This window comes from Chiloscyllium punctatum, chromosome 2, assembly GCF_047496795.1.
Source record: "Chiloscyllium punctatum isolate Juve2018m chromosome 2, sChiPun1.3, whole genome shotgun sequence".
Classification (NCBI taxonomy): domain Eukaryota; kingdom Metazoa; phylum Chordata; class Chondrichthyes; order Orectolobiformes; family Hemiscylliidae; genus Chiloscyllium; species Chiloscyllium punctatum.
This window is the reverse complement of record NC_092740.1, coordinates 41,694,728-41,766,816: the sequence shown is the minus strand read 5'-3', so window position 1 is coordinate 41,766,816 and position 72,089 is coordinate 41,694,728. Positions and strand designations below refer to the sequence as shown.

Genomic DNA, 72,089 nt, shown 5'->3' with positions numbered 1-72,089 from the left:
CCTCCCTGACCTATCACCTCCAACCCCATCCCATTCACCTATTGTACTCTTTGCTACCTTCTCCCCAGCCACACCTCCGCTTCCCCACCCCCCCCCCCCCCCCCGCCCTTGTATGTCTCCACCCCGCAGGCTCCCTGCCTCCATTCCTGATGAAGGGCTTTTGCCCGAAACGTTGATTTTCCTGCTCCTCGGATGCTGCCTGACCTGCTGTACTTTTCCAGCACCACTCTGATCTAAACTCTGGTTTCCAGCATCTGCAGTCCTCACTTTTGCTTAGTTTGTAATAATCAATGGCACAGTCCACCTTCATTTAACTAGAACTAAGGTAAATATGGAGATCTGCAGAAGAAACGAGCAAGTGTCATCCACCAGGTAACTGCTCAGACTCTCAAACTGGGGATTGGCACAATCTAATTTCTCATCGGTGACTGGGAAAATCACAGCTTGCATGTAAGTAAGGGTTGAGGAGCAAATAATGTGATGCAAATGTGTTGGAATAGGCTTCTTGCTGTTCACTAGCCGGATTTTCCTCTAGCCGTTGAAACTTTAATGGGAAAATTGGAATTTTTTTTCTCATCATTGAGAATCTTAGTTTTCCATTTTTGTCATCTTGCAGTAAATATAGACAATAGACAATAGACAATAGGTGCAGGAGTAGGCCATTCTGCCCTTCAAGGCAGCACCACCATTCATTGTGATCATGGCATTTCATCCTCATCAGTATCCTGTTCCTGCCTTATCCCCATAACCCTTGATTCCACTATCCTTAAGAGCTCCATCCAACTCTTTCTTGAAAGTATCCAGAGACTTGTCCTCCACAGCCTTCTGGGGCAGAGCATTCCATACACCCACCATTCTCTGAGTGACGAAGTTTCTCCTTAACTCTGTTCTAAGTGGCCTACCCCTTATTTTTAAACTGTGTCCTCTGCTTCAGGACTCACCCATCAGCGGAAACATGCTTCCTGCCTCCAGAGTGTCCAATCCTTTAATAATCTTATACGGTTCAATCAGATTCCCTCTCAGCCTTCTAAACTCAAACATATACAAGCCTAGTCTCTCCAATCTTTCAGCGTAAGATCGTCCCGCCATATCTCAGCATAGCCCACAACACTCAAGGGCAAGTAATACTTTGGAGAATGTTTTGATAGCTCATTCAATCAATCTGAAAGTGTACTTAATCAAATGCCTAGTGTAATACGGGGACCCTCAAGTGATCTTCGTGTTTAATAGATTAGCATGTGACATGTTTTCCTGGTGCAGAGAAAAGTTGCTATTCTGGATGAAATTTGAGGCATTGCACAAACCAGTCACAAACCACAGAAAAATTAAATACAAGAAATGTTCATATCAATAAATAATCTAAAGATTTTGGTGAAACTTTCCCCTTGTAAAGTGGAATGCTGAGGAGTAAGCACATTTGCCTGAGTCGGGAATTTTAGCTTTTGTAACCTGTGATGCTGATTCAGATAGATAATCAATTGAGCCCCAGATGTTGTTCCAACAGTTAATTCATCCATGGGTAACTCTAATCATTTTAAAGATTACGTAAAACTGTAAGATTTCTTCATGCAACTTATACAATGCTTTGCTTTAACACCAGAGGGAGCTATGACAACATAAGTTACTGTATCTATGATTTAGCAAACTACATCCACAGAACATCTTCATAGTATATAATTCCAAAACAGAAACCCTTCGAGGGTTTGGTTTGTAGTAACAAATACACGTCATGTTCTGCCCTACACTAATTCAGAGATTTCCTAGACTGAAATTATAATGTGATATTATTGCAGGAACACTTGTTATCAAATTCCTCTGTTTACTATCTTAAATAAATATCTCAATTTAAAAAAAAAGAAATCTAATATAAATGCAATAAAGTCATCGTACTGAAGGCCATAATTAACTGGTAAAAATATTTCTGTGGATGTTCTTTGAATATTGCATGTATTTTGACTTAGTATTGAGTAATAATCATTTTAAAAGTTTTCAGGAAGATGAGAGGACATGAAGTGAGAAAAATGCTTTACTTGTCAATCCTGCAGTCTCTTCAAAAAAAAGAAAATGAAAAGTAGCATTTGGAAATAATTTAGTTTGGATGTAATCTAGGCTTAACTGGACTCACCACATAAACACAGTGACTGCAAGAGCAGGTCAGAGGCTAGAAATAATGTAGTAAGTAACTCACCTCCTGACCCCCCAAAGCCTGTCCACCATCTACAAGGCACAAGTCAGGAGTGCTATGGAGTATTCCCCACTTGCCGGAATGAGTGCACTGTGTACTATCTACAAAAGGCACTCGAGAAATTCACCAAAGATCCTCAGACAACACCTTCCAAACCCATGAACACTTCCATCTGGAAGGACAAGAACAGCAGAATGTAGGAACACCACCACCTTCAAGTTCCCCTCCAAGCCACTCACCATCCTGACTTGGAAATATACCACAATTCCTTCACTGACGCTGGGTCAAATTCCTGGAATTCCCTCCCTTATAGCATTATGGGTCAACCCACAGTAGGTGGACTGTAGTGGTTCAAGAAGGCAGCTCACCACCACCTTCTCAAGGGCAACTAGGGATGGGCGATACCCACATCCCACAAAATGAATAAATTTTAATAAGGCAAACATAGGTACAATTTGCATTTTTTCACAAAGAGCTAATCAGCTGGTTTGCTATTGGACAGTTCTTTGCAGATGCAGCCACAGGTTAAAGAAATATCCTGCACTGTAACAGAATCAGAGCATAACCCAGCCTCTGTGGCATTTAAAACTGCATCAGCATTCTTTGCAGATTTGAGGGAGTGCTGAATTTGATAGCAGTCAAGAAATGGTGCAAGGATCACAATGAACAATGAGCCAGCGCCCGTCACTTCCAACTTAGACAACATACAAATTTTGTCTACCCAGTGTCACAAAATATGAGAAGGTGATGTGAGTTCAAACTAGTCTAAACCAGAGAAAATCTGCTTGTACTTCATAAGAGGAGGTTCATGTTGGCTAAATAAGTGCCAAAAGTCATTCCAGAAGTCTGTTTGACGTAGGACATACATAGAAATGTCACAGTGTTGCAGAGGGAAGCTTGAAATTTCACCAACACAGCACTAATGGTCTTAATGCAGGAGGTGGACAAAAGAGGGTATGTGCTCCATTCACAGGATGTTGGGTAGCTGTCCGGGAATCAATGGGAGCAGATAGCCATGCCAGCAGTGTAACCTGGAAGATCTGGTAACAGTGCCAAAGAAAGTCAAGGACCTCACATAAGTAGTCAACATCAGTGAAAGCATCTTGAAATACTATATCCCATCAACTGCAACTGTGGATTTATACTCAATACATTGCACCATTATCACTTACTTCACAAGAATCTCTATCGATCATGATCCCTGTATCCAACACAAGGCTTTTCCTTATTCTCTAACACAGCAGCTTAGCCTTACATCCATATCTCACAGTTTGTACCAAGGTCTGGCTACTCAACCATGGTACACACATGACCTAGACATATTGTACCCAGTCAGAGTCACATTTCACTCTATCTTGTAGGACAGGCTGGGAAGCAAACAATTTAATTCACTTGGATAACATCAGCCCTGAATTATTGGTGGCAGTAGGTTGCTAGCCCTTGCATACTCTACTGACCCCTCACTCATTTTTATTAAGCAACTATGCAAAATAATTAGTGAAGTCAGAGGTGATCAATTGAAAGGAAGTTTTTATTTTAAAAAATCAATAAAAAAAGAGCAGGACTTACACACTTAATGGTAAGGTCCTAGAGAGTGTTGCTGAACAAAGAGACCTTGGAGTGCAGATTCATAGCTCCTTGAAAGTAGAGTTGCAGGATAGTGAAGAAGGCATTTGGTATACTTTCCTTTACTGGTCAGAGCATTGAGTACAGGAGTTGGGAGGTCATGTTCCGGCTGTACAGGACTTTGGTTCGGCCACTGTTGGAATATTGCATGCAGTTTTGGTCTCCTTCCTATTGGAAAGATGTTGTGAAACTTGAACAGGTTCAGAAAAGATTTACAAGGATGTTGCCAGGGTTGGAGGATTTGAGCTAGAGGGAGAGGTTGAATAGACTGGGACTGTTTTCCCTGGAGCGTCGGAGGCTGAGGGTTGACCTCATAGAGAATTATAAAATTAAAGATTATGGATAGAATAATTAGACAAAGTCTGTTCCCTGGTGTGGGGGAGTCCAGAACTAGACGGCATAGGTTTAGAGTGAGAGATGAAAGATATAAAAGAAACCTAAGGGGCAACGTTTTCAGGCAGTGGGTGGTACGTGTATAGAATGAGCTGCCAGAGGAAGTGGTGGAGGCTGGTACAACTGCAACATTTAAAAGGCATTTGGATGGGTATATGAATAGGAAGGATTTGGAGGGATAATGACCGGGTGCTGGCAGGTGGGACTAGATTGGGTTGAGATATCTGATCAGCATGGACGGGTTGGACCGAAGAGTCTGTTTCGTTGCTGTACAATTCTATGACTCTCTGATTCTAAGAAAGCAGAAGTGCAGAGTACTGAATGGGCAAATGATAACTGAAGTGTGACAGGATGGGTGGAAGATATAAGCAAAAGAGTGCAGCAAAAAATAGAACTGGGACAAGGATTCTGGGTAATCCAAAATTGTGGCTGTAAGAGCTGCTCCTTTGTTGAGGTATTTTAGGTGTTGAAGGTGATTTCCTCGAATTCCAGGAACAATCATTACTGTTTAATAAGCTGTTACATTGTTTTGGAACTGTGGGAAAAAAAGAGCAAAACAACAGGACTTTAAAAGAAGAGAACAAAGGCAGAGACCACAAGGTCAGTGAGAGAGAGAAACCTACACTGCTGTCTGACACAGCAGGGAATCTGCACAGTTATTGCCTTTGCTGTTTGCCGTCAAGCATTTCTGGATATTGGAGTGCATCTAAGAAAAAATAACAAACAGTGAAATTCATAGCTGACCTTGGAGGAACCTACATGGGAGATGTCATAGCACAGGCATAGATAAGTAAATGTTTTTTATCCGTAACCTTGCTGTCTTTTTTAATAGTGAGTAGAGTGTGTTCTTTTTGGTTATATGTTTTATGATGATCTGTTTCTTGATTAAAATTTAAAAATATAAAACATAGGCACTAAGTTAGCCTGGAGCAGTGTTTTTAAGAGCAGTAAGATTGTGCTATTTTCTGTAAATTGCTAAGGTGCAAAGATGGCCTTTAGTAGAGTGATATACTCTTCCTGTCAGATGTGGGAGATTAGGGAGAGTTTCCATGTGACTGATGATTATGTCTGTCGGAAGTGTGTTTGGTTGTGAATCCTATCAGATCGCGTGGATCAGTTAGAACGGCAGTTGGAGGCAATGAGGAATTTACAAGACCTAGGGGGTATGATGGATGGCAATCATAGGAAGGGAGAAAAGCCGCAGGTACAGTCAGGTAGATGAGTTAACTCCAGGAAAGGTCAGAGGGGTAGGCAGGTAGTGCAGGAGTCTCCTGTAGCTACCCCAGTTCAAACAAGTATGCTTCTACCCCAGAAGAGCTGGAAATAAGAAAGGGATGAATACCATATTGGGATTGTATTATAGGCTTCCCATTAGTCAGAGGGAAATTGAGAAACAAATTTAGAAGGACATCTTAGTTATCTGTAAGAATAATAGGGTGGTTATGGTATGGGATTTTAACTTTCCAAACATAGACTGAGATTGCCAAAGTGTTAAGGGTTTAGATGGAGAGGAATTTGTTATGTGAATACAATAAAATTTTCTGATTCAGTATGTGGATGAACCTACTAGAGAAGGTGCAAAACCTGACCTACTCTTGTAAAATAAGGCAGGGCAGGTGACTGAGGTGTCAGTGGGGGACTGCTTTAGGGCCAGCGACCATAATTATATTAGTTTTTAAATAGTGACAGAAAAGGAAAGATCAGATCTAAAAGTTGAAGTTCTAAATTGGAGAAAGGCCAATTTTGACGGTATTAGGAAAAACTTTCAAAAGTTGATTGGGGGCAGATGTTCACAGGTAAAGGGAAAGCTAGAAAATGGAAAGCTTTCAAAAATTAGGTAAGGAGAGCCCAGAGACAATTTGTTCCTGTTAGGGTGAAAGGCAAGACTGGTAGGTATAGGGAATGCTGAATGACTAGAGAAATTGAGGCTTTAGTTCAGAAAAAGAAGGAAGCATGTATCAGGTACAGACAGCAAAGATCGAATGAATCCTTAAAAGAGGAGAAAGACAGTAGGAGTATACTTAAGAGGAAAATCAGGAGGGCAAGATGAGGACAGGAGATAGCTTTAGCAAATAGGGTAAAGGAGAATCCAAAGGGATTTTACAAATAAATTAAAGACCTAAGGGGAACTAGGAAGAGAATAGGACCCCTCAAAGATCAGCAAGGCAGCCTATGTATGGAAACACAGGAGATGGGGGAGAAAATAAATGAGCATTTTGCATCAGTGTGTCCTGTGGAGAAGGACATGGAAGATACAGAATGTGGGAAATAGATGGTGAAATCTTGAAAAATGTCCATATTACAGAGAAAGAGGTACTGGTTGTCTTAAAATGCATAAAGGTGGATAAATGCCCAGGACCTGATCAAGTGTAACTGAGAACTCTATGGGAAGCTAGGGAAGTGATTGATGGGTACTTTGCTGATATGAATCATCAATGTGAGGTGCCAGAAGACTGGAGGTTGGCTAACATGGTGCTAATATTTAAGAAAGGTGGTAAAGAAAAGCCAGCAAACTATAGACTGGTGAGCCTGACATCAGTGGTGGGTAAGTTGTTGGAGGAATCCTGAGGGACAGGATTTACATGTATTTAGATAGGCAAGAACTGATTAGGGATAGTCAACATGGCTTTGTGGGTGGGAAATCATGTCTCACCAACTTGATTGTGTTTTTGAAGAAGTAATAAAGATAATTGATGAGTTAAAAATCACACAACACCAGGTTATCGTCCAACGGTTTATTTGTAAGCAGCACTCCGAAAGCTGTTGCTTCCAAATAAACCTGTTGGACTATAACCTGGTGTTTGTGAGTTTTAACTTTGTACACCCCAGTCCAACCCCAGCACCTCCAAATCAGGATTGATGCAGGCAGAAAGGTAGATGTGATCTATATAGACTTCAGTCAGGCATTCAACAAGGTTCCTCATGGTCGATTGGTTAGCAAGATTAGATCATATGAAATACAGGAAGAACTAGCCATTTGGATACAGAACTAGCTGAAAGGTAGAAGACAGAGGGTGGTGGTGGAGGGTTGTTTTTCAGACTGGTGGCGTGTGACCAGTGGTGTGGTGGGTCCACTGCTTTTCATCATTTATGTAAATGATTTGGATGTGAACATAGGAGATATAGTTAGCAGGTTTGCAGATGACACCAAAATTGGAGGTGTGGTGGACAGCAAAGAAGGTTACCCCATATCATAATGGGATCTTTATCAATGGACCGATAGGCCGAGGAATGGCAGATTGAGTTTAATTTAGATACATGTGAGATGCTGCATTTTGGGAAGGCAAGTCAGGGCAGGACTTATACACTTAATGGTAAGGTCCTGGGGAGTGTTGCTGAACAAAAAGACCTTGGAGTGCAGGTTCATAATTCCTTGAAAGTGGAATTGCAGGTAGATAGGGTAGTGAAGAAGGCATTTGGTATGATTTCCTTTATTGGTCACAGCATTGAATATAGGAGTTGGCAGGTCATGTTGCGTCTGTGCAGGACATTGGTGAGGACGCTGTTGGAATATTCTGTGTAATCCCGGTCTCCCTGCTTTCCAAAGGATGTTGTCAAACGTGAAAGGGTTCAGATAAGATTTACAAGGATGTTGCCAGAGTTGGAGGATTTGAGCTATAAGAAGAGGCTGTATATCGGCTGGGGCTGTTCTCTCTGGAGCAGAGGCTGAGGGGTGACTTTTTAGAGGTTTATAAAATCATGAGGGGCATGGATAAACAGACAAGAACTTTCCCCTGGTTTGGGTGAGTCCAAAACCAGAGGGATAGGTTTAGGGTGAGAGTGCAAAGATTTAAAACGGACCTAAGGGGCAACTTTTTCACACAATGGGTGGTGGGTTTATGGAATGAGCTGCCAGAGGAAGTGGTGGAAGCTGGTACATTGACAACATTTAAAAGGAATCTGGATGGGTAAGTGAATAGGAAGGGTTTAGAGGGAAAGGGGCCAAGTACTGGCAAATGGGACTAGATTAATTTAGAGTATCTGTTTGGCATGGATGAGTTGGACTGAAGGGTCTGTTTTCATGCTGTACATCTCTATGACTCTAACTAATAAATGTAAGAAGTCAAAATATTTTTCAAGGTTCTTTGAATGCATGTAGCATTACTAACAAACGAGAGGGATTAACAGTGCAAATAGAAATAAATGAATGTGATTTCATAAATATTACAGGAGATATAGTTATAAGTTGACCAGGACTGGAAACTCAATGTTCAAGTCTATTCAGCATTCTGGTAAAACAGGTAAAAAGGAAAAGGTGGTAGGCATTGGCAGTGCAATGTTGTTAAAGCAATAGATTGTCGAGTGGAATCAGTTTGTGTGAAAATAAAGAATAACATGGGAAATAAGTGTAGCTTCAGTACAGGACAAAATATAAATCAAGAAATAATGGAGGCATATAAGAAGAGCACTCCAATTTTCAATGGTGATTTTAATCTGCATATCGACTGGACAAATCAGATGAGTAAGGAAAACATAGATGACAATTTGTAGAGTAAATCATCGTTTGTTTCTACAATCTACCCAGGAGCAGGCTAGTTTAAATCTTGTCATGTGTCATGAGGTAGAATTAGTCAGAGATCTTGTAGTTAAGGATAATCCGGGGTTAACACAATATAGTGGAATTTCAAATTCAATTTGAGTGAAACTAACTTGGATCCCAAAGTATTGGCGCCAATCCAAATGAGTGCAATTACCGAGTAATGAAGAAAAAGTTGTCTAAGGTGGGCTGGGTAAAGTAGACTTGGGGGAAGGACAGCAGATGAGCAATAGCAGACATTTCAGCAAATATTGCATAATACTCTGGCATTTTACTACATTAAAGGCAGTTTATAGATTACTGCTGTATTTTTTGTTGTTTTTCACAGGAAACTGTATTTCTGACAAGGCTGACATTTATTGCCCATTTCTAATCATCTTTTTGAAAACAGCTGAGTGACTGTCAATCTACAGCGCAGTTAAAAGTCAACTGCATTGCTGTGGGTCTGGAAACAAATATATACCCACAATGGGAAAATATGACAAACTTCTTTCCCTAAAGGGCATAAATGAACCAGATGTGATTTTTCCAATGATATATTTGTGGTCACCCTCACTGATACTAGCTTTTTATTCCATATTTATTTAGTCATCTGAATTTAAATTCCCCAGCTGCAGTGATAGGAATATGAACTCATAACTCAGCTTCACTATTAGTCCAAGTAACATATCCCATTGAGACAATGCCTACAGGATTGTCTTGCAGCATAGATAGAAGGGGAACTAGGGAGAGGAAATGGGAAACATTGTTTAATGAACAAATTGTTTTATAATAAGTGATACCTTTGAACACATCTATTTCCCAGAGAGAGAAAGTAAGGAAGGAAAAAATATTTCCAACAAGGGGATTGCCACAGCTGCTACAGGACATAGTGGGGAGAACAACAAGCACTAATAACTTAATACAGTCAATGCCGATTTGGTATATTAGTGGCCAGTGATTGAAGAAAATGTTTTATACTTGATTACAGGCAATACATAGTATGGGTTATAAGTGGACAAAGAGGATTTTAAAAATTATGTTGAAGGCCTTGTATGATACTTACTTACAATATACAGGTGACCCACCTTTGGTGAATAGCTCACCTGAACACATCAACTGTACAGAGATGGGAAATTAACACTTGTGACTTTCACAGGTGACATCCTTGAATCCAGCAAACTGATGATCCGGCATTAATCAGGGCACAGTACTTAGTTCAGTATCTTGGGAGGACCTGCTGTTTGTGTTTCTGCATTTAACCAACCAGACTGGCTTGCAGCTATTATTGGTTGATGCAATTAAGTAGGTGTGTTTCAAATCATACCTCAGCTATAAATCCTGCAGGAGGAGAAATCCTTCCATATCCAATCCAGTATCATTTTGATTGGTTCTAACTGCCTTTCCGACAGCAGGTAATATCTCCTTTACTTCCCAGCTTTGTCAGTGCTTCCAACTGTAATTTGGTTATAAAGTACTTATAAAGACACTTCCTTTGTAGAAATTTTCTGGTAGAAATAACTCATTCAGTGGCAGTACATTCATTATTTACAGATACTCTGCTTATTGGATTTTAGACTAATTTCAATATTTGTACCTAAGGTGGATACACTAAGATTATTGTATTATTGCAGGACATTGATTTACCCAGCTATATTTTTCTGATAATTGAATTCTGTATATTGCCCTTATTAAAATTGATGTTTTTTTTGTGGATGTAGGAAGCAGGTAGCATGACATAGTACTAACATGCTGGTTTCTGCTTGCATCTTGTTCCTCAGACCTCTGTCAAGATGCCATCCCAGCTGGAGGGTGCCATGGATTCACTGATCCACGTCTTTCACAATTATTCTGGAAAAGAGGGAGATAAGTACAAACTCAACAAGGGTGAACTGAAGGAGCTTCTGCAAAGTGAACTGGGAAATTTCCTGGCGGTAAGAGCATAAAGTGACTCTGAAATGGGCAAAAGGATTGGTTTCAACCCCAACAGCCTTCTTTTCTTTTCTCTTTACTACTTTCTCAGATAGCAATTATGACTTCTCCATAGTGAGCCATTTGTGACTCTAGAGTGAAAATTGCATGAATTCTGCAGTTTCTTGCATTTGGCAACAAACACTGGGTAAGGGAATTAAACAACAAATATTCAATGTCTGTTTGCTGTCTGAAACCCATTACAGCTTCCACTATTCAGCAGAGATGAGTAAAATACAGTATTACGAGTATCACACACACAGGAGATTCTTCACTCCTTCATGTCTGTGTTGAATCTATTACACAATCATCCTTACTCTTCTTCCCTTTCCCTGCAAATGCTTCCTTTTCCAACTCCCCTTAGAAAGTACCATTGAATCAGCCTTCGCCACCATTTCAGCTAGTGCATTCTACATCACAAAAACTTAGCAAGCAAAACACAAGTCTCTCCTTTCCTCTGGCACTTTACCAAACAATAGCATTGTTTTCATGAGCCAAAGTTTTTCAGCAACTTGCTCCTGAATAAAATTGCTTATTACAATCGACTTTGCCAGTTTATTTTAATTAATTGTGCAACCTGAAATAAAATCTCAAACTGTGAGAAAGCGTCCAGTGAAATCAGTTGGAAACCATCTTGTAAAATGTTTAAAATGTCCTGTGCCAGGATGACTGAGCCTAGTGCTGTTCCTAGTCCGCGCTTATCTTCAAAGCCCACGTCTGGGAGTTTCTGTATAGAATTTGTAACCATGACAGAGTGGCTGAGCTATGTGAATAACATAGATGCACTTAAGGTAAATAAATGCTGCTATATATTCTCCAGTTGTAAAATGCTCGCCCAGAAAACAGTCAACAGTGATTGGGGCACCCCTCAAACCACCATTGTATTTGCCCCTTATAGTCAGGAGCTGCTGGACTATCATTTGATAGCCTGTCCCCTGCCGTGATTTGGATCTCCTGGACCATTATTCAATCACCCCCATACCTTTTCTAGTGACTCTGAACTCTCCCACGATCAAGCTCCACTCCCCGTGATCGGGAGCTTCATGATCTCTTTCATTTCCAAAAGATTTGAAGTTACGAAGCATGCTTCCTGCCTGTGAAGCCTCCAGCCTGTTAATGTGGACATAATTGTCTTAGGAAAGAAGAAACAAGGCCACTGACTGATTATTTAAATAGGAAACAAATGTATAGGGTTTCAGGGAATGGCAGGAGATTGGCACTGAGTTAAAATGTTCACAGAGCCATTGCACACAGGAGGGTCAAATGGCCTCCATTTCATTCTGTGATTCTGATTCTGTAAAGTTACCCTGTGTTTAAATTCTGCAGGATGTTCTGGAAACTGTCCTTTAGGAGGGGTTCCTCAGCTCACAACAGCAAAACAGTATTGCTGATGTTTATGGATATTTATTTGTCTTAGAAAGGAGAGAAGGTGAACACCTGAATCAGGCAGAATTCTGTAGAATAAAACCAAAAAATGTACTTTCACCATAACTTTAAGCGTACTTCTTATTACACAAAAGTAACACACCCTATTTGAATAGCATTGCCACAGCGTTATGTTGCAGATGAACTCAATCAGTCGATCTTGTCTGGCTTGTGTCTCCAAATAAGCATCATGATTTAGTGCCATTCTTCCACCCTTTCTCCATAAACATGTACATTATTTCTATTCAATTAATGCCAAATTTGGCTTCATTAGATCCACTTAGGGAATGTCATTTCCCAAGGGATTTCTGTAGAAGCACTAGAGAAATGCTGTAGATAACAAACAAAGTCTTCCCTGGAATTAAATATCATTTATAGACTTTGTTTTTTCCACGTGCTGGAAATGGTATTACTAGTCACAATAATAAACAGACAGAATAAAAGATTCAGAGTATAAATCACCTTGGCCCATAGTCCTAATGATACATGTTTATTGTCTGGATATTTTCACAAAGGATTTTCAATAGAGTGACTGCAATTAAGGTGTCATAAGTGCAAATTGATAACACTTAATTTTTAAAGATGCCTCAATTTTTCAAAAAAAAAGCCAGACATTTCTAAAAAATTTTTATTCATTCCTTGGATGTGTGCATCACTGGCAAACCCATTCCTAAGTGCCCTGTAATGGTGGTGGGAAACTGCTTTCTTGTACCATTGCAAGTCAATGTGGTGAAAGTATATCCACAGTGCTGTTTGGGAGACAATTGCAGGATTTTGATCATACAATATTGAAATAATGATCACTTAGTTCCAAGTTAGCTTGGTGTGAGATTTGGTGGGAACCTTACAGATGGTATCACCTGTTACCTTTGTTCTTCAAGTTAGTAGGGGCAACAATTTGAAAGACACTGTTGGAGGAGGTTTGGCAAATTCAGGCAGTATATCTTGTAAATGGTACACGCTGTTGCCACTATGTAAGGGTGGTGGAGGGAGTGAATGCTTAAGTTGTTGGATGGAATGCCAAATAAGTGGACTGCATTGGCCTAATTGCTGTTAAGGCTTGAGTCTAGTTGGAGATGCACTCCTTCAGACAAGTGGACAATATTCCATCACAATTCAGAGTGGTGGTTTGTAGATGGCGGACAGGCTTTGGGGAGTTAGGAGGTGTATTCCTCACTGCAGAATTCCCAACTCATGACCAACTGTTGTATCAGTATTTGTGTTTGGTCAAGTTCAAGGTCAGTGTTGACTCCCTGAATAGAGATTTGCTAATTGATGAAATAGGTGAAGATGGTTGGACTTAGGACACTGTCCTAATCTTTTTTTAATATATCCAGAAAGGCTGTTACATACATTTGAATATTTTGCTTCCCTCACCAAATTACCCGTGGTATTTATTCCATCTGTTAACCACCACCAATAAATCATCTATGTTTTCCAATTGATTGATTGATGTGTAAAGTTGGTTAAGAACAATGCAGACCATCAAAGATGAGTGTGTGCCAGAGAAAGGAGAAAACACTGTCCTAAAGAATTTCTACAGCAATGTCTTATAGCTGAGATGATTGGCCTCCACCATTGATAGCTCTATTCATCTAAACCAGGCACGGTTTGAACTCATGGTGAGATTTCCCCCTCAATCCAATTGGCTTTAATTTTACTTCGGTTCCTTGAGGTCGCACTTGTTTAGATGCTGCCTTGATCTCACTCAGCTCCTGAAATCAGTTCTTATGACCTGTTTAGAACAAAGTTGCAATAACATCTAGAGTTGAGTCATCCTAACAGCACCCAAACTGTACGTCAATGGGTTGGTTAGTGCTGAATAAGTGCTATTTGATAGCATGAGTTTCCAGTAGTACTTGAAGATGGCATCTGAAGCTATCACCACACTCCTGTGTCAAGTACATACTTCTCGACAACACCACAAGTTATGACTTTGAAATACCAATCAGTATTTGTATCCCTTGATTACACTTTGCTACTTTTCTCAGGTAATTTGACAGTTGATTACTGTGAAACATTATATAACCAGCGCTGCATAGATTTAGGGTAAAGTGCAGGAGGTTTAAGTAGAATGTGAGGAAACAATTTTTACCGACGGTAATGGGAACCTGGAACTCACAGCTTGTCAGGGTGGTAGAAGCAGAAACACTCATATCATTTAAGAAGTATTTAGATATACACTTGTGATACCAAGACGTAGAAGGTTATGGGCCAAGTGCTGGAAAATAGGATTAGAAAGTTAGGTATTTGTTTTTGACTGGTGCAGACTCAATGGACCAGAGGATATTTTTCTGCACTGTAGAACTCTCTCCCTTTTTTCTTTTCTGCCTGCTTTTTGGTCACCAATGCTATTTTGATTTTAGATGGATCTCAACTAGTGTCGCTCTATGTTTCACAAATATCACATGCTGTGATTTCGGGCAGCTGTACATTCTGCTATTGCCATGGGTCCCTGCCTCAAGGGGAGCCTTTTGTAGAAAGTGCAAATCTTGGACAGCCTCTGTCTTTACAATTTTAATGGGTTGATAATTAATGTGAACTGCTGTTGGTTGCACTCCTCCTGCCTCCACTCATTATTTCTTTGAACCCTTGGCTCTTGAACTCATTCTATAATGTACTTTGGCAGAAGACATTTATTTTCTTGATAGTGCTGATGTGTAGTTCACTCTGAAATCTCCACACATGTACTGCTAAGGGGTTTTCTTGCTGGAAGGGACTGCACTTCTCCTTTGGTTACTGCCTGCTTCTTCGGGGAACATGGACAGAGGTAGATTTTTTTAGATTACTTACAGTGTGAAACTGGCCCTTTGGCCCAACAAGTCCACACTGACCCTCTGAAGAGCAACCCAGACCCATTCCCCTACATTTACCCCTTCACCTATCACTAGGGGCAATTTAGGATGGCCTGCACATTTTTGGACTGCGGGAGGAAACCAGAGCACTCAGAGGAAACTCATGCAGACACGGGGAGAATGTGCAAACTCCACACAGACAGTTGCCTGAGGTAGGAATTGAACCTGGGTCTCTGGCACTATGAGGCAGCTGTGCTAACTACTGTGTCACCGTGCCACCCATAAATATATACATAGATTCCTTGGGATTCAACAACAGAGGGACTAGTAAAGTGAATAAGGGATGTCTAGTATAAGAAGATCAAGCTTCTGTTTCTTTTTTGCAAACTTGTAATATTATTCATTCCACCAGGAGCTTTATAACAAAACATCAATAAATTGATGAATTATTCTGACTTTTTTCAACTCATGGCATCATCAACATAAATACATATTTTCTGTAATTATGTTGCTACTTCTTATTTATCGTCCATGTCAATAAAAAACATAATCCATATTCCAGTCTTAAATTGTTACTTCCTCAAGCACTTTTGGCATCACCTTCTGCAATGTAAATTATCTAAGTTAACATTTAAGGCAATGAAACCCATCCTAAGCATGAGAATATTTTATGATGAGATAACCATATGTCAACAATTATTTCATCAACAAATCATGATCACAACCACATCCCTCAAAATTAGTTTACTTTAATTCTTAACAATTGGAAATGTACACGTATAAAATAAACTCAAAATTAGTTTTTTGTTGATAAGATTACATGAATTAGTGAATTGTACTGAACCTTTGCTAAATCTTTCATCCAAAGGCCCCAGCCTATTCCAAAAACTTGACATTTCTGATAGTCTTGGTCAGTGACTTTGCAAGCTATAGCCAGATCCTGTAGCCTAATTATGTGTTATTTACAGGAATTGCACTAATCAGATGGTCAGGGGAAACAAGTTTGTTGCAATAAAATAATGCAACATACCAGATATCTATCTTTGACTGGAGTTGACATTCCGTCCCTTGTTCCATCCATCTCCAAGGGTCTGTTGCATGGTAGTACCAGGTGCTGCTACATTCCAGAATTTCTAACTGGCTGAAGTACAGGGAATTTCCCCTGTACAATTCAAATAGACCTAATCCTTGTATCAAGCAATAAAAAGTGAATTGTACTCTAACTGCTGTAATACTATTCCCTTCATGGCATATAGATATGGATTATGATTGTATCTACCAACTCCCTACAAGCAGCAGCACAAGGAAATCAGTTAGCTATTTATATCTGAACAAATACACGTGTTAGTGTAGATAGGAATCATTTTTAGAGTAATTAGAATAAATTTTTAGAACAGACTAGTTATTAATGATATTTAGAAGGAAAAGTTGAGATTTGACCCAGAGTTAACGTAGTTGCTACTGGTTAATGTGGTATTTTAGGGAAACATGCTCATGTACAGAATCATACAGCACGGAAACCAACCCTTCAGTCCAACACGTCCATGCTGACCAGACATCCCAATCTGATCTCATCCTATTTGTGCCAGCATTTGGCCCATATCCCTCTAAACCCTTTCTATTCGTATACCTTTCCAAATGCCTTTTAAATGTTGTAATTGCACCCACTTCTGCCCTTTGTATGTTCACAAAAGCAATATGTTGGTGATGCCAAATACCTAAAATAGAATCAAAACTCAGTTAGAGCACAAACAGAGGCCCATCAGGTCTACACTGCTCTCTGAAGGAGCAATTTACTGTGTGCCACTCTCCCTGAAAACAAAAACAGCTTCTGGTCTCGCAGTGTCTGAGGAACGAGAAACAGAGTCAACATTTCAGGGCAATCACCCTTTATCAGAACTGAAACAAGGTCAGACATGCAACAGGTTTAAAACAAAGGCACAGCGATTTCAAGGGGGGGGGTAGCAGTTGGTGCTGGGGGAGGAAAACAACAAAACAGAAATTTCTCTTTTGATGAGATGCTTTCCAGCCTTCTGCTCTCAACATTGATATCAATACTTGACACCATACACTGTGCTACCATTGTGTTTTGATTTTCTGACTGAAGGCTCTGGTAATATTTCTGCATTAGCAATAAACTCTTCTTCAAGATTCATGTTGTCATCCCTTTATTATCCTTTAAGCACCTGCCTATTCGTTTCTTTTAACCTTCAATCTCTCCTGTTTTCCACCCCATCATGAATCCTTGCTTTAGTTGTTTTCGTAATCATTTCCAGTTCCAATAAGGTAATGAACCTGAAGTATGAATATTCTTTCACACTCCACAGATGCTGTCTGACCTGCTGAGTATTTCTAATGCTTTCTATTCTGACTTCTGTGTGTTTAGCTTAAGTACTTTGAGCTGTAACACACTGCCTGCAGAAACTGGAAAGATTCCATGTTAATGTAACAAGCAGTTAAGCAGTTCATTGAGATTAATTGATTACTTAATTGACTGGGGAGGTGTAAAGGAATAACAGTCCAACTCCATTTCCTTTAGCCCCCTCCCCTCTCCCTCATGTTTGATGGTTTGCATTGCCCTTAATGGGCTTTGCACATAAATAGTTCAATTGGAATCATGACTGCTGCTGGTTAATAGATGGGGAGAAAATCCATTTTTTTTGTGATGGGGGAAAAGTAGATTCCATTGTGTAAGAGCATTTCTGGATATAAGAAAAGAAAGTAAAGGAGTAATAAGTGGGGCTAGCATGTTGAAGGAGCTGTAAGTCTGAACAGTTCATTCAACTTGATCCCCAGAGAAAGGTGTCTTAGGAGTTCCCTGGCACAGTGATAGAGTCTCTACACTTGGGCTTGAAAGTTCTGGTTTAAGTCCCTAAAGTAGTGATGGCCACAGAACTGTGTCATACCATGTCCAAATTTAAAAAAATAAGATAGGTCTTGTTTTCTGTCTTGCTGACTGCTTTGGGTTCAGAATGATGTTCGGTCAAGATTGTAATCCAAGTCACAAATACGCAAAGGCTCCTTTCAGCTGCCCTGTGTTCTTTTTTGAAGCATGTAAAGGAACAAACTTTACTCGTACATTTGTTAGTTATGGACTGCTAAACTATTTTTCAAGTGCTAAGTTATACATTATAGAAACTATCATGGTCATCGACTACTACAAACCTTTTTTTCTTCATGATTATTTAAGAATGACTCAACAAAAATGGGGAATTTGATGAGAACTTTGGAATATTTTAAAGACCAAAACATCACACTACTATAAGTGCTGAAAATCTAAACCATAACCAGAAAAACCGAAAACAACTGACAGACAACATTTCAAAGTAGTAACAAGTTGTAAAGTTTTTAGGCTTAACTCTAGCAGAATGGGATGATGCTAAGGATGAACAATTGAATGATAAAACACACCAAGAGAAAGGTAAATGCTGAAACTCACAAACTAAAGACCACATTAAAAGACAAAATGATAACAGTTAGAACAGAAAATGGTTAACTGTCAGGGTGAAAATAGCATGATAGTGGGTAAAACTATATAAATTCAAGACAAAGTCAAGATCCAGAAAATGTGAATTGTGAATTTGAAGAGGAGGAACATAGAGGAACAAAAATGATGCAAGCTTTAGTGGCTCAGAAGGTATTCAGAAAAGTCAGCACAAGGATTGCAGATGATCACTCCAAAGGTGTATTGAAGAACAATCTTCACCTCTGATTCCACTTTACTAAAACTTATTGAAGAGGGGAAACACAGAAGGTGCTCTAGTGAAGGTATCAACCTGCTGACATCAATATTAAGACCAGATAATATTGCATTGTGTATGGTATAGAGATGACATTTTATTGAGCTTCATTGGAAGCATGACAATGGAAACTAAATTCAGGGTAATGGAATAATGAGGTGAAGTGGTAAACAACAGGAAGTTTAAACTTAGAACATAGAAACAGGTGCAAGTGTAGGCCATTAGGCCCTTCAAGCCTGTTCTACCATTCAGTAAAATTTTGGCTGCTCTACTTATGGTCTTAAATTCATTTTCCTATCTGCTCCATCTACCTGTCCATAACCTTTGACACCCCTGTTAATCAAAATGTTGTCTGATTCAGGCTTGGATTATTCAATTACCCAACCTCTTTCTTATGGATAGAACAGAGCTATTATGCTGTAAGATCATGAGAAATAGGAGCACAAGTAAGCTTTTTGGTACATTGAGTCCTCTCCACTGTTCACTGAGATCATGGCTGATTTGATAATGGACAACTCCACTTCCCTGTGGTTTCCCTTGAACCCTTGATTCCCTTATTGATTAAAAGTGTCTATCCTAGCCTAGAATAGTCTTGGTACCCAGCCTGTACAGCTTCCTGCAGTGTAGAATTCCACAGATTGACTGAAATAACTTAACAGAGGCCAGTATTCCATCACCAAGTCATGTTTGTTTACACCTGGGGTGTCTTTAATACCGATCCAGCTTCCTTAGAGCCAACTCTAAGAATGGGCCGAACCTTTCACACTCCTGTTTATTTATTTTTTTTCTGTGTTTTTTTAACCCCCGACGGTAGTCCTTATTCTTTTCCACAGCACCCATTGGTGTGTGTGTGTGCAATATGCACACTCCTGTTTATATCTGTCATCCAGCTCTCCCTTATTGGACCCAATAAACAGCCCCAATCAGGGAACTCATATTCTATGCAGCCCACCTGGTTGACCTTGTTACAATCACTACATCTCTCCCTCTCTAAGTCCAAGGACATAGGTCAGTTCTTTTTTCTGTAGCTTCTCCTGGGTGTTTTAGCACCAGGTTCCTCCAACGCTGCTTCTGAAACAAGTGGCCTGTAGTACACAGTAGCTGACACCTTGCACCTGGAGCAAGGCGGGTCAAAGTTATTCTCTTCTATGGGCGGCAAAGGGTGTTGAGGCAGTAATATCCGCTGTCGCCATCTGAGATGCTGAGGTTTCTTCAACGCTTGACTGACAGCACAAACCCATGGGCTCTGGAACAGTCAGAAAGGCAGTCGGGAGCCAGGCACATTTTGCTCCCATGCCATTTGTAAGTTTGCATCTTTCATATGGTCCACATGTTTTTCAGGACCATTGCACCTCCCAGAACATTACACATCACTGGAACTGACCTTGCATCAACCATGCCTCTGACCATGCAGAGCCATTCCTGAAGTTCCCATACCAAACTCGTCCCCTGAAGCGAAATCCCCTGTCTGCCTTGCTCAGTAGAATCTTGTGTCCGGCGTTGGTGTTCCTGATGCTATTTCACGCTGCCCCACCAACCCCCACCCCCACCCCCACCCAGCCCACACCCTCTGCCCAGGTCAGGAACATCAGATTGAACCTGATGTGGAGTCTTCTCCCCATTAGCAACTGTGCTGGAGCTATCCTTGTAATTGCATGAGGGATGGTTCTATTATCAAATAGGTACTGGGACAGTTTGGTATCAAGTGGAGATAAAGCGTGTTTCTTTAAGCCTACCTTCAATGTTTGGACTGCTTTTTCTGGCGGACATTGGATGATGGATGGTATGGAGCTGTCCTTATAAGCCGAATACTATTGGACTTTAGGAACTACTCAAATTCCCTGCTGGCAAACTATGGCCCATTATCTGTGACCAACAGTTCTGGGACTCCATATATTGCCAAAGATGCATGCGGTTTTTCTGTTGTTGTCCCCACTTTGATGAATGAACTCTATGCATGTCCATTTTGAGAAGGCATCCACAATGACTAAAAACATTAAGCCCGTGAAAGGGTCTGCATAGTCAACATGTAACCATTGAGCCACCATGCTTCCCTGAAATGTTTGTTTAAAAATGCACTTCTGCATGGGAGGTAGGGGAGGCACGGTGGCTCAGTAGTTAGCACTGCTGCCTCACAGTATCGGTTGACTGTCTGAGGAGTCTGCATGTTCTCCCTGTATCTGCATGGATTTCTTCTGGGTGCTGTTTTCCTCCCACAGTGAACAGATGTGCAGGTAAGGTATATAGGCTGTACTAAATTGTCCATAATGTCCAAGGATGTGTAGGCTTTGGAGGGTTAGCAATGAGAAATTCAGGATTATGGGGAAAGGATAGGGGGGGTTGGGTGTGGATGGGATGCTTTTCAGAGGGGTGGTGCAGACTCAATGGGATGGATGGCATCTTTCCGCACTGTAGGGTTTCTATGATTCTATGAAGTGCCTCAGGATATTTTAGCACATTAAAAGTACCAAGTAAGATAAGTAGTTATTATGTTGGTTACAGCATTGGTCAAAAAATTATATACTAAATATGTCAGAAATAGCTGTAAAGTTCAAAACTAATCGTTAAGCATAGGTAACGATACTGTAATGTCAATATATTTGGTTTACACTGAGCAGTTAACTACTTAGGATTACTGTTAAAGTAGTTTTGGTGATAATAGGATAGGTAGATCTATCAGCACTGACAGATGTGAGGCTTCCTGCTGCAAAGAAGAATCCAACTCTGGCAAATCATGTGTACATTAAGTAGCACAAGTTTCACCTCCGCTCGACCTGGGTGCTTTCCTTTTTCTGTTTGTCTTTTCCTTATTGTGGAATTTCTTTTCTCTCTTTGCATCCCTTCCTGATGGTAGGATCGTAATTGTTTTTATTAACTTGCAGGTTATGGGGATTGCTAATTTATTTTGATCCCTAATCGAGACAACAATGGCTTGCTCAATGATTTAAGACAGCAATTCAGAATCAATTACAGGAGCTCCCCGCTCTCCAAAAGCAGAGCATTCCTATGAAACCTTTCATAAGCTGAAATGACACAAAGCGAAGAAGCAATTATCATTCATTTATATAGGAAAAAGTTTTAAGCATTTCCACTCCCAAAAAATAACCTACTAAACCATACTAAATAATGCACAAAACCTAAAATAACACTATAGTAAAAGCAGGAATGATATGATAATTATACAACCTGTATAAAATTGAACTAATGTATGTACAGTGTAGTTTCACTCACCAGAATTGGGAAAACAGCAAGCACACTTGAAAGGCTAAGATGTGTTGGCAATGATGGTATACTAGGCCAAGTGATTGGGGTGGTGGGAGGTACAGGAGACTGCGATGTAGAAGAGAGAGAGGAAGAGGGTCATCTATTAACATTTCTGGGGAAGGCGCTTGGCAGCGCCACTCTCGCTGCATGTGCTATTTTGTAAAAGCGAAAATCCTCTTCTGGATAGAGAAAGCAGGTACTAATGTAGGACTTCCGTAAAAGGAAATTGGCATGAAGTGATTGTCCAAAAAGCGGGGGAAACCTGTAGACTAATGTGGGTCTGGAGTCACATAAAGGTCAGGCTAGATAAGGACAGTTGTGTTCCTTCACTAAAAGACATTAGTAAGCTAGATAGATTTTACAATCATCTGGTATTTTGTAATCACTACTGCAGTATGTTTCCAAAATAAGGAACAGCAATCCTACCATCATTAAAAGCCTTCTATAAAGGTATAGATTCTATGGTCACCGAAATTAAGAATCCAATGACATTCCCTAGCTTACAAGGTAATCAAATAAATTATTTTGTTTTTAGACAGCTAGCTCACACTGCTGGTGCTCAAGTTGAGGTAACAAATGCAGGAGAGTACATTGTGTGCTCAGGCATCTGCTTTCTACTCTGGAACACAGTGGAAGTTATCAGCAGAACAAAAGAAAATTATGGTTCATTTAGCTTTTCTTTTTGAGTGGCTTGCAGTTCTCCATTTAAGTACCCTGCACAAGTGGACAGTGGTCAGAGTGGACAGACCACCCATTTGTTCCTGAAAATTACAATTGGGATCCAGCATCTTGTGGAGGACATTCAACTTGCTGGTCAATGATCCTTTGACAGGAAAGCCTGAAGATGAAGGCCAAGTTACACCTGTCCTCACTCTGACAAGAAACAGGTGGCAAACATGTGAAAATCACCTCTTTTATTTTCTAACTGCTCGAAGTTGACTGCAATTCTGCCTTTTGAGTTAAGCATGGTATCTTCTGAAATGGATGATAGGTGTATTAAGTGTGACAATGCAAATACCAGGTTAATTAAAGTTAATTTGTGAACCAAATTACAACACCTAACTATCTTAATCATACAATTTACAGACATAAAACAAGCTTGCTCATTAAGCATTTTAACTCTGTCCCTAATCCAACTAAAGTCCAGAGATAGATATGGGAGATATATAAGGTAAGAATCTGCTGTTTCAAATATTTTAATTTTTTTTAAAAAGAAGCTCTATTTTTGAGGAGCTTTTGATGGATAAGAGTGAATCTGGTTCATTGAGAAAGTGAAAGTAAAACTGCATTGTAGAAAGGATCATATGTAAATCTGCTTTTCCCTTTTTTAACTGCATGCCAAAGTGCTACACATTTTCTAACATACATGAAGCTGCAAATTGCCTTTGGGTATAATGACAGATTATGACTCATGACACTCGAATGGCAATAGTGTATTACTCTAACAGATTCATTTACTGGCTCAAAATAAATGGTTTGATGGCTACCATTAATACTGCAGCTGAAGAAAATTTATTTGAATGTATTCATCTGCTATCATCATTAGAATTAATGGGTTCTCTACTTTTGGTATTTTGAGAAAGGTTTCCTCTATTAGAAATACAAACCTGTTCCATTCTGAAATTGTTCTCAAACACGAGTTTCTGGTGATCTTGTGCCTGTGAACTGTTGTGAGCAGTGAGCCAAATCTCCATTATCATTGTTCATTGAGTTGACCTCTTTAGAGTTTGGGCAGACAGGACCATTTAATCATTTGGGATGGGTGGCCCATTCCTACAGATGTGCAATTAAGATGACCACCATCATGTAAGATGGATCTTGAGAACTAAGTAGGGCTAAAGAAAGCCTGTTCTCATTTCTTTTTCCTTTGGGGAAGCTTCATAGAGCAATTGATTCCTGCCTAAATGTTCGTGTGGATGTTGTCTGCTCTAGTGTGGATAAATTGTATCACGATAAAAATATGATGCATAATGGTGTACCCACTGTGAGAATGAAAGTAGGATATTGGACAGTGTTCTGGATCGTTAAAATTTCACTGAATAAAAGCTGAAACTCACAAAATAAAAGGGACATGGCAGCATGGATATAAAGTTGGCTGAAAACAGTGTGATGGTGAATGATTGATTGTTTTGTATGTATGAGAAGGATGATTGGTGACATTCCTCAGGAATCAGCACTGGGACCATAGCTTTAGTTAATATATAATAACCTAGACTTGAGTACACAGAACACAATATTGAACTTTGCAGATGATGCAAAAATTGGAATTATTATAAAATTTGAGGTGGATAGTGATGGATTTCAAGAAAGAATGAATACGTGGCAGATGCAGTTTAATGTAGAAAAGTGTGTAATGGTGCATTTTGGAATGAGGAGTAAGGAGAGACAATACAATAGAATCATTGAGTCATACAATACAGAAACAGATCCTTCAGCCCATCCATCCACGTATCCCAAACTGAACTAGTCCCATTTGCCTGGGATTGGCCAATATTCCTCTAAACCTTCCTTATATGGATTCTAAAGGGGGTACAGGAACAGAAAAGGCTGTTATAGACTCAGAGTCAAACAGCATGGAAACAGACCCTTCAGTCCAACTCATCCGTGCCAACCAGACATCCCAACCTGACCTATTCCCATTTGCCAGCATTTGACCCATATCCCTCTAAACCCTTCCTATTCATATACCTATCTAGGTGCCTTTTAAATATTGTAACTGTACCCCACCACTTCTTCTGGGAGCTCATTCCAGACACGCACAACCGTCTGCATGAAAAACTTACACTGAGGTCAATGTTAAATCTTTCTCCTCTCACCTTAAAACCTATGCCCTCTAGGTTTGGACTTCCGCACTACAGGTAAAAGACCTTGGTTATTTATGCCTCTCATGATTTTATGAACCTCTATAAGGTCACCCCTCAACCTCTGACGCTCCAGGGAATATAGCCCCAGCCTATTTAGCCTCAAACCCTCCAGTCCCAGCATGCTTGTAAATCTTTTCTGCACCCTCTCAAGTTTAACAACATCTTTCCTATAGAAGAGCAATCAGAATTGTACACAGTATTCTAAAAGTCACCTCACCAATATCCTGTACATTCACCACATGACCTATACTCAATGCACTCACTAATGAAGGCAAGCATGTCAAATGCCTTCTTCACCACACAGTGTCTCCATATTCAAGGACTGTGCACCTGCACACCAAGGTCTCTTTGTTTGGCAACACTCCCCAGGACCTTACCACTAACTGTATAAGTCATGCCCTAGACTGTTCGAACAAATTGCAACATCTTATGGTCTCCTTCTCTCTACTCCCACTCTCCATTATATTTTCAAATTTGATAGGCAGAATATTAATGGGGTGAGTGGAGGGGAAGGTTGTGCTCTGATTGTCTTGCTGGTTTGCTAGCACCCCAACCTCTCATGGGACATATTCTATAGGGGATTGCTGGGGCATGTTAGCTGGTAACTAATTTGGGGTCATTAAAGTCCTAATGCAGCCTACTGCCAGAGGCCGACTGAAATTTTCCAGTCAGCCTTTGCGGTATGTCCAAGGGGTAGTCGGGACTAGGTCAGCTGCCTCCCAGTGGCAGAGCAAGGTCCAGCACTCCAAGGCTATGAGGCCATCCCCTCCTCAGGTACAACTCCAGACCATTCATTTGAGGAGTTCCCTCTCCAGCAACTTCTACGTCTACATTTCAAAATTTAATAAGCTGGAGAGAGGGCCTCAAAATGACTGCCTGTGACAGTTCACAAAATACGGTCAGTTTGCAATTCCTATTTGTATGAAAAATCCGACACATTATTTCGAGCAAACGGGCAACTACAGCATAATGCAGGAATTCTCTGGCCATGCATGTGGTGGCTGCAGAGACAGCCAGTGGGAAATCTCTGGTTGTCAGCATAAAAAAAAGACATGATCAATATGCCTGTGCATAATTATTAATAAAAGTGCAGCTTTTTGAAGTATTTGATGAAATAATCCAGGAAAACAGTTTTAAACATGAGATATTTGTTCAAAATTGAACTTGCTAACCTATGATGAGATGACAGCCATTATATTTTTGATATAGGCCATTATTTTCCATTCTGTGCCAAGTGCTACTTAAGCTTTAATTCATATGTTTTCATATCAGAATGTATTTATTGTTCATTAATAACATAGAAGCTCAGATAGCCTACTCCAAATGAAATATTGGAGAATTGTCACATTTAAAAATGACTTATTTTGTTTTCTATGCTATTGTAATATTTATTTTCCTTTTTTACTATTCAGCAATGATGTGCTACCTGCATAATTTCTGTGTAATTGGCATTAATGCTCTTCAGTGAGTTGTACCATTCATAAAGTTAAATGCGTCTAATTAACTTTCTCCTTTGTTTCTCCAGTCTCAGAAGGACCCATCTCTCGTGGACAATATTATGAAAGATCTTGATTCCAACAAGGACAATGAGGTGGATTTCAATGAATTTGTTATTTTAGTTGCAGCTCTGACCGTTGCCTGCAATGAGTTTTTTGAAGAGCAGCTTAGAAAAGAAGCGAAAGGCAAGTAGGACTGTAAAGATCTTGAATAGGCATCCTGGTAAACACCAGGTTAAAAAAGGATACAAACATATCCTTTTTCCTTGGTAGATCAGATATAAATTATTTGTCTATGTATTTTGTAAGTAAAAATAGATAATTCACTTCAAAGACAATAAAATGTTACACGTTACACAAATGTTTCCTTAAAACAATTATTTTACACCACCTTATATTAAATACAAAATCCACCCCAAAGATCCAGAAAGTAAAGGATGTTAATAATTCATATCTTAGCCAGATATAAATAAGGATCAAGTGAGTATAGATTTTGTGTTATTTAGTACATTTCTGGTCCCAAGGTCTATTCCAAAAAAATTATTAAAAATTATAGTTGAAATAGTTTCTCATTTTGTACAGGGATGACGCACAATGAGAAACAGTGAAATATTGCATTTATTCCACTCTTGTATTGTGAAATTATAAACACATAATATTTATGAGTGATGCTGCCATTCAGGAGCCTTGCAAACTGGATATGTGCATTAGGAAATCAAATGCTGCTTTTCTTACTTTATATATAGACCTGGGAAGATGATTCTCTCAGTCATTGGCATGCACTTGTAAAGTCAACCATTTAATGAATACCACCAATACATGGGATAAGCTATTTTTCACACTCTTCATCCTTGAATAAATTGTGTCAACATTCAGATTAAATTTCACGTATTTTGATTTAATGTTAATCAGCATTATTCATAGTATTGAAAAGAAAATGACATGCAACTACCAACATACACACAGCAAACAGCAAATGAAATGAATGACCAGTTAATCTGTTTTTTCCTGGTGCTGATTGATGGAACAATATTGTATGAAATAGCAAAAGCACTTTTAGTTCTTTATTGAATAGTACCAGAAGCTATTTCACTTAAAACAGAATCTCAACTTAACATATTATATAATAATACTGCCACAAAGAATTGCAAACTGTGAGGAGGATAACGTGGAATTCCAAAAGGACATTGAAAAGTTAGTCGTGTGAACGGATAGGTGGAAGATGAGGTTTAATGCAGAGAAGTGTGAGGAAGAACACTGAAAGACAATGTAAAATAGGGGTTATAATTCTAAGAGGGTACACAAGCAGAGGGACCTGAATGTATATGTGCACAGAACATTGAAGGTGTTAGGACAGGTGGAGAGAGCAGTAAATGAAGCATAGTGTCCTCAACTTGATTAATAGGCCAGACAATACAAGGGCAAGGAGGTGATATTGCATTTATACAAGACAATTGTCAGCTCTCAGCTGCAGTATTGTGAACAATTGTGGATGCTACCTTATAGGAAAAATGTGAACGCATTGGAAAGAGTGATTTTCTAGAATGGCTCCAGGTTTAAGAAACTTCAGCTATGAGGATAGATTAAGTAACTGGGACTATTCTCCCTGGAGAGAAGAAGGTTGGAAGGTTTTCAAAATCGTGAGCAGCTGGACAACTGAGTAGATAGAGCACAATTGTTTCCACTTGTAAAACAAACAAGAATGAGGTAAAATGATGTGCAAATAAAGCAAGGGTAATGTGGGAATTGTTAAGGTATGGAATGAGCTGCCTTTTTGGAAGCAGGTTCAATTGAGGCATTCAAGAGAGCATTTCTTTTGTATAGTAATGGTGTGCAGGTATATGGGGAAAAGACAGGAGATTGGCTGTAGTCATTAGAGCCAGTGAAGGCACAATGCACTGTAACCATTTTGTGTTCCTGAGTAATACTCCTAAAAATACAGTGCACACTCAGTGCTGCATTGATGTGTCAGCCACAATTATGTACTTCAGTCCTAGAGTAGGACTTGAACTTACAACCTACTGCGTTTGAGGCAAAAGTCATATCAACTGAATAATACTGACATTTTAAGTGGCTTTCAGACTTCTCACCAGTTGGAATTGGTCACTATCTGAAATAAAACCTCGCAATTAAGTTCTAAGTTGAAGCCCTACCTCAGACACAAACAGCAGTTATATCTTTCTGCATCCCAGGAGCCATTATGAATTGTTTGATTCCTGTCTCTGCAGAAAGACAAAGATGGAAATGTCCAGTCACAAATAGAAAATCAAGCTACTTGCTGCGTAAGAGCTGCAAGAGGCTATTATTATTATCACTGGTGTAAAGTGTCTTGCAAACAGGTACTACAGCTTTATAGCACCAGTGAGGATTGGATAAACAAGTGATTGTCAAGTCATTAGCAGTACTTTTTGAATTGGAGACTGTTTTATTCCATCACCTATTAACACCATCACTTTTTTGCAGAAACTAAAACTCACTTTACAATCCAACTATAGTGAAGTATTACAAAATTGTGTGTAAGTAAATAATTAAGGAAGAAGAATGGAAGCCTACTGTAATGTGTTCTTTAAGCAAACAGAATAATATTTATATGAAAATATCATTTATCAAGGCAATACCATGGATGTTTATTAAGTCTTATGCAAGCCTATTAACTTGATGGTCCAAGCTGGTTATCTGAACAGTGTGATAAATGTGCATATGAATTGCATTTTTGTGCTTTATTTGTTTAATCAACAATGCAACCATCAGGCATTTTCAGATAAGATTAATGATGGATAGTGAGCTTGTGTAATGGATTTCACTTATTACTGTGCATTGCTTCCAACTGTCTGATGATGTAACTGATAAAACTTCGCTCCTTCTCAAGCAGTCCGAGTCATTTACAAGCAAGCAAAACACAAATAATCAAATCTGTGTGCCCGCAATTCTAATGGATCAACAATAAAGAGTACCATGTTTAAAATAAAGTAGCTGATTCATATTCTGTCAAGAGCATCTCCAAATGTTATTACCAGTGAGTCACCTCACCTATTATTTTTATGACGAGCCACATGAAGCATCTTTAGGGCACAAAGTTCAAGGAAACGTATTGCTATTTATACTGTGTTCAAGAATATTTTCAAATTCATCTCAGTTTTGAAAATCACAAAGATGAGATTTTTTTTGTTCGTTATTGGAGTTTGGGTGTTGCTGAAGATTGGCATTTATTGCCTAATTCACCCTTTGAGAAGGTTTTGATGAGTCTCTGCACTCTATGCACTGAAGGTCATGGCATTTTACTTTCGTACAAGTATTTAGATTCAGATAGTAAGTTTGGAGTTCAAAGCTAGTCTCCATAATGGTGACCATGAAACCATTGTTGATTGTCATAAAAGCCATTTGGTTCAGTAATGCCCTTTACGGAAGTTCTGCCCTACACATGAATCCAGACAGACAGCAATATGATTGATTCTGGCATGCCTAGTGAAATGGCCTGGCAAACCACTCAACTGTATTAAACTTAAAAGTTTAAAAGAATGAAACAGTACAGACCATTTGGCATTGACCTATGCACCAGCAACAAGACAATGGCAACTAGCCCTGTCTACCCAGCTACTTTTGCATTACTCACATCTGGTGTTGCTGCAACATTGTAAGAGCTGCTCCACAGGCTTATCAAGCAACAGCTCGACACGAATATATTCATGGAAAATGACCATAAGAAATAGAAACACGAGTAAGACATTCGGCCCCTCGAGTGTGGTCTGCCATTCAACAGGATCATAGCTGATCCAAAAATCTCATATCGATATTCCTACCCTTTCGCCGTAACTTTTCATTCTCCTACTGATTAAGAATTCATCTATACCCAAGGACTTTGCCCTGACAGCTCTCTGTGGCAAGGAGCTCCAATAAATCAAACTCCTGAGAGAAGAAATTCCTCCTCATTTCAGTCTTAAATTGGTGCCTTTTTATCCTAAGATTCTGCCATCTGGTCCTTGGCCTTCCAACAACAGAACTGACCCTCTCAGTATTTACCCTGTCAAGCCCCTGAAGAATCCTATACAGTTCAGTGAGATGATCTTCTGTTCTTCTAAACACCAATAAAACACATTCAATGTTCAAGAATATTTTCAAATTCATCTCAATAATAAATATCAAAAATGGGAAGTTTTTGTTCATAATTGAAATTTGGATGTTCCTGACAAGATCGGCATTTATTGCTGGAACCGACTTGCTATTGAGAAGGTTTCGGTCAGCATCTGTAGTCTATGTGATAAAGGTTATGGTTTTTTTCAAAGTAAATATTAATTTCATGATTTTCAGAAAAAGAACCAGACACCAAACTCACCTTCTCCAGCTATGTCCTATTCTGCCAGCTATGCAGACCTTGCAGAGGTGGTGCCAAGAGGTATGCAGTTGGGAAGGAGTTACACTGGGGAATCCTCGAGTTTGACTCTGGAACCCAGGAAGTCCCATGGCATCAAGCCAAACATAGGCAAGGAAACCTCCTGCTGATTACTACCTACTGTCCCACCTTGGCTGATGAATCAGTGCTCCTCCAATTTATACACCATTTGGAATAAGCATTAAGATTACCAAGGACACAGAGTGTACCCTGGGTTGGAGAAATCCAATGTCTGTTGCTAAGAGGAGCTCGGTAGCACTATTACTGACTGAGATGGCTGAGTCTTAAAGGACAAGGCTGTTAGACTGGTCCTGCAGCAAGTGGTGAGAGAACCAGCAAAACAAAAACAACTTACTTAACCTCATCCTTTCAATCTACTGGTCACCAATACATTTGTCCATAACAGCATTCATAAGAGTGACTAATGAACATTCCTTACAGAGATAAAGACCCATCTTCACATCGAGGATACCAGCTACCATGTTAACCTGCCCCCAGGCTAAATAGGATAGATTTTGGAGAGATGTAATAACATAAAACTGAACATCCATGATGTTCTGTAGGCCATCAACAATAGCAGAACAGTATTCAACCACAGTCTATAGTCTCTTGGCCCAGTACATTGTCACTTTACCAGTACTATCAAGTCAGGAGATTATTCCCATGCTTCAGGGGCATGATGATTACATCAGGGCATGCCAGAACCATGCATGTCTAATAATGAGGTGTGAACCTTGTGAAGCAACAATCCAGGCTACTTACAATGCAAACAGCAGAAGAAGCATGCGGTAGAGGGCAAGAGGGAGGGCATTTTACAACAATCTTCAGCTAGTAATGTTGAGCGAATGATCTACCTCAGCCTCCTCTGGAGATCCCCAGCAGTATTGATGTCAGAACTTCAGCCAATTCGATTCATTCCACGTGATATTAAGAAATGTTAGAAGACACTGGATATTGCAACGATTATAAGTCCTGACAACATTCTAGCAATAGCACTGTCCAATGTTCCCTCGATTGTCATTGGTTTGACCACAGCATTGACTTCTGGTTCCAGGAATTACTTCTACACATGAACCTTGAAGACCTGCGCAGTCAGAAAGAAAATTAGAGGGAACACTGCTGAAGAACTTGTGCTCCAGAACTTGCTGTGCCCCCAGTCAAGCTTTGCCAATTGGATATAACAATGACATCTACCCACCAATGTGGAAAATGACCCAGATATGCCCTGCAAGATAAAAAGCAAGATAAACCAAACCCTGCCAATTACTACCCTGTCAGTCCACAATCAGCCATCAGCAAGGTTAAAGAGAGTGCTATAATAAAACAAAGTAGTGCAAATGCTGTCAGTCAGTGCTATCGAGCACACTTACTTAGCAATAATGCATTCACTAATACTCAGTTTGTGTTCTGCCAAGGTAACTCAGTTCCTTATTTAATTATAGACTTAAAAAAAATGGACAAAAAGCCTATCCCAAAAGGGTGAGGTGAGAGTGACTGTCCTTTACACCTGAGCAGTATTTGACTAAGGGTGGTGTCAAGAATCCCTCACAAAACGGACATCAGGGACAGCTCTCCAATGGTTAGAGTCATACTGAGCACAACGGAAGATGCTTGTAGTTGTTGAAGGTCAATCCTTTCAGTCATAGGAGTTTCTTAGTGTAACATGCTAGGCCCAAAAATTTTCAGCTGCTTTATCAATGACCTTCTTTCCATCATAAAATCAAAAATAGAGATGTTTGCTGATGATTTCACAGAGTTCAGCACCACTTGCATCACCCCAGATTTTCATTTATTCATTCATCAGGATGAAGGTGTCGGTGGCTAGGCAGCATTTATTGTCCATCCCTAATTGCCCAGAGGGCAGTTAATTCCAACCACATCTGGAGTCATATGTAGGCCACAAGGTAAGGATGGCAGTTTCCTCCCCTAAGGGACATTAGTGAACTAAATGGGTTTTTCCCAATAATTGATTCATGGCCATCATTAGATTCTTAATTTCAGATATTTATTTAATTCAAATTTCACCATCTGCCATGACAGGATTTGAACCCATGCCCCGGAATATTATCTCAATCTCTGGATTAATAATCCAGCGATAATACTTTTCAGCCATTGCCTCCCATGTGAATGGATTTATATCTATTTGCAACAAGACGGGGACCAGGACAACGCTGGATTGCCTGGGAGTTTTTTTTTCCTTGGAGCGTAGGCGACTGAGGGGTGACTTATAGTGGTTTATAAAATCATGAGAGGCATAGATAGGGTGAATAGCTAAACATTTTCCCCATTGTAGGGGAGTCCAAAACTGGAGGGCATAGGTTTAAGATGAGAGGGGAAAGATTTAAAAGGAATCTGAGGATAAACTTTTTCACACAGAATGTGCTGTATATATGGAATGAGTTGCCAGAGGAAGTGGTAGAGACAAGTACAAGTACAACATTTAAAAGAGGTTTGGACAAGTACATAGATAGGAAAGGTTTAGAGGAATTTAGGCCAAATGTGGGCAAAAAGGACTACTTTAGTTTAGGAAATTTGTCAGCATGGATGAGTTGGACAAAAGGGTCTGTTCCTGTACTGTATGATTCTATGACTCTAAAACTCTAAGGGACACTCATGCCATACAAGTTCCAGGCATTAACCATTTCCAAGATGAGAGAATCTAGGCATCTCCCATAAATTTGCAGTGGCACTACCATTGTTAAATTCCTCACTATCCAAATCCTGGGTGTTACCATTGTCTAGAAACTGAACTGGACAAGCCATATAAATACACTAGCTATGAGTTCAGTTTAGAGGCTAGGAAACCTGCAGTGGGACACTCACCTCTTGACTCTGCAAACCTTGATTTGACAAGAATCCCATAGTTTCATGATCAGCGCTACTGTTGGTAGTTTTCTTTATTCCACAATTACATAATTGAGTTGAAGTTCCTCAGATTTGAACTTGTGGGGTGAATTATATGATCTGGATCCCTGTAGGCCTTGCCCAACCTTGTTAAAAGGCAGGAGGTTCCTAGTCTGGAATGGTTGGCCCACAACGATCCAACTGCCAATCGGCCACTAATATACTGGGAGTGGGATTTCTGCCCCTCCTGGATGTTGCTCGGACTACAGCAGAGAGGTTCAGTAGAAGACATACCTGGAATTGAAACATTAACTTTGTTTCTCTCTCCACAGATACTGCATTTCTGCAACACTATCTGTTTTTATACAAGTACAAACTGTCACCTGAAACCTGCTAAGCATCATGAAAATATCCTGCTACATTTTTTAACTATTAAAACCACATTTTGAATATTTGACTGTAAGTCATTCAAAAGGTTATTGTCAAGTTTGACAGAACTTTGAGGGGAATGGACTTGGAGTATAGGAATTGGGACATCATGTTGTGGTTGTACAAGACATTGGTGAGGAAGTGAGGACTGCAGATACTGGAGATCAGAGCTGAAAATGTGTTGCTGGAAAAGCGCAGCAGGTCAGGCAGCATCCAAGGAACAGGAGAATCAATGTTTTGGGCATGAGCCCTTCTTCAGGAATGAGGAAAGTGTGCCACGCAGGCTAAGATAAAAGGTAGGGAGGAGGGACATGGGGGAGGGGCGTTAGAAATGTAATAGGTGGAAGGGGGTTAATGTGAGGGTGATAAGGTGAGGGTGATAGGCCAGAGTGGGGGTGGGGGCGGAGAGGTCAGGAAGAAGATTGCAGGTTAGGAAGGTAGGTGCTGAGTTCGAGGGTTGGGACTGAGACAAGGTGGGGGGAGGGGAAATGAGGAAACTGGAGAAATCTGAGTTCATCCCTTGTGGTTGGAGTGTTCCTAGGCGGAAGATGAGGCGCTCTTCCTCCAGCTGTCATGTTGCTATGGTCTGGCGATGGAGGAGTCCAAGGACCTGCATGTCCTTGGTGGAGTGGGAGGGGGAGTTGAAGTGTTGAGCCACGGGGTGGTTGGGTTGGTTGGTCCGGGTGTTCCAGAGGTGTTCTCTGAAACGTTCCACAAGTAGGCAGCCTGTCTCCCCAATATAGAGGAGGTCACATCGGATGCAGCAGATGCAGTAAATGATGTGTGTGGAGGTGCAAGTGAATTTGTGGCGGATATGGAAGGATCCCTTGGGGCCTTGGAGGGAAGTAAGGGGGGAGGTGTAGGCGCAAGTTTTGCATTTCTTGCGGTTGCAGGGGAAGGTGCCGGGAGTGGAGGTTGGGTTGGTGGGGGGGGGGTGTGGACCTGACGAAGGAGTCACGGAGGGAGTGGTCTTTTCAGAACACTGATAGGGGAGGGCCCTGATCTCTGTCCCCACCCCGATTCCCACCCCCACACCGATCTCCGCCCCCAAGCCGAACCCCACCCCGCCCCGATCTCTGTCCCCACCCTGATTCCCACCCCCACACCGATCTCCGCCCCCAAGCCGAACCCCACCCCGCCCCAATCTCTGTCCCCATCCCGATTCCCGCCCCCACGCCTAATCCTGCCCCCAGTCCCAGGTCCAGCCCCACACCAGGTCCTAACTCCCAGCCCTGCCGTATTGTCACCATCCCTCCAGAACTACCCCTCTCTGAGGATGAAAGATCAGTCTTCAGCAGAGGCCTCACCTTCATTCCCCTACGCTCTTGGATTAACGAGTTCAACACGCGGCGAGACATCGAACAATTCTTCCGCCGCCTTCGCGTCCGCGCCTACGTCTTCAACCAGGATTCTCGCCCACCCTCTGACGACCCCTTCTCCCGCCTCCAACACACCCCATCCACCTGGACTCCCCGTGCTGGCCTCTTACCTGCCCTTGATCTCTTCAACTGCCACCACGACATTAACCGCCTTAACCTCTCCACCCCTCTCACCCACTTCAACCTCTCACCCTCGGAATGTGCAGCCCTCCACTCCCTCCGCTCCAACCCCAACCTCACTATCAAACCGGCAGACAAGGGAGACGCGGTAGTAGTTTGGTGCACTGTTCTTTACACCACTGAGGCTAAATGCCGGCTCACGGACACCTCCTCCTACTGCCCCCTTGACCATGACCCCACCTCCCACCACCAAACCATCATCTCCCAGACCATCCATAACCTCATCAGCTCAGGGGATCTCCCATCCACCGCCTCCAAACTCATAGTCCCACAATCCCGCACCGCCGTTTCTACCTCCTGCCCAAAATCCACAAACCCGACTGCCCCGGCCGACCCATTGTCTCCACCTGCTCCTGCCCCACCGAACTCATCTCTGTATACCTCAATACGGTCCTGTCCCCCTTAGTCCAAGAACTCCCCACCTACGTTCGGGACACCACCCACACCCTCCACCTCCTCCATGACTTTCGTTTCCCCAGTCCCCAACGCCTTATCTTCACCATGGACATCCAGTCCCTGTACACCTCCATCCCCCATCATGAATGCCTCAAAGCGCTCCGCTTCTTCCTTTCCCACCGTACCAACCAGTACCCTTCCACTGACACCCTCCTTCAACTGACTGAACTGGTCCTCACTCTGAACAACTTCTCTTTCCAATCCTCCCACTTCCTCCAAACCAAAGGAGTAGCCATGGGCACCTGCATGGACCCCAGCTATGCCTGCCTCTTCGTAGGATATATGGAACAGTCCATCTTCCGTAGCTACACTGGCACCACCCCCACCTTTTCCTCCGCTATATCGATGACTGTATCGGCACTGCCTCGTGCTCCCACGAGGAGGTTGAACAGTTCATCCACTTTACTAACACCTTCCACCCCAACCTCAAATTTACCTGGACCATCTCAGACTCCTCCCTCCCCTTCCTAGACCTCTCCATTTCTTTCTCGGGCGACCGAATCAACACGGACATTTACTATAAACCGACCAACTCCCAAAGCTACCTAGACTACACCTCCTCCCACCCTGCCCCCTGTAAAAACGCCATCCCATATTCCCAATTCCTTCATCTCCGCCACATCTGCTCCCAGGAAGACCAGTTCCAATACCGAACAACCCAGATGGCATCCTTCTTCAAAGACCGCAATTTCCCCCCAGACGTGATCGACGATGCTCTCCACCGCATCTCCTCCACTTCCCGCTCCTCCGCCCTTGAGCCCCGCTCCTCCAATCGCCACCAGGACAGAACCCCACTGGTGCTCACCTACCACCCCACCAATCTCCATATACATCGTATCATCCGTCATCATTTCCGCCACCTCCAAACGGACCCCATCACCAGGAATATATTTCCCTCCCCTCCCCTATCAGCGTTCCGAAAAGACCACTCCCTCCGTGACTCCCTCGTCAGGTCCACACCCCTCATCAACCCAACCTCCACTCCTGGCACCTTCCCCTGCAACCGCAAGAAATGCAAAACCTGCGCCCATACCTCCCCCCTTACTTCCCTCCATAGCCCCAAGGGATCCTTCCATATCCGCCACAAATTCACTTGCACCTCCACACACATCATTTACTGCATCCCGGTGCATCCAATGTGGCCTCCTGTATATTGGGGAGACAGGCCGCCTACTTGCGGAACGTTTCAGAGAACACCTCTGGGACACCCGGACCAACCACCCCAACTACCCCGTGGCTCAACACTTCAACTCCCCCTCCCACTCCACCAAGGACATGCAGGTCCTTGGACTCCTCCATCGCCAGACCATAGCAACACAACGGCTGGAGGAAGAGCACCTCATCTTACGCCTAGGAACCCTCCAACCACAAGGGATGAACTCAAACTTCTCCAGTTTCCTCATTTCCCCTCCCCCCACCTTGTCTCAGTCCCAACCCTCGAACTCAGCACCGCCTTCCTAACCTGCAATCTTCTTCCTGACCTCTCCGCCCCCACCCCCACTCCGGGATATCACCCTCACCTTATCACCCTCACCTTAACCTCCTTCCACCTATCGCATTTCCAACACCCCTCCCCCAAGTCCCTCCTCCCTACCTTTTATCTTAGCCTGCGTGGCACACTTTCCTTATTCCTGAAGAAGGGCTCATGCCCGAAACGTCAATTCTCCTGCTCCTTGGATGCTGCCTGACCTGCTGCGCTTTTCCAGCACCACATTTTCAGCCAAGACATTGGTGAGGCCACATCTGGAGTACCGTGTACAATTCTGGTCACCCTGCTATGGAGGGATGTTATTAAACTGGAAAAGGTACAGAGAAGAATTATATGGATGTTACATAAGAATATAAGAAATAGAAGCAAGAGTAGGTCATCTGGCTAATCAAGCCTGCTCCACTTTCAATAAGATCATGGCTGATCTTTTCATGGACTCAGCTGCACTTATCTGCTCTCTCACCATAACCCTTAATTCCTTTACTGTTCAAAAATCTATCTATCTTTGTTTTATAAACATTCAACGAGGAAGCCTCAACTGCTTCACTGGGCAGGGACTTCCACAGATTCACAACCCTTTGGGTGAAGAAGTTCCTCCTCAACTCTGTCTTAAATCTGCTCTCCCTTATTTTGAAGCAATGCCCCCAGTTTTAGTTTCACCCACTGTGGAAACAACCTCCTTGCTCCTATCTTATCTATTCCCTTCATAATTTGATATGTTTCTATAAGATTCCCCTCGTTCTTTTAAATTTCAGAGTATAGTCCTAGTCTACTCAATCTTTCCTCATAAGGCAAGCCTCTCAATTATCAAATCAACTTACTGAACGTCTCTCACCCCCTCCAGTGCCAATACATCCTTTCCTAAGTGAGGAGATCTAATTAATATTCATATTTCTATCTTACCAAACTCGCCAAAAGAGTGGTCAAGAAAACCCAACAACGCAGCCAGAGCTGGTACCTGCCAAGTTCAGTTTGCCGCTTGATCTGTCTGATGCCTGTGTTGTATACATTGAGACTGTATGCCACTCCTTGGGCATCAGCTGCTCTCACCCATCATTCATGGACATTGGCATCGTGACCATCATAGCTCTTCTCTGATTCATTGGCTGTGTCCTCTGGAAGCCCAGACTTGCATTGCAGGATGCACTGGCAATTAGCATTGGAAGGCTGCAGCAGGGGCACTTTGCACACATGGACAGGCACATAACTCAGGGACTGGACCAGGACATCTCAGGATTGCTGGCTTGCTCTCTTTGTATTTGCTCACAGCATCCATGCCTTGCCTTGCCTTACTTTGCCAATTAGTGCACTCCTATAACCAGGTAACGTGCTTTGTTGGTCAGCAGCCTTCAGTCAAGGGGATGCATATTTGGCACTGTGCTACAAGGCCCTTCAACCTATTGTGTCTCCTTCCACTGTGCTAGAAATCGAAATGGAGAAAGGGTGAGAAAATGGTTGCAAATCACAGTTGGAATAGGTGAAGTAAATGACTTGTACATCAATCCCACACCTGTCCCATGTGCCAGCAGCTCGTGTAGTAAACACACGGCAATAACCAAGCAGCCAAGTCTCCAAGATGTAGGGGAGTAGTTCTCACTGAAGTCACTGGGGGACCCATCAGTCAGGAAGTCCCAGCACAATAAATCAAGGGTTACTTCTGTAGTCAGGCTTCCATGTGGGACAATTCCAGTAAGGGGACCTGTACCTTTGCAGTCTGGGGTCATGGTCAGTCCTGCAGATGGACAGTCTAGAGGGGTAGGGCAAATGCAGTCAGGGAGATGTACAGGCATCAGAGAGGAAGGGGCAGGAGTGGCTACTCTGGCAGGAATGAGTCTCGGAAAGGTTATCATTGGGTCTAGACGCTGCATGCTCTGGGGAAAGGATGATTAGAATTGTGAAGGAGGGCAATGGTTTCTGAAGGGGGTGGGGATACAGCAAAGCATGACCCTGAAAGGTGTAAGGCGGGCGGGGAGGGAGGTTTTGCAATCAGGAATGCCACGTTTTTAAGACAGGACCATTGTATGACCACACCTGGCATGGCCACCTCAAATTCCAGGAGGAAATGTGGGCAAGTAGATGCGTTAGGTGGGGATCTGGAGAGGTGAGTGACCTGAGAGGTTTTGAGGATGGGCTACAAGGAGGTAGAGGTGCATGTTTGGGGCCTAACCAATACATTCAGCTAGAGGCTGGAAACCACTGGCTTAGGAATATTCAATGTCAAAAAGTCATTGAGTTTTAGAGCATGCAAAAAGGCCCTTCAGCCCATTGTTTTCTAAGAACCCCTACAGTAAAGACAGGCTATTCGGCCCATCAGGTCTGCGCTGATCCTCCAAAGAATATCCCACACATACCCACTCCATCCCTGCATTCCCCATGGTTAACCCACTCGCCTGCACATAACAGGCAATTTAGCATGGCCAATAGACCTAACCTGCACACCTTTGGATCGTGGAAGGAAATTGGGGCATCCAGAGGAAACCCATGCAGACACAGCAACAATGTGCAAACTCCACATAGACAGTTGCCCCAGGGTGGAATTGAGCCCAAGTCCCTGGTGCTGTGAGGTAGCAGTGCTAACCACTGCGCCACCGCCCCACCCCATCATGCTGGAAATTAAAATGGGAAAAGGGGAGAAAAGAAAGTGGGTGGAGTAAGTGACTCGACCTGTGAGAGAACAGGCTGCAGCAATTACCTTTTCACAAGGGAAAGAACATTGCACACAGACTCATGAGCTGCACAAGATTGCATGAACCCTTATCCCGGGCCATCCGAATACAGTGCATCTCTCTGTGTGTTGCAACTTCCTGCCACTGACACTGCTGGACAACCCATTGACTGCTGCACATTTAGGTACAGAGGATACAAAACAATTGAGAAGTTGCATGAGGAAGGCCAAAGTTGTCAGCATGACTCAATGCCATGCTTACACAATGTTTCTCTTTGCCCCTGGGTCACTTGCGTCTGGGCAGTCCTGACACAGTGAGAGCCTTCAGGTCACAAGGTTAACCCTCCTCAGCTTGAATTTCCAAGGGTTGGGGAAGGGAGGCAGGGTGAACGTAAAGGGCCTGGAAACTTCTGAAGTGTCCTGAGTGGAGACTTCTGAGGAGCCTGTGTGTGGTTCCTCCTCTGGTTGGGTACTTCCTGGCACTACCCAGTTTCCTCATAAGGACAGACTTAAAACAGTAAGGAGGAGAAATGAATTCTATCAAAAGATTGTGAATCTTTGGAATTCCTTACCTCAGAATGTGATGGATGCTGGGACATTGAATACATTTGAGGAAGAAGTAGACAGATTTTCAATTAATAATGGGTTGAAGAGTTAAGGAGAGTTGGCAGGAGAGTGAAGTTGAGAGTGAGATGAGATTAGCCATGATTGTATCAAATGGTGGGGGCAGAATTCCTTCTCTAATTCCTATGTTATGGAAGGCAGCAACTGGAGTAATACATGTGGTGTTCTGGTCAACACATTACAGGAAGGATATAATTAGTCTGGGGACAGGGTGGACAAGTTTTGCTAGAATATTGCTGGAGAATTGTAGCTATGAGGAAAGATTGGAAAGGTTGAGGTGTTTTTGTTGTGATTCTGCTCGCCGAGCTAGGAATTTGTGTTGATCTACAAACACATTTTGTGGGCAACACGGTTGCACAGTGGTTAGCACTGCTGCCTCACAGCGCCAGAGACCTGGGTTCAATTCCTGCCTCAGGTGACTGACTGTGTGGAATTTGCACATTCTCCCCGTGTCTGCGTGGATTTCCTCCGGGTGCTCCGGTTTCCTCCCACAGTCCAAATATGTGCAGGTCAGGTGAATTGGCCATACTAAATTGCCCGTAATGTTAGATAAGGGGTAAATATAGGGGTATGGGTGGATTGCACTTCGGCGGGGTGGTGTGGAACTATTGGGCCGAAGGGCCTGTTTCCACACTGTAAGTAATCTAATCTAATCTAATCTACATTGACCTGGACCCAATATACCGGCCACTGCAGTGGACAGCTGGAACTGACAACCGGAAGCGGCAGAGACAAGCCACTATAAATGCCGGAGGAAACATTACAGAAGCGCTTCACAGGAGGCTCCCAAGCACTGAGGATGTCACCTAGACAGGAGACGAAATGTCTGCAACACAAATTCCCAGCTCGGCAAACAGAACCACAACAACGAGCACCCGAGCTACAAATCTTCTCACAAACGTTGAGATGTTTTACTTGGAACACGGAAGGCTGACGGTTAATAGGTTTGAGGTACACAAAATTGTGAGAGGCAGAGATGGATTAGACAGGGGTAACCTGTTTCCTTTGGCAGACAGTTCAAAAATAGGGTCATAGATTCAAAGTAAGTAGCAAAAGGATTAGAGGGGATGTGAGGAAAACTGTTCTAAGGTATAAGGTGGAGAGTGTCTGAAAATTGCTGCCTGAATTGGTGATGAAGGGAGAGATCCAACTCTTTCAAAAAAACCTGGATTTGTACTATAGGTGCTATAATCTGCAGGGCAGACTGTGTGCAGGAAGGTGGGATTGGAAAGGGTATTTGGATGTCTTTGGTTTGGCATGGACAAGATGGGCCGAATGGACCCCTTCTGTACTGTACCATTTCCATGGTTCTATGTTCTAAGCTGTATACTCTTCTCTGAACTACCTCAGACCCAGTATCTCTGCTACTGCACCCAACACCCTACCTGTAAACGTTTGAATAGCTTAGTCAGAAATGAGGGCATTTTACTGTATTAAAGATACTGTGTAAATGTAAATGGATTTTCTTGAAGAATTAATAACCTCTCCATAGTTTTAAAAAATGGCAATGTAATTTTTAACGAGTGTCTACTTCCAAAGCAGAAACATGAGAAGTTGTTTCCAAATGTGGCGTCTCGATTAACAAAGTGTGGCCTTAGTTTCACGTGCACATTTCCAATATGTTAACATATGAACCATCTTCTAATGCTACCAAGTTACATGTAAATCATTGAAATTAAATTCAAAACAATGAAATACTTAACAGTGGGAAAATTGAAGAATAGCTAAGAATTAAATTATGTAAATCTGATTTATTATAGCAAAATATGAAAATAGCTAAGAATTCATGGTGAGCTTAACGATCTTAACCTCAAATGCAAATTACAGGCACAAAGTCAAATGCAATAATAAATATACAATATATATATTATAAACATTGTGTTTGCATCCTTTTCCTGGCTACTATTCTCATCAGAGCAGAGAGCTCTGACTATATTTCTCAGATCTGACAGAATACATGACAGCAATGTATTAAGCAGCGAATCACTAAAGACATGATTTAGTTTATTAATTTTGATTGTGATTTTGCAGATTCTTTAGAATCCCTTAAAGTTATCTGCCTGCAAATAAATCTGATGCTTTTTTTCAGGAACAGAGTGTGATGAGTGGTCAAAACACACCCACTGCAATCTCATTGATACATGATCAAACTTCCCTTGTCTATGATCAGAAGCCACTTCGGTATGGAAAGGAAATTCTAGAATGACATTGTTGCTTTCACTGCCTTCCATGGTTTAGAAATCAATATTCTGCAATGTCTGTCATGTGCAGATATTGAAAGGTTAGAAAGTATATATGCCACTGAACACATCAGTATTTGTCTGTCCTCAAGGCAATGCTGTGCCTTTTCATATTTTACAACACAAAATTAGATTTGCAGTGTGCGTCATTCAATTTCTTGAGAATGACCCCAGGAATCTGTTTCATTTTCACATGTATTCAAAAGTAACAATTGCTTAGTGAATTGACTTCATAACATCCCAACCTGGACATCATTTATTGTCTTTCAGCTGTTAGAGACAATTTTCAAAGTGATGGGGATCAACTACCATCAGTCCTGCTATGGGTTAAATCTAAAGCATGATTAGATATGCGGCCAAAGGAAATCCAAGTCTTTAGGCAGTTGAACAAAGAAAAGGTCATAAACCATTTTACTGTATTGGCTCAAATCCTCTGTCATTCGCAAAATGCAATTGTCATTTATATCTCTTAAATTGCTTAAAAGAATTTACAGATGACGCAGAAACAGCAACGTTTTAAATATTTGAGTAAAGCTGAAAACAAATGTTAAAGGATTCTATCACTAGTATTTCAATTTTATAATCGAGTTTGTTTGAGTAAATTGTAAGATAACAAAGGAATAACAAGGAACTTTATCCATCAAGAATGCATTTTGGAAACATACGCTGACTATGATTCCTCAACTAAATAGTTGCTAACCTCAATTATGCTGTACTTTCAGCAGACAAGATAACTCATTGGGAATTGACCCCTCATTTAAAAGAAATCTGTTACAGATTGTACTTAGGAGTTTGTGAAAACATTGCTAAAATCTTTAATAGTTTTTTATTGGTACTTTCCTGAAGTTAGTAACTCATGTAAGATATGGTTCCAAATTTCTCTGGTTCTTTGCCCAAATGGCAATTTATTCTTGTATGTCTGAGCTTAAACATTGAAGAGATGATGATTTGATCCAGCATCTCCTGGGATCAATTGCATTTTCTGGGACCACATCTCTGAAATCACAATCCTATAGCCCATAAATTTACATCTCCAGTCTTTAGAGAGTGATTAAATGTCAGCATGGAATTTCCTGAGCCCACTATTTCCAAAACAGACATGGCAGCAGCTCATACAATCAACCTGTGATTGAACAGCAGTGCGTTCAACCACAGATATTTCCATAATGCTTTTTTTCTCTCTCATGTGCAATGTCAGGTGTCACTGGACAACGATTAAAAGTATGGATCTTGGCAAAATTACTTCTTCACTCCCTAGCCTGTGAGACCAATATTTTAGCCCTAATAGCAATGACCAATGATCTCAACACCAACCTGTAGATTTTCTGACCAGTGTAGGTCAATTATGGTGGCACCACACAGGAAGCCCAACTTTTGTTAGGCTTGGTATCTCAAAATGCATTCCCTGATTCATCCTTAAGATTTACAGATGCTAGCAACTGGATATCATGTACAGTACACATTATGCTGCTTCTCATATAAATCCAGAAACTGCAAGGTAAATCTTTTATGATGCATTTATAATGCTCTTATGATATTTATACAAAGTGTGGTGATATTTGCTGTGAGGATTACCAAGCCTATCCCCAAGAATCAGATGAATTCATTCTTTCTGGAATCATAAAGCCAAATGTTTTGTCAAACCTTTCAAAGCACCAGTGCAGAAATTCTGTAGCAATTACTCAGAAACAATAAAACTGCTAAATCAGATTGATGCCCATCTTTCCTCAAGGCTAGTTGGACAAAAATCTATTGCCTGTCAAACATAAAACAGAATGTATATCATTGAAGGAGGTTTTTCAAGTTAAAGGAACCTTGCCAACACACCAACATTGTTTATATCCCAGCCACTCTGCAAACAGACTTCCAATTTTTCTTTTAAGTGAATATCACATCCTGTGTAAAGTGCTTCATAATATTTGATATGCACTCCATACAGGCACTGCCTCTTGTTGGAAACTCGGATTTAGGACATGACCCCATATAACTGTAGTTTCACAATAAATGTGCCCTAATTGACTGCCAAACTTCTAATTACACCAGGTTCTAATTACACCAGCTTCCTCAACTAAAGAAACATTCACATTTTAAATGATGAGCCAAGTGTAAAAGATGACCCAAGTAATGCAATTCAGATTGCTCAACATAAGGTTTAATCTATTGCCAAGTTTTCGTAAAGCCATTTTATAAGTCTATTCAATTCTGTGTAGATCGTGTTTTTTGTAGAAAGTTTTCTTTTGTTGAGATTAAATTAGTTTATCATTTGTAGGTCAGTTGTGATCAGAATTGCATTGCCAAAATACTTAGGTCAAGATCTATGTACATTTCCTAGCACATGATTAACACATTTTTAAAAATTGCCTTCCAATTTAGTAACTAGTCCAGGTTTGTTTCTAAATATCAAAGCCAATGCAATTTGATTCATACAGCCTAATTCACAGAAACTATTCCTGCTCAACCCACTGATTTTTAAAAATATATTCTCACATTTCCCTTCAGATACTATTCTGATATGTTATTTCAGTCTGTGGGATGTTAAAATTCCCATGACTGTTGTGGTGTAATGCTGCACAGCCGTATGCTGCTGATTAAGTAGATCCACCTTGTCTTGATGGTGCATTGAAATTATCAATTGATAGCTTACCTCCCATTTTATGACTCAGTTCTATTGATACTTTTTCTGCATCTCACACTGATGATCAAACATATTGAAACAACTATTTATGATTTTCTTCTTACTAGGTTCCTAGGCTGCACTATAGATAAACTCTCGCATGGCCAATAATCCATTCCCTACATCCCATCTTAAACTATGTTCCACCTAATTGTTACCACTGTCCTTGTTGTCCTTTATTATGCCTGACACACAGTGTGTTTTAACTCATATCTAGCAAAAAAACTGCGAGTCGACACTTAATAGTAATAAACGATAACATTTATTTATTTAACACAATTAATATTATGATAAGAACATTAACAATTTACACTATAAATCTAATAAACTCTCTTGTGGTTTTACTTAACTCTGGATGATCATTTACCACCACACTAGATTTTGCCCTTGATCCATGTGGTGATGATCGTCTAGTCATAGAGTCATAGAGATGTACAGCATGGAAACAGGCCCTTTAGTCCACTTGGTAAAAACGATGATTGCAGATGCTGGAAACCAGATTCTAGATTAGAGTGGTGCTGGAAAAGCACAACAGTTCAGGCAGCATCTGAGGAGCAGGAAAGTCGACATTTCGGGCAAAAGCCCTTGCACTTGTCCATGCCGACCAATATCCCAACCTAATCTAGTCCCACCGGCTAGCACCCAGCCCATATCCCTCCAAACCCTTTGTATTCATATACCCATTTAGATTCCTTTTAAATGCTGTAATTGTACCAGCCTCCACCACTTCCTCTGACAGCTCATTCCATACACGTACCACCCTCTGTGTGAAAAAGTTGTTCCTTAGGTCTCCTTTGTATCTTTCCCCTCTCAACCTAAACCTATGCCCTCTAATTCTGGACTCCCCCACCTCAGGGAAGAGACTTTGTCTATTTATCCTATCATGGTGGCACAGCAGTTAGCACTGCTGCCTCACAGTGCCAGAGACCCGGGTTCAATTTCTGGCTCCAGCAACTGTCTGTGTGGAGTTTGCACATTCTCCCCATGTCTGCATGGGTTTCCTCCGGGTGCTCCGGTTTCCTCCCACAGTCCAAAGATACACAGGTTAGGTGAAATGGCCATGCTAAATTGCCTGTAGTGTTAGGTGAACTTGAAAGGGTTCAGAAAAGATTTACAAGGATGTTGCCAGGGTTAGAGGATCTGAGCTACAGGGAGAGGCTGGACAGGCTGGGGCTGTTTTCCCTGGAGCGCCAGAGGCTGAGGGGTGACCTTATAGAGGTTTACAAAATTATGAGGGGCATGGATAGGATAAATAGACAAAGTATTTTCCCTGGGGTCAGGGAGTCCAGAACTAGAGGGCATAGGTTTAGGGTGAGAAGGGAAAGATATAAAAGAGACCTAAGGGGCAGCTTTTTCATGCAGAGGATGGTACGTGTATGGAATGAGCTGCCAGAGGATGTGGTGAAGGCTGGTACAATTGCAACATTTAAGAGGCATTTGGATGGGTATATGAATAGGAAGGGTTTGGAAGGATATGGGCTGGGTGCTGGCAGGTGACTAGATTGGGTTGGGATATCTGGTCAGCATGGATGGGTTGGACTGAAGGGTCTGTTTCCATGCTGTACATCTCTAAGACTCTATGAAGGGGTAAATGTAGGGGAATGGGTCTGGGCGCGTTGCTCTTTGGAGGGTCGGTGTGGACTTGTTGGGCCAAAGGGCCTGTTTCCACACTGTAAATAATCTAATCATGCCCCTTATGATTTTATAAACCACTATAAGCCTCCGATGCTCCTGGGGAAACAGTCCCAGTCTATTCAACCTCTCCCTATAGCTCAAATTCTCCAACCCTGGCAACATTCTTGTGAATTCTTTCTGAACCCTTTCAAGTTTCACAACATTTTTCCAAAAGGAGACCAGAATTGCATGCAATATTCCAACAGTGGCCTAACCAATATCCAGTACAGCTATAACATGACCTTCTGACACTTGTACTCAATACTCTGACCAATAAAGGAAAGCATGCCACAAAGCCATGTTGACTATCCCTAATCAGTCCTTGCCTTTCCAAATACATGTACATCCTGTCCCTCAGGATTCCCTCCAATGACTTGCCCACCATCGACGTCAGGCTCACTGATCTATTGTTCCCTGGCTCATCCTTACCACCCTTCTTAAACAATGGCACCACATTAGCCAACCTCCAGTCTTCCAGCACCTCACCTGTGACTATTGTTGATACAAATATCTCAGCAAGGGGCCTAGCAATCACTTCCCTAGCTTCCCACAGAGTTTTAGGGAAAACCTGATCAGGTCCTGGGGATTATCCACTTTTGTGTTTCAAAACATCCAGCACTCCCTCCTCTGTAATATGGAGATTTTAAGATGTCACCATCTATTTCCCTACGTTCTATATCTTCCATGTTTAGTATCTCCCCCATTTTCTGTGACTCCACACAAAGGCTGCATTGCTGATCTTTGTGGGGCCCTATTCTCTCCCTAGTTACCCTTTTGTCCTTCATGTATCTGTAAAAACCCTTTGGATTCTCCTTACCCTTTTTGCCAAAGCTATCTTATGTCCCCTTTTTGCCCTCCTGATTTCTTTCTTAAGTGTGCTCCTACTGCTTTTATACTCTTCTAAGGATTCACTCGATCTATCTTGTCTACATCTGAGATGCTTCCTTCTTTTTCTTAATGAAACTCTCAATTTCTTAAGTCATCCAGCATTCCCTATACCTACCAGCCTTTCCTTTCACCCTGACAGGAATATACTGTCTCTGGACACTTGTTATCTCATTTCTGAAGGCTTCCCATTTTCCCGCCGTCCCTTTACCTGCGAACATCTGCTTCCAATCAGCTTTTGAAAGTTCTTGCCTAATACCATCAAAATTGGCCTTTTTCCAATTTAGAACTTCAATTTTTAGATCTGGTCTATCCTTTTCCATCACTATTTTAAAACGAATAAAATTATGGTCGCTGGCCCCAAAGTGCTCCCCCACTGGCACCTCAGTCACCTGTCCTGCCTTATTTCCCAAGAGTAGGTCAAGTTTTGCACCTTCTCTAGTAGGTACATCCACATACTGAATCAGAAAATTGTCTTGTACACACTTAACAAATTCCTCTCCATCTGAACCCTTAACACCATGGCAGTCCCAGTCTATGTTTGGAAAGTTAAAATCCCCTACCATAACCACCCTTTTATTCTTACAGATAGCTGAGATCTCCTTACAAATTTGTTTCTCAGTTTTCCTCTGACTATTAGGGAGTATATAATACAATCCCAATAAGGTCATCTTTTTCTGCTGGCCTCAGAGGTGTCTTCTCTTCAAGGTGGTTGGTCTTGAGTTAGCACCTTATACTTAGAAGTCTTTGTGCCTTTTTGTGAGGGTCTTCAATGTCCACCAATAGATTGATCAGGGCTTGATCATCCTGATTGACTGAATCTAACCAGATATGTTGATGGCAGGGTGGTCCTTGGGCATCCATTTGTGGAGCTGTTTGAAGTACATAGGTGAGGTAGCCCTCTCCAAATAAGGGTATGATGTGCCCCTTCACCTAGTAAACAACTCGATGTTTGCAAATGTCCTGGGGCTGGCATTCAGGTCAATTACATTCAATTCAAATTCAAGTATTATTGTATTGTCGGCAGTTGCTGAGTCAATTGTGTACTGTCTGGATTCTACAGCTTGTTTATTTCAGAGTCTTGGAGCACAGTCACTTTGGTCAAGACTTGCCTCATTTACTGTCCCTTTTTTCATCAGTCCATCATATTGAGCAGTCAGTCCAGCCACACCTTACTGGCTGACTGTCCCCAAATTGTAATTGTAAATTACACAATAATTAAACTATAGAAATGTGAATACTGGAATCTCCAAAATCACTTCATCTTTGCTAAACTCTTCCATGACATCACCCTACTTACCTCTGAAATAATTCAATGTGCATCCTCCAATTTTCTGATTTTGCCTATGATGCATTCCTTCTCCAAATGCTCTATGGGCAATAACAAATAATAAGTTACTGTTGCAAATATAATTTTTAATAAGTTACTTAAGTGTTAAGACTGTGTTGTTAATTTAAGGTGAAATGGGTGAATGATAGCTCCATTTGACTTCTTCTGGATTCTGCCTACAGTAAGCCTGGATGTTGAAGATTAAAGCAGTCGCACATTGACTGGGAACGGGCTAAATACAAAGTTGTTTATATCTGTAAACAGTGCCAAACTGATCTATGTTGATGGTGGATTCTCCCAATAGGCAGTGGTGTTAGATATATAAATGAAGAAGTGATTACTTTAACAGTTAACATTTTTATCTCGGCAACTTAATAGAATTCCTTATAAATGCAAATAACATTTAATGTTGAAATCACTTTCTGAAAAATCTATTAAACTGCCCTTAAATGGCTGGGATCTGTGCAATCATGAGTAATACTGGTACATACATTTATATGCAAAATTCTTCCAATTTGGAAAATCACAGGAGTTTGAATGATATATTACAAAGGAATAATAAATTAAATCTAATCTGTCAGGGAAATGCACTACTTGAGCCTTCACCAATGTCTTTCTTTAGCAAAAGGTTACCATCCTAAACTTCTATTCCCTTTTCTCTCAGATAATTATCGAGTTTCCCCTTAAATGAATCTATACCTTTCACTGTGCAGAACAAGTTTCACGTTATTTGGATGAGAACATTCTTCTGAGTTCCCTTCTTTGTGACTTGTAGCACTTTATTATAACATTTAAGTTGTCTATGGAAAAGGAGAAGAAACAATTCAGAGTAAGGCTGATTAACTAAAGGTGTGCCAATATCAGTTGAATAATAATGGTTCTGACAATTAAAACTGAATGAAACGCTGCTAGGCAAAACTGGAACTGAACAATTGTCTGCCTTTAAAAAAGAGATGGATCAGGTTGCATTTGAGGTATATTTTCATGAAATGGAAAGAAGGGCAAGCAAACCCGGAGCTCTCTGAATGATTAAAGAAACAAAGACTAAAATTAACCAGAAAATAGATGCTTATGTCAAGTGGATAATACAATAGGGGCAAGGCTGAATATATGGGGAAGTGATGGCCTAGTGGTAATGTCACTAGACTATTAATCCAGAGACACAGGTAATATTCTGGGGGATGGCAGATAATGAAGTTTGAATTCAATAAGAACCTGGAATTAACAGTCTAATGATTGTCAGAAAAAATCCATCTGGTTCACTAATGTCCTTTAGGTAAGGAAACTGCCACCCTCACCTGATTTGGCTAACATGTGACTCCAGATCCACAGCAATGTGGTTGACTCCTAACTGCCCTCTGGGCATTAGGGATAGGCAATCTAGCCATCAATACTCACATCCTGTAAATGAATTAAAAACATAGATAAAAAATAAAAGTCAATAAGGTGCCAGGACCAACTGGGTTATACCCAAGAGGAAGTGAGGGTGGAAATTGCAGAGGCATTGGCCATAATTTTCTCACCTTTCTTAGACTTAGATGGTGCAAGAGAATAGAAGAAATGTAAATAAAAGGTAAAGTCACTACAATTCTACTCTCTCATTAGATGGAGATGTCTGGTAGTGACTTAACCTGAAGGCTACCACACCTCAAGCAAGATTTAGAAGGAGAGTCCTTCACTGTAACCTCAGACATTGCAGAAATTGAACCCATACTTCTGCAATATGGACCAGCTGTCCAGTCAACCTAGCTAATATAATATCCTCATTCAAAGATAAAAAGTAAAGATAAGCTAGCAACTATGTTTAATCTCAGTGATGGGGCAACTTCTAGAGAGGAAAACTCAGGAGAAAATAAATAGTCATGTAGATAAATGAATTAATTAAAGAAAGCAGCATGGGGGGTTGTTATCAGCAAATCATGTTTAACTAACATATTTGAGTTTATTGATGAGGTGACAGAAAAGGTTGCTAAGGGTAATGTTGTTGAGAGTACATGGAATTTCACATTTGACACAGTGACACATACCAAACCTGTGATCACATTTATGAACTGAAGGAATGAAAGGGTCAGTAGCAATATGGATATGAAATTGGCTGAGTGATGCAAACAGAGAGTAGTGGATGTTTTGTGTGCTGAGGAAGGTTTATTTTGAGTTCCCCATGAATTAGTGTTTGAACCCCTGCTTTTCCTGATGTGAATTACCAAAACCTGGCGTGCAGGGTACAATTTCAAACTTGTAGACAATACAGAGCTTAGAAATATAGTAAACTGTGAGGTGGATAACATAGAATTTCAAAAGGACACAGGCGGATTGGTGGAATGGGTGAACAAGTGCCTGGTAAAATTGAATGTAGAAAAATGTGAAGCTATTCTTGATGGAAAGAGTACAGAGAGATTTATTTTAAGTGGGTACAATTCTAAAGGGATTGCAGAAGCAAAGGGGCCTGGACATAAATCTACATAAAGTCATGAAGGTAGGAGGAAGGTTGAAAGCATGATTCATAAAGCAGGGTGGATAGTGCCTTGTGAGAGAGACTGGAACCAGGGGACGTAGCTTAAAAATAAGAATGTCGCATAGAGACAGAAATAAAGAATTTTTTTTGTCTCAGAAGGACCTGGTTCTGTGGAACACTGATCCCTAGAGTGTGTGATGGAGGTGAGATCATTCAATCTATTTAAGGTAGAGGTAGAGACATTTTTGCTTGACAATGGAGTCAGAAATCAGAAATTACCAGGGTAAGCCAGAAAATGGTGCTGAGACCACAATCAGAACAGCCCTGATTTCATTGAGTATTACTCTTATTGGCATACTCTTTCATAAAGGTAATAAAAGAATTGGCACTAAATTAAACCAAGAGCTGCGGATTCTGAAAATCCGAAACATAAACTGAAATTGCTGGAGAAACTCAGCAGGTCTGACAGCATCTGTGGCAACAAAGCAGTTAACCCTTCAGGTCCAGAGACCCTTCTTCAGAACAGGCACATTACCCGCAGGCTGTATCAGAGGTGTTCTGTCATTTGGAAGAGTTCTCGCTGTGTTTATTTTTATTTTAATGAAATAGTTTGGCTAGTGGGTGGTGAGTTCAATCAGATTGTTTTGACATTGTTTTAAAGCAAGAAAAGCGAACTGAAAACTGTCAGGCACAAGAAGTGGCATGTTTCCAACTGTTCTCCAGAGTGGGAGTTAAACCTTATGGTTTTAATTGCAGTTACAGGGATGTTGATGGGAGCGAGCTGTTCGGTTTATCGCTACTGGTGTCATATTGCATCTGAAATGAACATGTGGGCTGATTTTTTTTTCTCTCTGTTGTGTGTGATAATGAGAATCCGTCTTCTGCCGCCGTCACATTCACGTAAATTTAGGTAAAAGCGATAGGGTAGCCTAGTAACTTGATTGTTATCCACGGCTCCTAATCCCAGCATAAATTACAGACAGCCGAGTATAAAAGCCGAATTTCAATCATGCTCCCCAATACTCGTCAGTGACTGCAAGTTGCTAACACGCCGAGACAGAAAGAAAGATGTCTCCTGGCTTCAAGGTTCCGCTACACATCGTACTGCTGCCGATGGTAATCCTCCAGGGACAAGGCAGATACATTGAGGTAGGACACAACCATCAGTCAGTGTCTGCCAGACGGGATTCCTCTGACCATCCATGTGTTCATCCAAACACCCGTCTGTCTCTTTTGGTCTTTTATTTTTGTGACAAGAATTTGCTTTCACGATATTTCCTCGTCCTTCATTCGTTCACATTCAGTGTTGAAATAAATCTTTATCTGTTCGATTGACAACCAGCGCGCACATGTGTTAATATAAGCAACCCTATTCTCAGTCTGCACTCTGATACCAGCGTCTGTATTGCCTTCACGTTTCAACTTTGGAAAATGTGCGGACCATCTGCCTACTTAAAGCGGAGAAACTTTAGATAAAGCGCTTTACTTGTTTATTTTTTTTTGTTTAAACTTGCTCCTTGAGTTTGTAGTGGAGACTTGTCTTATCAATTCAGACTAGCAGCGTGCAGAATCATCCTTTATACGGGGGATTTTGTAACCTGTATCAAACACACTGGTCTGGTTTTGAAATGTAGCGTATATATTGTGTTCAGATTTAATTATCAGAAGCAATCGGGTAGTGCCTCATCTGCTGGGAGATCGGATTCATTGCATCGAAAACTTTTTTAAAAAAATTCTAGTTTAATACATTTCCACGAAAGTTTTTTCTTGCTTTCCGCGTTTAAATTTCATGTGGGTCTATATTTCACAGATGTGCACTTAACATTGTTTCCAATTTTTTAAAAAGAAAAATGAAATAATCGAGGACACTCTAGGTCTCCTGAACTCGGAGCTGAAGCGAGAACTTTCTGAAGGGTACGTCTACAGCCGAAGTCTGAGTGAGTATTGTGGGCTGGGTGAGTCAGAGGGTCTTTGTTGTTTACAGTTGTATTGGGTGCGGACCTCATGTGCAGGATTAGACGGTTACACAGATCAAGAAACAAGCAGGGCTTTGGCAACTGCAGATTACAGAGCGAACCTCACAACCTTGTTGCTGCTTGGCTCCAGGTGTGAGCCGTGTACACCATTAACCAAAACACCTAATCTGCACATTTTAAAAAAAAATCCAATTCCTTGACATATGGCTGTTCCATGTCTTGCCTACTGGTTCACTGCCTTGCACAGTCGACTATTGCTTTCTAGTACCCCTGCTCGGACTTGTGTCCCAAACCACGTGTAAGGCGTCTTTATCTTGCTTATCCATTTTAAATCACAGCGCGAAATCCCATCACTCTGCTTCTGACGGAGCCAGATGTGGGAATGGGTAGGCTTTGCATCTTGCCAGACCTCACTCTGAACAGGAAACCAACCACATATGCGGGATATCTTAAAAAAAACAAGATTAAAAAAAGGATAAAAATAGTCTGAATTCTAATTTAGACAAGAATGTGCCTTGGACAGGATAAAAATACTCACAGCTCAGAGTGATGTGTGCAGGATGAACCTGTCAGGTTTGATATTGTTTTAGAGATGCCTGCTGTATTCCTGCATGAGGTGAGAGCACAATGGAAGTAGCCACAGCAGGTCAGCTGACAGAACATTCCAAATACCATATTAACTTAGTTGGTTTGGGACGAAGGGATCTAATTTTTTGGGGGGTGGGAGTGCAGGTAGGAGGTGGAGACACAAAAATATCCTTTGGCAATTAAATGTACACTTTAATAATAATTTCATAGAATCTTGATTATTCCACTATCTCTTAATGTCCTGTTCAGGGAGTACCATATTTTTATTTAAATAGGTAAATAGGACTGATTATACACTTGCTCAAAAATTAATTTGGACGAGTGATTGAGACTTAGACTATTGTGTAACTATTTTAACAGCTTCTGCTAATTTGGCTCTCCAAATAAGGAGTGCAGTATCTCATCCAGTCCCATGTCCAATTGTGCTCTAGTTGTGAATGTTACATATGACTTTGATTTTTTTGAGAAGATTGATGGTGAAATCCAATCTTTAACAGATGTCTTTTAAGACCATAGCTGTAAAATGTATAACCCAGTCGCAATATTTTTTAAAAATTGTTATAATGTAATCTATATGGTGAAAAGACAGGATATTCACCAAGTCTCAATTGTTGCTAAATTTTCTGTTATAATCAACAAATTGTTAGAATGTTTAACAAATGTTGCATTGCTTTCATTTTCGAAGATTATAGTGAAATTGTTATGAAATATTTAGTTTGGAAGCTGCACAATAACTGGAACTTAGTAAATGTAATGGTAGCCTTCACTTTGACCATCAGATGACATGATTATTTTCTTGTAATCCTTTTGCGACAGAATGCATTGACATGTTGAGTGTTGATGGACGGTTCACATTCAGTGCAAATCGACCAGAACTCCATTGTGCTACCTTCTTCATTGGCAGTCCAGATGAGATTATCTCCCTTGAATATAACAATGTCAATATAGACTGTCAAGGTGGAGATTTCCTCAAGGTATGTGTAAACAAGCTAGCCTTTTTTTAAAAAAAAGATCAATTTTTAATGAATAGAACTGTCTTTATTTTACATTTGATGCTTCCAGTCTTTGCAATTCTATGCTATCTTTGATGTTCTTGGTCTTCCCAGCTCTTCTAATTTAAACAGATTCCTCACAATTCCTTCAGTGTTCAAGTTGCTTCCAAGGCACTCAGTTTCGTGAATCATGTAATAATTTATTCCCCCCCCCCATATATTTTTATAAAACCCCAGTTCCATGCAAGATCAGAATAATGCTTACCCTGGGGGAAAAAAATCCATGTAATAATTCATGCTGAACTAAATATAAGAAAAGGTGATTCTTCTCGTGTTGAACTGCATTGTTGCCTCTAGAATCCATTTTTTTTTCCCCTTTTGCATTCTTTCCTATCATTTTATCAATAATATCACACTCACTGGACCTCTGATGTTCCTTTCTAGATTATTAAAGTCTCTTGAGTTAAATTTTAACCTAATTTATTTTTTGTGTGGCAAGTGGATATTTTGGGTCAGAGGCCCATTTCAAACTCCCCTTGCTTATTGTCTAACCAGCATGGTATAAAACGAGTGTCCATTGCAAAGATGCCTGCTTTAGTCCAGTATCAGATAACAAGTACTCCCATTCTTTTCCAGAAGAAAACAATGTGGAACTCCTCATCTCCCTCAGTCTTTCCTTCCTCTTATAGCCAGCCAGCTCATAAAATCTGATTGCTACTTCCTGACATATTCCATATTGTGCTCTATTTGTTACTAATAGCACTGAGTGGCATCCAGCTTTAGTTCATCAGTTCCTGATGTGTTCCTAGTTCCAAGATCAACGGACTGGTTTATTTCTCAGTTAACTTTAGCTCCTCATTATTTGTTCTACTCAAACCAAATATTGTGTAACTCTTCATTCTACTTCCAAGATTTTTTTTGTGTTTCAAGAAAGGATAATTTATTTCACTATTTACAGAAGGAGTAGGGGCATAGAGAAAAAAAAAAGACATGGCCGAAAATTGGATGAAGCAGCTCTGTATTGCTGCCAGACTCTGTTCCACACTGACAGCTCTGGGAAAGAAGTTGGCAGTAGATGGAATCAGAAACATATGCTCAAGAAGAAAGAGAGCAAGTGGGCTAGCATCAGTTATTTGTAAAGTGAGAGACACTGACTTAAAAAATAATTGGTAAAGTCAGGGAGAGGAGTGGTGGTGATATTAGTGAAACATTGAGAGAACTAGAGACAAGCTGGGAAGGAAGCATGATGAAAACAATTTAGTATGATGGAGAAATTCAGATTGTTTGGGATGTAGAATTGCTGGTAAGGCCAAGATTTGTTACCCATCCTTTGTTATTCTTGAGAAGGTGATGAGCCACCTTTTTGAATTAATTTCATTTTGTGTGATGAACACCAAAGTGTTTTTACAAAATCTGTCAGGGAATAAATTTCAGGAGGTGAAAGAGTGGTGATAGTTCTGAGTCAGGATGGCATACCACTTCAAGGTATTGGTCTTCCCATGCATTAACTGGCCTTGGCATTTGAAGTGCAGAGGTCACACTTTTAGAGAGTGCTGCTGGAATGTAACAAGAGGAGGGCATCAAAGAAGAAGTACAATAATTAGAAACAAAGTGATTATTGAGAGATTGAAAGAAGAATTAGTAGTAGATGGATGGAGCAATAGTCATTCGTTACTTTCTATAATAAACAAAAGAAATGGAAAGAAATAAAGGGGATTGGGCTTGAAACATGAAAATGTGTGTGGTTATCCAAGACAGCATGAAAAACGTTTGTGGTTTAATTATGACAGTTTTGTCCTAGAACAATGAAATAGTCCCAGCGTACAAATAAATCCTCATGTCTTGCAGTGCATTAATCTCATTTTGTTTAAATACCAATTTTATTAGTGCTGCCAGTTATCACTGTTCTAGAGAAAGGTGAAAATTCTGAACTGATCAATATTTTATAGGAAAAGATTAAAATAAAACTGTCCGATCTTTCACTTTCAGGTGCTGATTTGACTGGGTGCATATTTCCTGAATTTCTGCTTTATTGCAGATTTTTTCTGTTTTTAACTGGCTTTTGTTCAGTTTTCTTTTTGAAGTTCCCACACATTGTTACACGATACGCTCACATTCCACTTCAGAACAAATGCATTGGCTGTGAAACTCTTTGTGATGTTTCCAGGCAGTGAAAGGCATCACATATGTCTATATACAAATAACTTGTTTGGGTACAAAAGCAAAATACTGCAAATGCTTCTAATTTGAAATTTTAAAACAAAACTGCTGTAAACGCTCATTATGTCAAGCTGTACCTATGGACAAAGAGAGAAACAGAGTTAACAGACTGAATATTGACAGCCCTTTGGAGAAGGGCTGGGAGGCAGCGGGTTGGTGCACATAAAGTGGTGCAGGAAGATGGATGTTGGCCTGCCCATCATATTCCTACCTCCTTGCCGTATTTCCAGCAGCGGAGAAGGTGGCAGACTTCAGGTTGTGACAGTAGGAATTTGGGGAGGGAAAGAAGGTTGCTGAGTGGCCATCCTTAATAGAACAACTGCCATGGACATCGTACAGCTCCTTGGGTCCTGTAAGCCGCCAAAATGGGATTGGCCCTGCTTTCACATGTCCCTGTAAAACCCCACTGTAATGGCTAAATCCATTCCCTGGATTTGTGGGGGGGGGGGGGGATAGCCTTCTATCAGGACTGATGTAGAATTGATAAAGGGTCATCATTCTGAAACAGTAACTCAGATTCTCTCTCCACAGTTACTGCCTGACCCATCACCATTTTCTGTTTTTAATTTCTTCTATTGCCCTAAATAAGTTGCATTGATGCATAGGTCTTTGATGGCTGGATATTGAAGGGGGAAAAGTTTCCCAGTGCCATCGATCACCCTCTCCCCACCTCGGAGCGCTACATTGATTTCTGTGATAATAACAACATCAGGACAATAATCCGATCCTCTCAAAATGTGGCAATGCTCTTCTTCAGAATTCACATGCCTGGAAATGGATTTTCTTTAACAATAAAGAAACTAATCAATCCATTCCGTAAGTATTTATTTTTAGGCATATTTCTGCTTGTTATTTGAAAGAATAAATTGTCATGATGTGTTTTAGGAGTTAATTCTTTGCTCTCTGAATGTTATAATCCAAATTTGTCACTGTCATCTCCTGAAGCCATCTATTCTGGGTTACAGTTCCTGTACCACTAGCAGCCTTCAGTTAAGAGATTACTTGCTATATGTAGTCTTAGACTCTGTGTGTGCATGCAGTGTCGCCTGGTACCAATGTACATGATTTCCCCATTATGGTCACTGGGTATTTTGAAGTGCAAACTCTGGTTGATTTACCTTTACCATCCAACTTCATAACGCTGAGGCCCATTATAATATGGCAGTGCTATTCAAGTTAACAAACTCAACACAGATTTGTGACTGCCCTCAATTTTGTCAACTCAGTAGTGGTGCCAAAGGGATAATAATTGGATCATCACTGTTATGTAACCATCTAATTTTTCTTTCCATTGAAATCATATATTTTACCCATTTTACACCTTTTACACATTTTATTGAACTTCAAAGTTCACCCCAACTATACAAATCCTTAAGAACATAAAAGAAAATCTAAATCCCACGTTAGTTTAAATTATGGTACTCTATTATTGGTCTTTGTATCAAAACATTCTCCCTCCAGCATTGTCATTGTGTAGCTGTTCTACCCACAGGATACACTGGGGAAACTTACTAAGGCTTCTTTAATCTTAGCCCTTACAACTTTGTGATACTGTCACTAGGCCGATAATTTAGTGACCCAGACTAATTTATTGGGAACTAAGGTTCAAATCTCAACACATCAGCTGATGGAATTTAAGTTCATCTGAAATTGAAAGCTAGTCTCACTAATGGTGGCTATGAAACTATCATTAATTGCCATAAAAGCCCACCTGGCTCACTAATGTCCTTTAGGAAAGAAAATTTGCCACCCTACCTGTACTGGCCTTATGTGTCTCCAAATCAACAGCAATGTGGTTAAATCTTGACAGCTCTCTGAAATCACACAGGAAGCCATCTCATTCAAGGCCAGTTGGGATGAGCAACAACCTCTGGTGTTGATAACAACATACTCATCCCATGAAAGACTACATTGTTTTTTTTTAAATTACTTAACTAAAAGACAAATATAGTGGTCCTAGTGTTGATTGTAGTGACGCTGGGTAGGTGAGCCACAGTCAATAACTAGCTAACAGGAGCTTTTAAAACTAGAAAACTGTCATTGTTCCTCAGGTATGATCCCCAGACTTACCCATAAAACTTACTATAAGACTCATTGAAGATGACAAGATATGCAATGTATGTGTCACAATATAATGTATGCAAATGCAGTGTAACATGAAAATGATTGGAATATAAAAAATGTATAACAGTGTTTTGAGAATATTTCATGCATGAATAAGACAGACAGTTAAAAATGAGGAAAGAGTGGGACATTGTTGTTCTGTTAAATAAGTATAGTATATTTCAATAAAATTGTGGCACTAGATTTTAGTTATAGACTATAAATCATTTGAATGGCATTATTAGCTAACATCTGTAGAGCACACAGTTTCAAAAATGTATCTGAAGGTAATGTTTGTACATTCTGAATGCACTAGGCTATGGCAATAAACGTGACTATTATATGCATTAGTATAGCTCAAAGAGTCATTTTCCAGTGTGCCATTTATCAATTATAAAACCTTTGATGTAGCATTTTACTGAGTCACTAAATTATTTTTTCTGTTAAAGACAATGCAGGAAATGTTAAACTGATCCAAAAAAGGGTACAGTGTTTATATTTTACTGAAAAAGTTCCATTTATTTATTATTACAGAATTAACACAATACAAAAATCTATCCAAGGAGAAAGGCTTGGAAGTGATTGTGTTGTGCCTGTTTGTCAGGTAAAACAGATAATTCAGCAAAAGGAAAAGCTATGCATGCCCCGAGCCATGCCTAGTTCACCGAAACATCCTGTAGAACATCCCAATCCCCAATCATCGTAGTTCTGAGGATTTCTGCCAGTGAGAATGGTAGCCCAAAACTGTTGTCTCCCATCAAGCACCCTGCCCACAAAAGGGTGACTAGCAGCAACTTGTCTCAATTATCCAGAAGAACCAACTTCCTCAGGCCTCTTGCAATACTGGAATTTGGGGCTTGATCTTGTCCTACCACCAGTATCCAAGTGGGACAAGTACAGAAACAGGTGGACAGAAACCATCATGTACTTCATGGCATGCCTGTTTGCTGTACCATCTAACATTGGGCTATTTTTCCAAGGTAGGATTAAGGTCAGCAATGGCAGGTAGCCAATGAAGGTGACAAAATGGCCACTTGAGGCTATTCAATTGATTACAGGCAAAGTTGAATTTTCAAGTTGGCTTCAAGGCCCCAAACACATTACAAACTAAGCTGGCTGCCTCTAGAAGATGAGCAAACTCACCAAGCTAAGACCCTCCCCACATGCTTGGTCATTGCTGCAGCCACAGGCCAGGCTATGGCGAGTTCTCCAAAATGGAGCCACTCGCTCGCTCCCTTGCTCTTGCTCTGTTAGCTGAGCTGCAGCTTCATCTGCTTGCAATTGTGGAACCTCCTGTTGATCTTAAACTTCCAGAATCTGTCAGAGCCCACCCACTGGCCACTAATTGGCTAATTAAGGAAAAATCCCTGCCAGGTGACCTTTCCCCTCACAGCGTCGGGTAGTGTCCCTTACCTGACCCCAACTTCAATTTTCCCGACCCAAATTTCTGTCCATTGAATCTGGACCTTAAAATACCCAGCAGGTTTAATTTCAATCTCAATACCAGTTCATATTTGTGAATTAATCATCAATTATGTTGACCTGAATGCCTCGTGAAAACAAAACATTGATTTGAAACAATATGCTTTAAGCAAAAGATTATGAGGAATGTTCCATTTCATTCTGTAAGATAAACAAGCTTTTCATGCAGCAACTTGTAGTTAGCACCACAAGTGTTCAGTATAGCTTCATGCATGATGTCTTTTGAACATTGCACAGCCATTAATCAGTTCATAGCTCGAGCTGTACAAATGCATTATGAAAATTGTAAATTATCCCCTCAGATAAAGCCAATGCAAAACACTGAATGCTGTTAGAATTCATTTCTCAACATGTTTCTAGAGCTCAAAAATTGAAATAAAGTAATTTATCTTTTCAGCATTGTAAACTGCATTAACTGTATGAGCACCTTATTTAATCGTTAAATACAGTTGTTTCAGATAACTTCCTCAGTGCATGGATTAGAAAGTGATTATGTGAGAATAGACAGTAATTCATATTCCTGATGAAGGGCTCTTGCCCGAAATGTTGATTCTCCTGCTCCTTGGATGCTGCCTGACCTGCTGTGCTTTTCCACCACCACACTCTTGACGGTAACTCACATCCCAATATTTAAAAACCGAATATTTAAATGATCAATCTTATTAATTATTATGGTGCAGTGATAGTGTCTTTACCTATGAACCAGGAGAACGTGAGTTCAGAATCCAGCTGTTTTGTCGTAACATGACTGAACCGGTTGATTAAAAATATTTTCAACTACCAGTCTCTTTTGTAAAACTACAGCCAAAAATTCATCTGCAAAGGATAGCTACAAGTGATGTTAACACTGTAGTTCTAGATATCAGTTGTGATGGAATATTGCCACAAAAAGGACACTCAGAATACCCACATCTGACTGAGCATTACATTTAATGGCTTATTCAACTCACCTTAGTTGAATTGTTACTGGGAATAATGAACTTCATGTTTCTTGAGAATGCTTTAGCTCACATTTTACTCCCACATGAAAGTTGGATAAAATTAAATAACCAAATTGATGTATTCCTGATTTGAGCCAATTACGAAACCATTAACTCCCTTTTGGTACATTGCCCAGAGAGCCTGGCTGTCATGAGCCTCAAATCCGTTATTTTTTTTGAAGTAATTTTGGAATCTCCCTTCTGACCTATATAAGTATTTTGGATTTTTAAAATGCATCGTCTTTTTCTACTCTTGTGGCAATGCAGGCCTCTAGCAGCAACCAGGCATCCTTGGCACCCAGAATTGCCATGGGCACTTGAGGAAAAATGTAACAGACATGAGTTTTCATTGCTCACAGATCTTTTATAAGAGCTCATCAGAAAATGGATTGACAGAATGTACTGCACATATATCTCCAATTGGGAAATGGGAGGGAGATGGTGATCCATGATCCATTTTTCAGTCCTGTCCATCTGATCTTTAAGGTGACATTCAGAACTCTGCTTCATTATGTGAAGAAAATAGACTGGTGAAAATAAGTAAAATTACAACAAGTGTGACTATAAATTGCAAAGTAAAATAACACTAGATAGGTTATTGGCATTCAAAGCACAACTCCACTGCTGACCTTTAAAAGCCCAAGAGTTTGTATTTATGTAGCCATTCTGTCTCTCAAATATTGTTTGTTCTTCCACAAAGCTTGCAATGTAATTTCCCAAACTCCTGATGGAAGATTCACAATGGTCATTCCTCACCAGAAGAGAAACTGCAGCTTTTCCATCATTTACCCAACAGAAATCATGATCTCTGAGTTGACCCTGGGACACTTCAATGATCTGCAGGTAATTATGATTCACAAAGGGTTGATTGATTAATTAATTAATTAATTAGGGTTGTGTTCAAATGCTATGTAACTTATTACATGATTGTGGAAAGAAATTATACATGTGCCTAAAATATTATTTGAAAACATCCCACTGGATCCTGCAGCATCTGAGGAATCTTATAGTTTGTAGAAATTTGGATATTTTAGAGATGGGAGCAGTAGTTGATAAAACGGCTCACAAACTTCCCAGGGACTTACAAAAACAATAGAATATGAAGATACTTTCTTTGGAACAGATTAACACAAGCTAGAAATCTTAGATTTAGGTTATCTGTGTCCTGGCCCAAAAGCGTGTGGGCCTAAACTACAAATTATCTGTTTTTTACACTAAGTGCTGTAAAGTTGCCAGTCTCACTCTAAAGGTTACAAAGTTGATTGATGCTCTCATTTTCATTAACTTCTGTCCCTGCTGAAAACGCTATTCCTTAGCTATCAGTTCCATCCCTCTCCCTGGTAACTGTCTAAGGCTGAACTATAGCCATCCTAACCTGGACCTAGCATATTTAACTTGAAGATGAATTACTCATCAGTACGCACTGTCACTAACCTCCGTCTGTTTTAACTTTGGTAACAATGTCTGACCCCAACTTGCCTCAGCTCAACTGTTGCTGAAACTGTCATGCATTGCGAAAGGTAAAGTCGCCATTGTCGTTCCAGACTGCTCTCCCATTAGGGAGAGATGACTGGTGATGGTTTAACCTGAGAGTTGCCATACCTCAGGCACGGGGAGAAGTTGAGAAGGAGAATCCCTCATGATAACCTCAGTCATTGAAGGAAACGAATGCATGCTGTTGGCCTCACTCTGCATCACAAATCGGCTGTGCTTCTTGGTCTTTCATATACCTGAACTCCAATGTATTCAGCTTTAAGTAACCTTTTCAGGGGTTTATCCCAAACCTTCTGGAATTAACGCTAACTCTTCACTATAACCTACCTCATTATATATCCTTTCCTTTCAGGAGCACTGTTTGCACAACCATCCTGTTCAAAGGATTTCATAAGATTGCCCCACTTAAAATCAGAAGTGAACCTTAACAGTCTCTCTCAGCTCTGGGCATTTCCTTCAGCTTAACCAAAAAACAATATAACAAACTTTTGAGGCTGCACTATTTACCATGCTGGGTCACTAGACACTATAAAATAAATAGAGAGCCATCACTGGTGCACAAACCCATCAAGTCTGAAGCCAGGACTCAAGACTGTTTTTAAAATAAATCACCATGACCACAGAAATGCTGATGAATTAATTATTAATAAATTAATGAATTCACTATTAATTTCAGACATGCAGAAAACCCATGGTTACTAACACAAAATACTCACAGCAAATAACATTAAAATTATACATATCAATCCCACTGTGTATTGAAGAATTTTGCTGTGTTAAAAGTACAAGTTGTTAATGATAGCTTTGTGGAAATGAGAAGTGGAAATGAGAAATGAAAATGCGACATGAGCAGAAGATCTCCTGTGAGGTTTAAGGGTTTATGGTGGGATGGGAATCAGATTTCAGAGTCGAGCTGACTATAATTGACCCAAAGTGATTGTTGCCAATAAATGTCGAGAAAAAGTGCAAAACGTTCCCTTGCTCAATTTGATGAGCACGACATTCACACCCACGTGAAGAAGATGTAGAAAATTTGCCTGTATGAGTACATAAGGTTTATCACAACCTTCTCAAAATAATTGTTGATAGCATATACACTGAAATAAGCCCATGTCATAAATCTGTAATGAAGTAATTTTGTACAAATGTAACCAATCCAGCAATTGAATATATCTTGCTGCCTGATTTCACTACTTAGGACTGTATTAATTGCAGTCAGTAATGCAATTTTTATTAGATGGCAATATACTGTTAATTTCCACATGATGATTCAGCTGTTTTCAATGTACGGATAGTTACTGAAAGTAACAGGGTGCTGTTCTCTGACCAGTGAAAATGGATTTCTGCTTGAGAGAATTTACGGGCATTTGTGGAACTCTGTGGACAAGCATCCAATTGCTTGCTCGCTGTTAACGAAACCATTTTAACTTTCATCTTTGAATTATACAGAAAAGCTGGCGAGAAGCCAAGGCAGTGTGACACAACACCCTGGAGGTGGGCTCGCACCATTTTGATAAATTGAATTCACGTAACTTGCCATCTGAATTATACTTTACAATTTGTGTTGATGCAAAGTTAAAGACTGCTTCATATTTATGTAAGCTGCATAGTATAACTGTAATAGCAAAGTCTTTCTGTTAATGTTAGGAAAATTGAACAGGAACCTCATACAGAAATATCACACATCCCCTGATAGTGATAACGTCTGAAACATATTTCAAAGTTGTACCCTGTAGAATCTAATGAGAAGTTTGATCTACGTAATTCGACATCAATCACACCCTAAGAGACAGATGGTGTATACCGTTAGAACATACACAGATGGATTAATTTTGTCAATGTAAACATTAACCAACATTATTACAAATATGAAAATAGAGGAATGAAGAGGAATTCTGATCTGCTTTGGATGGCTTTGCTGTTAATGGCTCAAAGAAAGTGAGGACTGCAGATGCTGGATATCAGAGTTGAGAGTGTGGTGCTGGAAAAGCACAACAGGTCAGGCAGCATCCGAGGAGCAGGAGAATCGATGTCTTGGATGGAGGTGAGGGGGGAAGTGCAAAATCTGCACCAACACCACTCTCCTCACCTCTGTCCAAGGCCCCAAAGGATCTTTCCACATCCAACAGAAATTTGCCTGCACTTCCACCAGTGTCATCTACTGTACCCGTTGCACCTGATATGGTCTCCTCTACACCGGGGATACTGGACACCAACTTGTGGATTGTTTCAGAGAACACCTCTCGGACAAATATGCTAAACAATCCCACCGCCCTGTGGCTGAACACTTCAATGTCCCCTACCACTCGCCAAGGACATGCAGGTTCTGGGCCTCCACCATTGACAAATCCTAACCACCCGATGCCTGGAGGAAGAATGCTTCCTATTCCATCTTGGGACCCTGCAACTACACGGGGTTAATGTGGATTTCACCAGTTTCCTTAGTTCCCCTCCCCCCCACATTATCCCAGTCTCAAACCTCAAACTCGGCACCGCTCTCTTGACCTGTCCATCGCCTTTCCCATCTTTCCACTCCACCCTCCTCTCCAACCTATCACCTTCTCGCTCACCTTCATCTTCCAATTGCAATCTCAGCTACCTTCCCCCCCCAGCCCTACCCATGCCCCATTTATGTCTGAGCCGCTCGGCCCACAAGTCTTATTCTTGATGAAGGGTTTATGCCCGAAACGTCAATTCTGCTGCTGCTTGATGCTACCTGACTGGCTGTGCTTTTCCAGCACCACACTCTCGACTGTTAGTGGTTAGAGAGGGGGCCAGCTTGTTTCACTGGGGAAGAAAGTGCAAGTTACTCTCACCTGGAAACAATGACCAGAGCACTTGTGTTGACAATAGTCTCCAATTCCTGGGGAAGTATTAGAATTGTCAGGTTCTATAAAATGCTGTACGTTAATCTAAGGATTTAATTCAACAATTGAATGAAGTTGGAGGCTTAGAGAATAACTAATTAGCATTTATACTAAGATACTAAACCTATGTCTTGCTTGTTGCCATGGAGATGGGTATGAAAAACTGAGTCCATAGGAAGCCATTATAAGGTGCAGGTTTTCCCGAATGGATCCCTGAATCTCACAGTGAGGGTGAATGTCCAAGAATCTGAGAGAGAGAGACAGATAGGCAGACTGACAAAGAGATAAAAGCAGCAAGTCTTCTCATCCACCACACAAAACGCAAGTTGGAGATCACACTCAAATTGAAGAGACCAAAATTATGAGAGTTTCCACTGGATCAAGAGAGAAATCTTCAGGATAACATACACAGTGAAAATCAGGTTGGAGGTTAGAAGTTAACAAGCTTGGAAAGAAAAAAGGAGCTAATAGTCATTTCTAACTGTTCTTGGAGAATGATGTTAAGTCACTTGAGGACCAACGAATAGTAGAATTATGCTCAGGAAATTTCAGTCATTTTAATTGTTGAACAGGCAATTCTTTCTGAAATATAGAGTTTAAGTTGTCTACAGAAATTAATCAGTATCACGTTTAGTTTTGGTGTTGTGTAAAAGTCTTGAAACTTGAAATCTTGTTGACTGGTCATTTCAGTCAGTAGCCTTTGAATTTATTTTTATAAGTTACAGGTCTCTACAGAGATCGTAACATCATAAAACCTCTGGTCAGAACTTACCATTTCATTTAAGCAAACTGACAGGTCCAACATCTTTACATTCTCTCAAATGCGGAACTTAGCAGATGATTATGATCTGTTTTGTGATATGCCCTCTGTGGAGTACCATATGTAAATGAGCTGCATGGATTTCTTTGTATCTTGTCCATTAGCTACCCATTAAAAGCTGTGGTGGAGCAACTGATTTTGTGCAACTTTTGGGAGGGAATAGACTGGACCCGAGCCGGATGTACCCAGTGGCTGACATTTGCTACTCATTCAGTGGACCAGGTGAGAGATTGATTCCATGAATCAAAGTTCTACGGACATGATAAAATTTATTTTAGAAGTCTTTCCATGTTTGGAAGGACATGATATATATGTATGTTTATTTTTAATTTATGATAGTTGTTAATGATTAAGTTAATAAATAATGATTAAGTGTTGATTGCATGTGATGTTTATTAGGATTTGAGGGCTATCATGAAAGGACAGTTTGATATTACCCCATTTTTATCCATCAGAATTTTACTTCCTTTTAATTTATGCTTTCCCAATGAATCAGGGGTCTTAGGAGGTTCTTTTCGGATTTAGTGACTGAGTATTAATTTTGTTTGATTACATAAAATATGAGCTCCTGATCATTTTTCTACAAACCTTGTCTCCAGGCTTGTTGCCCATTAATTCCTATTGGATGAGTTTGGGGAAATGTTTGGTAGTTCACAGAGATGTTTGAAGTTGGTGATACACCAACAAGGACTGGTGCTACTCAAGGCAAAGCCCTTGGTTCTCAATGGTCAAATTGTCTCTCAATCATAGATTCCCGAGTACCCATCACTTTGGACAGAAGCATGTGTGAGAGAAGCAAAGCAGTAGGGGACGAGTTGTTCACAGAGGGAGGAGGAGATAGTGGGAGTGAGAGACCTCTTAAAAGTCTATTCACCAATGGTCTTCCAGGAAAATTTCTTATACCTTAACTGAACCCAGAGGCAGTGTGTGCATTGACTCTATTTTACAAAAGGTGTGCACGTGAATATCTACCAGCCTATGTAGGCAGATCTGCAGCCTCGGAGTAGGGCAAAGATGGTGACTGAAAGTAAGCATTACCCTAAATGTCTTTGTCAGGATATTACCAGGCTGGGGCAGGCAACATCTGTAATAGCTCCCATTTCAACTTTATTTTATCTGTTCATAGGACGTGAGCGTCGCTGCCTATGTCAGCATTTGTTTCCTATCCTTAATTGCCCTTGGTGATGAGCTCCTTGAATGACTGCAGTCTTTGGGATGTAGGGACAGTCGCAATGCCATTAGGGAGTGAGGTCTATGGTTTTGACCCAATGAAACTGAAGGAATGGCAATACTTTCTCATTCAGAATGATGTGACTTGAAGGACAACTTGAGGTTGCAGTGTTCACATGCACCTAGTGCTCTTTGCTTCTGGGTGGTAAAGGTTGTGGTTTCACAATGTGCTGTCCAAGGAGTTTTGGTGAATTATTAATGTGCAGCAGACTCACTTCATCTTTAAGAGACACCAGCTTTAAGTGTTGACAACCCTGAATCAAACTTGGCCCCTTGCTGAGACATGGAGGCAACATATTTAGTCTTTGGCTGTTGTCCACAGTCACTAATAGCTGGCAGGCAGCAAGTAGATTGACTGCTACATCACAATGAAATTGAGGGGTTGATCATGCATCCTAATCCCTGTCCTTGTTTTGAGCCCAATCCAACTATTCTCCTATGATTTAGTCACATATTTTTATGTGCTTAGAGGTAATTGTTGCAATCATATTCACAGCAGCTGCCTTTTATTCCTTTGAGGACTAGTTTGTTTGAAAGTTTTTTTTAAAACTTACAAATTTTTATTTCAGCACAAATTAAGATTGGGTGTGACAACACCGTTGTGCGCATTGTGTCCAGCGGCAAGTACATAAATCGCCTTACGTTTGAGTACCGTCAGCTGGGGCAGCATGAGTTGGACAAACAGAATGAAAATGGAGTTGAGGATTTCTGCTACGCTGCAGACTGAGTAGATTTCTCAGCACAGATACCACCTATTCTCTGAGTAAAGGAGTAAAGCTGTAGCATTGTTGTAATTCTGTCAAAAGTATGAGATCTGTAGTGGTCGTCTTTTACTACCTTGTTAATTCATTTACTAGAACTTTGCCAGGTAGCTGCTGCTTTATCTTCCTGATTAATGAACAAACTCGACAGTGGGTTCTTGCTGCTTTGCCAGTCAATAAGTCAGCAAAAGTTTAAATTAGACCAGCAGCAAGAATGGTCATTAGGCCAACAGAGAAAATAAATAATTGCTTGCTAAGACTTTATTTGATTCAATTGTGATAGCAAAGTATATTTACTTCATATTTATTGCTTAGAAATGATGCTGCCACACCGGACCACCAGCACTGTATGAAACACTTTGTGAGGCAATTCAGTATTATGTAAATAAAGATAATTAACAGCAGTATCTTTATTCTGTTCCAAGTGCTGGAATGGCCATTTTTTTTTGTTCTGACAGAAGTGGTAAATTGAATGTGAATGACACAGACTTTATACTTCAAAATGGTGCTCCATTACAACCAATCCATTCAGGTCCAAGTATAGTTGAGTTTCTACTGTATTTTTCCTTTGAGTGGACAGGGTTAAAATCCCTCTGATGAATATTCCCTAGTCCCTTTTCAATTGTGCCCATTATGGTACTTGTTAATAATATGGTACCAAACTAATATTTTTCAGGGCTTAAAATCGCTTTTAAAATTTCAAGAGTGAAGTACATTTACAATTGAACTATTGACTTCAAAGACTAAAAGTGGCATTTTAACCTCCAGCAAGGGAGGGATTAGATGGTGATGGAGGGTTCAAATAAATAGCAACAAATCAGAGTGTATTGAATTTTCACCCTGCTGACTTCTGGATGTTGTTTTATTTAGGCTGGAAGAAGTTCAGCGGTCAATCCACTTGCCACAGCAAGTTTGACATTTTAAATATGGAGAGTTTCCAATTCAGCCACACTTCTCCCCACCATCGCACCCCTACCCTTCCCAAACAAACACTCATGAATCAGAGCCCTCTGAGTTTTGAGATCAGACCTAACTCCCACTTTCTACAGCAATGAGTTTAATCAGGGACAGCGTTTGTTTGAGTGAGCACCTTGTCCTTTGGGGCCCGTGGTTGGGGATTGCATTCTAACTCGGGTTGGAGATCAGAATTCCTTCAGAATCAAATCTCCCTGAGATCAGTGATTTAACCCGCCCTCAGATCAGGCACCTACAAGGTTCAGGGATCATATTCAATCCAGTATTGGTGATTAGACCTTTAATGCTCTGGACTCAGGGTGTTCAGACGCATTGTAAGGCTATACACCCAGCAGGATAAGGAAACTAATGCCTCTAAGGATCTGATGCCACAGGATTAGGCTTGTAGCCTGCACATTTGGGCTCCCTGCATGATTGGAAATCACACATGTCAATCAAGCTCATCTCTGGGCAGGAAATCTATCAATGAATGAAGAAGATGCACACTTTCAGGCTTGACCCATCTGCTTTTCCATCACTCCCATCATGCCGGCCAGTCAAAACTATCCAGGATCACTGAATCATTATTGAACTGAAGGAATTGCGTTTGCACTGGGTCTCTGAGCATTCTAACCTAGTATCAATTCTCCTGAAGCATAAAGAAAGGACAAGTTAACTGATACAGCATTTCCAAAAAGAGATTTTAACATTACATCATATCATCATTTAGCCATAATTAAATCCTCTTTAAAAATATTTTACAGCATGAGAATCTGTATATTGAAGTTTAATCATCCATATTTAACGCAAAGACAAAATAAAGTGCTGTGGACAATTTTTGTTTTCAAATGTATTATTTTATGGATGAGTTTAACCATTCAACATGTTTTTTTCATTTTCTGCAACTCACATCAAAGTTACTGCACTGAGTTAAAGCATTTCAAGCCACGTTACAATGTCTTGAACTACAAGTGAGAATAATTTATGTAAATGCATATTACATCACTTTGGGCTGAATTTCCCATTGCTTTTGGCAAAGTTTGTTCGAGTGAACACTTTGTTCACTATAGCACGTGCCAACTTTTCTAATGCAATCTTCCAGTCTCCAGCTCATTAATTATGCAACCAGGCTCTCCAACATCCATCTTGTGGAATGGCAGAAGACGTGGAAGTACTGTACAATCTGCGATTTTCCCACCACTGGCACCAACCTTATGTGGTGCAAGCCAGAACCTACCCTTCGCAATAGGTTCCTGACGTACAACCAATAAAAAAATACACAATTAAAGGAAGTCCAAATCCAGCTCATTCACCATGGATGGAGAGGTCATGGCTTAATGGTATTATCAACAGACTATTGATCCAGAAACTCAACTAATGCTCTAGTGCCCAGGGTTCAAATCCTGTGGCAGATGGTGGACTTTGAATTCAATTCTAAAAAATCTGGAATTAAGTATCTATTGATTAAACCATTGCAGATTGTCAGGAAAAACCCATCTGGTTCACTAATACCCTTTGGGGAAGGAAATTTGTCAACCTCACCTGGTCGCCAAATCTACAGCAATGTGATTGATTCTCAATTGCTCTCTGAAATGACCTAGCAAGCCACTCAGTTACACCAATTGCTCCAAAG

At 40.7% G+C, this 72,089-nt stretch overlaps 2 protein-coding genes across 2 annotated transcripts; both read left to right on the top strand.

The window, feature by feature from the left end:
* Positions 1–10,095: 10,095 nt before the first annotated feature.
* On the top strand, positions 10,096–29,223 carry s100z (S100 calcium binding protein Z). Its single transcript, XM_072591736.1, has 3 exons — positions 10,096–10,135; positions 10,502–10,654; positions 26,305–29,223. The coding sequence occupies exons 2-3, from the start codon at positions 10,514–10,516 to the stop codon at positions 26,467–26,469; spliced, it is 306 nt and encodes a 101-aa protein (XP_072447837.1). The 5' UTR covers positions 10,096–10,135; positions 10,502–10,513; the 3' UTR covers positions 26,470–29,223.
* A 23,611-nt stretch (positions 29,224–52,834) lies between these two features.
* On the top strand, positions 52,835–71,293 carry crhbp (corticotropin releasing hormone binding protein). Its single transcript, XM_072547632.1, has 7 exons — positions 52,835–53,138; positions 53,836–53,926; positions 55,370–55,527; positions 58,371–58,581; positions 63,031–63,173; positions 67,616–67,733; positions 69,311–71,293. Exons 1-7 carry the CDS (start codon positions 53,058–53,060, stop codon positions 69,466–69,468), a joined length of 960 nt encoding a protein of 319 aa, XP_072403733.1. The 5' UTR covers positions 52,835–53,057; the 3' UTR covers positions 69,469–71,293.
* The last annotated feature ends 796 nt before the right edge of the window (positions 71,294–72,089 follow it).

What these genes read in the sequence shown, in the direction of transcription:
- crhbp (XM_072547632.1), top strand. Translation starts at nt 53,058, where the DNA reads ATGTCTCCTGGCTTCAAGGTTCCGCTACACATCGTACTGCTGCCGATG. An exon ending in GACAAGGCAGATACATTGAG is followed by an intron (nt 53,139 to 53,835) that starts GTAGGACACAAC and finishes TTTTTTAAAAAG; the next exon opens with AAAAATGAAATAATCGAGGA. An exon ending in GAAACTAATCAATCCATTCC is followed by an intron (nt 58,582 to 63,030) that starts GTAAGTATTTAT and finishes TCTTCCACAAAG; the next exon opens with CTTGCAATGTAATTTCCCAA.
- s100z (XM_072591736.1), top strand. Translation starts at nt 10,514, where the DNA reads ATGCCATCCCAGCTGGAGGGTGCCATGGATTCACTGATCCACGTCTTT. An exon ending in AACTGGGAAATTTCCTGGCG is followed by an intron (nt 10,655 to 26,304) that starts GTAAGAGCATAA and finishes TTGTTTCTCCAG; the next exon opens with TCTCAGAAGGACCCATCTCT.